A 72,089-nucleotide genomic window follows, 5' to 3' on the forward strand; every position below is an offset into this window, starting at 1 on the left:
ATCTCAACTGCTGTATTCCTAAATCTCAGTGCGTCTTTCTATCAATGAATGATAGAATGAATGAGTCTACCTGCTGATTCAATGAGATCAGTGTGTATGAGATCATAGAGATGACATCTAAAAGTGTCACCCCGAAGATGTCTTGCTGCTTTTTCTCAATGCATCTTGAAAAAGGCAGCTGCAGCTGGATTGTGGGGTTCTGCTGATAGACTGTGTACTCAACAGTTTGTAAAGTGTAGATGTTAGTGTACTCGTGTGGGTGTGATGGCAGTGTAATAATGCTGTAATAATGTTGAAGCGCAACAGATGAAGAATACTGAGAGTAGGTAGGCCTATTCTCTCTACCTTGGAACTAGTGCGAGCCGCGCCCATTACATTTTTATTATTGATGGGATTTAAATAAGGGCCCCTTTTTGTATCAGTGGCCGACTGACGGAATTTCACCGCATGGATCTGAGTAGTTTTCCCAGTAAATTACAGCGCCCCTCATGCAAAGGAAAGCCATATATGGTCGTGGAAGTAGGTGTGGCGAATACACTGGAAGGGATCACAAGACGAGCTGAAAGAGAACGTTTCATAGAGCATTCTACGTTGAGAGAAAAAAGGCCGCATAAAATAGATGATGTGTTGTGTGCATGTGGCCTATTTGTGAAATCCTAACGCAATAATGTCCACATTTCTGCAGACCAGTGCTCCATTTCGGAATGGATAGCACTTATTTTCTAACGACATCGATCTACCTCTTTCTTTGACTTGAAAAATGATAGTGAGGTCAGCATAGAATGACTCAACGCTAGAGATGTATGCAGTCATCTCCTTTCGATTGCACTGCTGGGCGCGTGGATCTAAGGGACAGTTGCTGCACTGGTGGTGGGTGATTGGTGGGGCATCGCAGAAACATGACAAGCACGGTGAGTGATCGGATAGCAACTTTGATTTATTTATATATCTGGGCTTGTTGATCGGTAAATGAGAACTAAGAAGCATGCAAGTGAATGGATGACAGTAGTTGTAAACAAAGTTTACAATTTCATTACATAGGCCTCTATGCATATTGAACATAATGATTGTTGATCAGCTGTTGATACCTGTGTGTGTTTATTGCTTAATATGGGGATTTTCTTTAAAAATAGGAAGCAATGTCAGTTCCTATGACGTTGGCTATTAACCATGTTGACAAGTTGAGCAGCCCTAGATGCGCTGCCCACGGTTTATATGATCCTTACTTTGATCTTGGTGCTTGTGTAGCCTATATAGGGTGCATTGTTGTCTCACTTTGTTGTAATGTGCCATGGAATTAGTGACTGGATAATCCGTTTTCTGCAACAAAGGGCTGCCTTCTCGTAAATAGCGCTGAGCTGGCTGGCGGTGGGGACGGGGAGGAGGTGGGGGGGTCCAGCAAGGGTTGTTCCGATGTAGGACGCAACATGTTTTGGATTTTTTGGTGCTTTCTGGGGAATTCTCACTCCCCCCATGTCAAATAGCCAGCCTATAGCCGACATCGACAGTGCGTTCGCTTTCACCGCGATGCCCCATTGGCTGAACGGTATTCGCTGTTTAAATTAAGAAGCGGTCGGAAAAGTCTCAGGGATTAGGTAATTATGGTTGACGGTACAAACCCAGGCTATATTAACGGCTTTACCTTGGTTTGTTGGGTTAAACCCGACAGGGGAGTTGTGTAATTAGCTGCAATGTTCGGTCCACTTTGTGATGCGTCATGGCCCTACTAGCCTACACCCGATAGCCTACAGAAAGGTTAGGGTGAAATCGTGTTATTGTGCAAGTGTTTCATATTGCAGAAACCATTCCATGAAAAACAACAATGCAAAACCCACTCCATATGATTTCTGCTGTTAAGAAAAATAGGCCAAGGCAATGCGTCTTGCATGGTCTTCTCTCAAGCCACGCCTCTCCCATTCCCGGAAATTGATAGAGGTATTTTTTCATAAACACAGTGACGCATGCACATTGTTTTTTATAGCTTATAGCGGAACCGCATCTACAGAATTGTTCATAATTTGGATTTCTGAACAACCTACAGAAGAACATGCTATAATATAACATGGTGTATAATTCTCCCTGGCCAATGCAATAGTGTCTTCACCCTGAAGTGTGCGTGGTCGGTCAGACAGTCAAGTAAGTTACTGTATATATCCTGCCCCGGTGCAGGATATGAGCAGCTGCAGCTGTCTATTTTAAGGTGTGTGAGTGTGTTTGCTAAATGGTTGCTGCCTAGGCTAAACGGTAGCCTACCTTTGGAGAATGTAGTGCATGCTATCAGTGAATGCTACAGTATAAAATGTGTTTCAAAGAAAAATACTATAAAACAACTATTGAGTCATGTGTTGTTGTAAATTCTCCAAATATATTTTGCACAGTTTTCGGTCACCTGTAGGTTGTACAATCAGTGTAGCCTACCATACAACAAGGCCTATAACATGCATAAGTCCTATATAGACAACTTTACGCTGGCCTACTGCCCTCATCTATCGATTGTTCTCTAAGCAGCTCTTAGGTAACAATACATACAGTGCCTTTGTAAAGTATTAAGACCCCTTGACTTATTCCACATTTTGTTAGGTTACAGCCTTATTCTAACATCGATTAAATTGTTTTTCCCCCGCATCAATCTACACACAATACCCCATATAATGACAAAGCAAAAAACGTTTTTTGAAGTTTTTGCTAATTTATTAAAAACGGAAATATTACATTTACATAAGTATTCAGACCCTTTAATCAGTACATTGTTGAAGCACCTTTGGCAGCGATTACAGCTTTGAGTCTTCTTGGGTATGACACTACAAGCTTGGCACACCTGTATTTGGGGAGTTTCTCCCATTCTTCTCTGCAGATCCTCTCAAGCTCTGTCAGGTTGGATGGGGAGCGTTGCTGCACAGCTATTTTCATGTCTCTCCAGAGATGTTTGATAGGGTTTAAGTCCGGGCTCTGGCTGGGCCACTCTAGGACATTCAGAGACTTGTCCCGAAGCCACTCCTGCATTGTTTTGGCTGTGTGCTTAGGGTTGTTGTCCTGTTGGAAGGTGAACCTTCGCCCCAGTCTGAGGTCCTGAGAGCTCTGGAGCAGGTTTTCATCAAGGATCTCTTTGCTCCGTTCATCTTTGCCTCTGTCCTGACTAGTCTCCCAGTCCCTGCCGCTGAAAAACATTCCCACAGCATGATGCTGCCACTACCATGCTTCACCGCAGAGATGGTTGACCTTCTGGAACGTTCTCCCATCTCCACAGAGGAACTCTAGAGCTCTGTCAGAGTGACCATCAGGTTCTTGGTCACCTCCCTGACCAAGGCCCTTCTCGACCGATTGCTCAGTTTGGCCGGGCTGCCAGCTCTAGGAAGAGTCTTGGTGGTTTGAATCTTCTTCCATTTAAGAATGATGGAGGCCACTGTGTTCTTGGGGACCTTCAATGCTGCAGACAGTTTTTGGTAGCCTTCCCCAGATCTGTGCCTCGACACAATCCTGTCTCGGCGCTCTACAGACAATTCCTTCGACCTCATGGCTTGGCTTTTGCTCTGACATGCACTGTCAACTGTGGAACCTAATATAGACAGGTGTGTGCCTTTCCAAATCATGTCCAATCAATTGAATTTACCACAGGTGGACTCCAAACAAGCTGTAGAAACATCTCAAGGATGATCAATGGAAACAGGATGCACCTGAGGTCAATTTTGAGTCTCATAGCAAAGGGTCTGAATACTTATGTAAATAAGCTATTTCTGTTTTTATTTTTAATACATTTGCAAAAATGTATAAAAACTGTTTTCGCTTTGTCATTATGGGGTATTATCTGTAGATTGCTGAGGATTTGTATTTATTTAATCCATTTTAGAATAAGGCTGTAACGTAACAAAATGTGGAAAAAGTCAAGGGGTCTGAATACTTTCCGAAGGCACTGTAGCTCATATTATAAAAGCCACATAGAGTTGTATGCTATATTTAGCCCTAATGGCCTGCAGTGTTAAAAGGTTGTTGTGCTGAAGATGCAGCCACAGTCAAATAATGAATAGGGGATAGCATGTGATATGCCTCAGTAATATACTGAACAAAAATTTAATGCAACAATTTCAAAGATTTTACTGAGTTACAGTTCATATAAGGAAATCCGTTTATTAGGCCCTAATCTATGGATTTCACATGACTGGGAATACAGATATGTATCTGTTGGTCACAGATACCTTAAAAAAAATAAAAAAAGGTAGGGGCGTGGATCAGAAAACCAGTCAGTATCTGTTGTGACCACCATTTGCCTAATGTAGCACGACACAGCTCCTTCGCATAGAGTTGATCAGGCTGTTGATTGCGACCTGTGGAATGTTGTCTCACTCCTCTTCAATGGCTGTGCGAAGTTGCTGGATATTTTGGCGGGAACTGGAATATACGGTCGATCCAGAGCATCCCAAACATGCTCAATGGGTTACGTCTGGTGAATATGCAGGCCATGGAAGAACTGAGACATTTTCAGTTTCCAGGAATTGTGTACAGATCCTTGCGACATGGGGCTGTGCATTATCATGCTGAAACAGGAGGTGATGGCGGCGGATGAATGGCACGACAATGAGCATCAGGATCTCGTCATGGTATCTCTGTGCATTCAAATTGCCATTGATGAAATGCAATTGTGTTCATTGTCCGTAGCTTATGCCTGCCCATACCATAACCCCACCGCCACCATGGGGCACTCTGTTCACGACGTTGACGTCAGCAAACCGCTCGCCCACACAACGCCATACACGTGGTCTGCGGTTGTGAGGCCAGTTGGACGTACTGCCAAATTCTCTAAAACAACATTGGAGGCGGGTTATGGTAGAAAAATGAACATTCAATTCTCTGGCAACAGTTCTGGTGGACATTCCTGCAGTCAGCATGCCAGTTGCACGCTCCCTCAAAACTTAAGACATCTGTGGCATAGTGTGGGTGACAAAACTGCACATTTTAGAGTGGCCTTTTATTGTCCCCAGCACAAGGTGCACCTGTTTCTTGATATGCCACACCTGTTATTTTGACAAAGGAGAAAGGCTCACTAACAGGGATGTAGCACATTTGTGCGTATGGTAAATTTCGGATATCTTTTATTTCAGCTCATGAAACATGGAACCAACACTTTACATGTTGCGTTTATATTTTTGTTCAGTGTACATGTGCAATAGGTATGTTTATGTCATGTTTGCATTTAGCTTAAGTCAGACCTGGTGCAACAGTTTGCACAAACACATCAAATATATTCTTATACAGATAGAGACAGACCAGAGGACAGTTGCATTGCATTACATCATCACCACCCTCACCATTGAAAGGTCCATCTCTCCAAACTGTAAATTCAATTGCAGAGGGGTCTGTATCTTTGTGCATTGGGAATATGATTGTAGCGTACTCTGCACATACACTATGCCCCTCAGATACCCATCCAGATTGCGATTATCATAATGTGTTGCCATGGCAATGAAAGTGATGCCCAGAAAGATTTGGACTACAATAAATGTGCCTTTTTTTCTCTTATTATATATATATTTTTACTGTTAGGTCGACTGACTAGCTGTGACGGAAATTGAAAATGTAATATTTTTCACTTTTGGCCTTTATTCTGAAGAAGGTTATTGTGACTCATGGTTGTTCTCTCTCATTGTCCTGTCTCTTGCCTTTCCCTTTTGACGATGCAGGAACATGATCAAGGGGTGACAGGTTCCCCTTTTGTCCTGGATGATTCAGAGACCATTGCAAAAAGAGCAAGTCTGATGCTTTAAGCACACTGTTTGATGAAATAATGAAGACACACAAATGACTAGAGGGAGTCCGACCAGCAATTGATTTGATTGTGCCAGGCCGGGCTCAGATTTGCTGCGCTCTGTTAAAAAAAAAGACAGTGAGTGACTGTGACTAGCTCTCGTTGTCTCTCTCTCCTCCCTCGGTTTATCAAGCTGTCCGTGTTGCTGAAGCTGCAACATAATTACAGCCATTTCTGACTGAAAAGTTATGTTACCGAAATCCCTCATTTGTTTAGGAAAAACATTCCCTCAACCCTTGCTCTCTTTACGTGACACATGTATGTATCACATTCACGTGACCAATAGGGCCTGACCTATAGCATATCATAATCACATCAATAAATTGGTTATAACAAACTCTGAACACCGTATCAGCAAAATGGATGCAGAGGACGTGACAAATAAACTTGAAACGGGGGAATGTTTACTGGTTGAGCAGGAGGTAAAGGGGAAGTCAGATGTGTGGAATAAATGTGACTAGTTGTGGAAAATACTGGGGATCAAGAAAAATAAGGTAAGGAGCAAGCGCTGCGTGCATATTATGTGTGCCAAACAGGTGTTGTTAGATTACAATATAATATTTCGGACCGTTTGGAACAATGTAAACAAATTGTAAGCGTACCAGAGAGTCTGTAGTAACGTTTTTTGTAAAGCCTTTATTACAGCGAAGAATAAAAACAGTCGCATTCATTTGTGAATGCAATTTCCAAAGTGGAACGGTTTATTTATTGTTTAAGGAAATTATTCAAGGCTCACTTTATTTTAAAACTAAAATGCTTAATTGCATTTCAAATCATGAATGACTTATAGTACCAGTCAAAAGTCTGGACACACCTACTCATTCAAGGGTTTTTCTTTATTTTTTACTATTTTCTACATTGTAGAATAATAGTAAGACATCAAAACTATGAAATAACACATATGGAATCATGTAGTAACCAAAAAAAGTGTTAAACAAATCAAAATATATTTTATATTTGAGATTCTTCAATGTAGAAAATAGTAAAAATGTAGAAAAACCCTTGAATTAGTAGGTGTGTCCCAACTTTTGACTGACACTATATATACACTGCTCAAAAAAATAAAGGGAACACTAAAATAACACATCCTAGATCTGAATGAATGAAATAATCTTATTAAATACTTTTTTCTTTACATAGTTGAATGTGCTGACAACAAAATCACACAAAAATGATCAATGGAAATCACATTTATCAACCCATGGAGGTCTGGATTTGGAGTCACCCTCAAAATTAAAGTGGAAAACCACACTACAGGCTGATCCAACTTTGATGTAATGTCCTTAAAACAAGTCAAAATGAGGCTCAGTAGTGTGGGTGGCCTCCACGTGCCTGTATGACCTCCCTACAACGCCTGGGCATGCTCCTGATGAGGTGGCAGATGGTCTCCTGAGGGATCTCCTCCCAGACCTGGACTAAAGCATCCGCCAACTCCTGGACAGTCTGTGGTGCAACGTGGCGTTGGTGGATGGAGCAAGACATGATGTCCCAGATGTGCTCAATTGGGTTCAGGTCTGGGGAATGGGCGGGCCAGTCCATAGCATCAATGCCTTCCTCTTGCAGGAACTGCTGACACACTCCAGCCACATGAGGTCTAGCATTGTCTTGCATTAGGAGGAACCCAGGGCTAACCGCACCAGCATATGGTCTCACAAGGGATCTGAGGATCTCATCTCGGTACCTAATGGCAGTCAGGCTACCTCTGGCGAGCACATGGAGGGCTGTGCGGCCCCCCAAAGAAATGCCACCCCACACCATGACTGACCCACCGCCAAACCGGTCATGCTGGAGGATGTTGCAGGCAGCAGAACGTTCTCCAGACTCTGTCACGTCTGTCACATGTGCTCAGTGTGAACCTGCTTTCATCTGTGAAGAGCACAGGGCGCCAGTGGCGAATTTTCCAATCTTGGTGTTCTCTGGCAAATGCCAAACGTCCTGCACGGTGTTGGGCTGTAAGCACAACCCCCACCTGTGGACGTCGGGCCCTCATACCACCCTCATGGAGTCTGTTTCTGACCGTTTGAGCAGACACATGCACATTTGTGGCCTGCTGGAGGTCATTTTGCAGGGCTCTGGCAGTGCTCCTCCTGCTCCTCCTTGCACAAAGGCGGAGGTAGCAGTCCTGCTGCTGGGTTGTTGCCTCCTACGGCCTCCTCCACGTCTCCTGATGTACTGGCCTGTCTCCTGGTAGCGCCTCCATGCTCTGGACACTACGCTGACAGACACAGCAAACCTTCTTGCCACAGCTCGCATTGATGTGCCATCCTGGATGAGCTGCACTACCTGAGCCACTTGTGTGGGTTGTAGACTCGTCTCATGCTACCACTAGAGTGAAAGCACCGCCAGCATTCAAAAGTGACCAAAACATCAGCCAGGAAGCATAGGAACTGAGAAGTGGTCTGTGGTCACCACCTGCAAAACCAGTCCTTTATTGGGGGTGTCTTGCTAATTGCCTATAATTTCCACCTGTTGTCTATTCCATTTGCACAACAGCATGTGAAATGTATTGTCAATCAGTGTTGCTTCCTAAGTGGACAGTTTGATTTCACAGAAGTGTGATTGTTCCCTTACTTTTTTTGAGCAGTGTATATATGTATATATATATATATAATATTATTTATAATTTTATTTTTTTGCTACTGCTCGACTAAAGAGATCTCAGTCAACCATTGACCAGTCGACTAAATGGGGTCAGCCCTAAAATGTACGTCAAACAAAACCAATGATTGCAAAGTTAAACAAACCATGCAACTCTATGGACTACTTTTAAAAAATGTTTTAATAAAACACATTTACTTGGAGTGTACATGCAATGTTTGGTAACAGAAAGACGGCACAAAATGTCGTGGAAATTGTTACACTTTTTAAAAGTTGTCCTTGTGCATAGAGTTGTATGGTTTGTTTAACTTTGCAATCATTGGTCTTTGTTTGGCATACATTTTAAAGTGAAAGATCTGAGTCTCAGCATCCCACCTGCTAACAGTTCCAACTGAATTATCACTGCCCATGTGAATATCATCATGTTCAATGTTGCTGTCTGAATCCTCTCTTGAATTTATCTCAACTCGCACTCACCGTGCTTCTAGGCTAACAGCGGGGGTTAATATAAACCTTGCGGTCTCCCTCTGAACTCAAACAATGTTTCACTTTTGAAATGCGATCTCTCCTGTACCATAGAGAGTGAATGTTGTCCAGACGAGACATTAACATTTTCTGAGCCAGATGAAATCACCCATCAATATTATGGATATATTCAATTAAATGTCAATTGAAAAAAGCTAAAACAAATGAAAATGCGGCTAGTTTACTGTCATTCCAGGTCCAATGTTTGATGTGACTGTGTTAGCTGAAGTTGGCTAGCTAGCTAGCAAGTGACAATAACATTAGTCAGCCTGCATAGCAACCGTTTATTTTAGAACCATATAATTAGGAATTAGAATACATAGTAATTTAATAAGATCTCTATGGTTAGAACAGACGACCAGTTATTTTGCATAGCAACATGACCAGAATGATGTCCGGACTATATCTTCTTGTGGAATTGTATGAATTTATTTATAAGAATTATGGTAATGTATGGTAATTCTTTGTCATTGTTATTTTAATATGTTGTTAACTGTTTTATAAAAGCAATAAGGCACGCAAGTCAGTGCTATATAATGAATACAGTCATAGGTAAGTGGGTTGACTGGCCGAACAACGGCATTTACCATGCGACTGTATTCATTATATAGCACGGCCTTGCTTAAATATGAAACCCTTTCTACAGCAAGTCAATTAAGTTCCAGACTGCAACATTAGAGGAAGCTGAAATGATCAATGAGCCACAACCGTGACTATTGGTCAACTCAGACTCATTCTCACAAGATGTGGTGTGTATGCACGCTGTCTATGCACGTGCATGTGTGAGTGTGTGTGTCTGTGTGTTTGATGGCTGTAGTGCATCCTCATATCCCCTGCTGTGTCAATCTCAGAACCTAATGTAAAGTGATGGTGGCCTGAAGTGGTCCTTTCACTGCTGGAGCCAGTTAGTTACCATATGATCAGGAAGTATTTAACCTTTATAACAACATTCCTTCTGCAATTAGTCTTGCTTCAGTGTGTGTGTCTGTGTGTGTGTGTGTGTGCTGAGCTGTCTCATTACTAGCATAGCTCACATGACACATGGATAAGGACACAGCATGCAGGGTGTCAGGCAGGCACACTTTAAACACATACTCACACACTTTCATTCCCACCTTTCCCACCCAACCCGATACCTTTCACTGGTACTCCATTGTGTTGGAAAGGCCCCCAGGCCATAGCAGGTTTTTACATGGCTGCAGGCAGCTTTTACAATAGGACCATTAGGACCCATGTTTTCGACCTTTCTGGACTGCCCTGTAAAACATGCCTGACCCTTCTGGTCTCTTCACAGGGTGTCTCCCATGAATGAACGAGGCCAGTGGACATCCAGACATCTCTATCAGCACCGGCAACCTCTCAATACAGCAGGAAGAGGAGTTAAAGGGAAGAAGATTGGGTTTTGTCTACGTCCAGTCCAACTCCCTGGCTGTTGGTTGCACATGTGATTTCCGTTAAAATATGCAACCCCCTCTCCTAGGGTGTGTGCTGTGAACATTCTATTCCTTTTGTGTTCAGATAGGGCCAGTTAAAGGGGACGTTGGTTGGTGGTTTGTGTGATTGGGGGACTGTTATGCACCTAGTACCCCATAGCCCCCCCACCTCAACCTTGCACCGTTATTCATGCTAGCCATGAGTTTACCACCCCAGCAGAAACTAAACAGTAAGAGAACAGGCAAGCGGATCTCATTTTTCAACGACCAAGGAGTGGCAATGAAGGAGACATCCTCTCAGCAGCATCCAGAAGGTTCTTACTACAGCCTTGGTGCCCCAGCCTCAGGGCCTGGTCCTGGGCAGAGTGAGGCTGCAGGCACCGTCACCTCCACAACCTCCAATCCAGAGGCCCCCCATACTGGTATGTACCTCAACTCAGTGATCTTCAGCCCAGAGAAAGGAGACCAGAGTCGGGGACATTACCAACAGACTGTACCCATGAAGTGGGCTCACCAGGACCCAGCAGCCCAACCGCAGCCTCCACAAAGAACTGGGACTGGGAACTGGACACAGGGTGTCACTATGGCTAACTGGGGACAGAACTTTGCTCCTTACCTAGGAGGCGTCGGTGACTCACGGTCCCAGAACCAGACTGCGTTTGTCAAGCAGCAGATCCGTGAGGGGCCTTCACCCCTGGAGCCACAGCAGCCCCAGCCCCCTAGTAGGGCTGCAGAGAAGCAGCCGCCCCAGCAGCAGCAGGTGGTTAACCTTAACCCTCTCCCTGCTGGAGGAGAGGCCTACAGAGACACTAGGAATGTGGCCAAGGCTCACAGTCTAGAGTGGGAGCAGCAACAGCAGCATCATGCTTCCCAACAGCAGTCCCAGGCGTTCCCACAGACCCTTAAACCTGGTGCTCTAAACGCCCAGCATAGCACATCCAACCCTGGGGGAAGCTCTGTGCTTCAGCCCTTCCAGCTAGCCTTCGGCCAGCCCAAGCAGCACCTAACGGCTGGCTACTACCAGGTGTTTCAGGGGGGCAACCGGACTTTACCCAATCTGAACTACAACGTCCAACAACCCCAGCCCCAACAATCCAAACCCCAACCGCAACCGCAACAGCATCCACAACCCCAACAGCATCCCCAACAGCATCCACAACCCCAACAACATCCACAGCTCCAGCTGCAACAGCAGGAGCAGCAGAAAATACAACAACGTCAACAGCAACAAATATTACAGCAACAACAACAAATGCAACAAAAACACCATCAGATGCAGCAGCAGCAAATGCTTCAGCATCAACAGCAGCAACAGCAGAAAATACAACTACAGATACAACAAAAACAACAAATACAACAGCAACAAATACAGCAACGAATACAACAACGACACCAAATACAACAACAGCAATTGCAGCAACAACCACAACATGTACTAGAATATTACCCCAACAACCAGAACCCACCTACCCACCCACACCCTCACTCCCAGCCGCCCGTGTTGGTGCACTCCCAGGAGACCATTCCTCCACCAACCCCCCCAGACCTCCAGGAGACGTCCCCAGACTCTCCACACATTCCCCCCCACACAGACCCTCAGTTCCCCCCCACACAGACCCAGCTCCAGCCTCCCCAGCTCCAGCTGCAGCCTCGACGGTCCAGGAGACTCTCCAAGGAAGGTGGACCACCGCCAGTTGACAACCCTTTCGTCATCCCATCTGATGGGGCCCAGAACGGGGCCTCTGAAGGGCAAGGTGGAGCCCCCAAGGTGGAAGAGGTCCACGCTGCCCAGTTGGCCCCTACAGGGGTCATTCAGAGCACACACAGGAAACTGAGGGTTTCCCAGGAGGTTAACCTGGAGACACTGGCCCAGAAAGCTTCAGAGATGGAGTCACTACCGCCACACATTGTCAAGGTAAATATTGCTGCATGTCCTGGTGCTCGTGGTGCTTGTGATAATGCTTTGAAGGGTATAGTGTAGTTACATGATTTAACAGGCATATCCCACCCTCAATTCCAACTAGGAATGGACACTGTTATCCAGATATCCGGATATCTGAACGGAAGTTAGTATTAGATTACTTGAGTGAGTGTTACGATTTGACAATGAAAAAGCTTAGTTATACATTAAATTAGATTTATCCTTGTGAAATTGTTACCTACAAGGATATTATACCATTTAGCCCTCCAGCCTACTCTGACATATGCTACTCTCCCCACTTCAATAGCAATTACAGGCACACACCTAACGGAGTTTCCACAAGACCTGACACAGATCAATGCGTTTTTTAAATCTATCTGGCTATCCCCAAAAAAGTCATGATAATATTTGAATATTGAAATATTGTCAAATGCCAACCCCTAATTCTAACCCAACTTTTCATGCATACACATGCACTCGCTTACAAATCTATTCAAACACACAGTGCTGAAGAGTTGTTGGGCTGGAGGAGCTGCATTAATAAAACATCCATTTTGTTGTTGTTTACCTGGGTATAATTGCAGAGCGATTATGTCTCCCTTATCTAGAATTACAACAAAAACAAAAATGCATCTGCCAAGGCCAACTGAGTCAGAAATTATGTTCTTTATGAATGATTAGCACTTTGCTGAGCGGAATAAGCAATCATCAGCCCAATAGAAAAACAGCAGAACTGAATGATTTAGCAGTACAGAACATTACAGTGCATTTTTTTGTTTACATTTGAGTCATTTAGCAGACGCTCTTATCCAGAGTGACGGTCTTCAGGTACAGCTAAATTGATAGATAATAAGCACTACTCCTGATCTTTTTGTGTAAAGAAACTGCTAGAAAACAGTGCACGTTTTGACCTATTACTCTATAATACATAACAACATGGTGAGTGATGATGGTATTGCTGTGATGCAGCCCTGGTCTTCCCCTACCTGACTGTGTAGTTAGCTTGTAACTGTGCATTCCATCGTGGGTGCCTCATGCCTTACCATATACAATATAAAATAGGACTGCTACGTTGCTGAATGCTGACTAGACCCGTTTCACTCTGCACTCCTCCCCCATTCATTCCACCATAGGGCTGAAACTCCACCTCCTGGGGGGCTCTGTTGGGGAGGGGTACAGGCAGTGGAGGGCAGGGGCGCTGGGGTAGGGGGCCGGGGTGCAGTGCTCAGCAGAATATATGCCTCTCTTTCTCCTGTCTCTCCTGTCCTGGTGTTGGGGCTGGAGGCTGGACTTTTCCACTGGGAATAGACAGTGAATGGGGCTCCAGCACCAGGCCATGCTGACTCCTATAGGCTTCTGCCACACTCACTCACTCCTATAGGCTTCTGCCACACTCACTCACTCCTATAGGCTTCTGCCACACTCACTCACTCCTATAGGCTTCTGTCACACTCACTCACTCCTATAGGCTTCTGCCACACTCACTCACTCCTATAGGCTTCTGCCACACTCACTCACTCCTCGGGGCTTCAGCTGATGAAAGACTCTACTAGGGATGTGCAACAACCTCACTTCATTTTAGGATGTTTATTTAGGGAATGGAAATTCACTTTCCGGCAATATACTTCTGTTAGCTTCCGGGCAGTATAGTTCTGCTGAAACAGGTTTTCCATAACTCTACTTCAATACAGCAACACAAAGATGGTAATACATTACGCAGTAAGGAATAGCTATGGTTGCTCATTTGATCTGTAAAGGAAGCCTGTTCAGGTAGCTTCAAGTCAGGTATGTGTATCTGTCTGTCTCGTCCGCAGGAGCAGCCACACAGGCCCTGGAGCCCCCAAAGACCAGCGCCAGGGCGAGGGACCATGGAAAGGGATTCAGGAGGTCACAGCGCCAAGCAGCCTCGTGATGAGAGCATGATGCCCCTGGTCATCCCTGTGTCAGTCCCCGTACGGAGGCCAGACCCCCTCTCGTCCTCATCCTCCCCAGACAGGGAGCACTCTATCCTGGGCACAGGCTGGCCACAGCGACCCTCCACGCTCCAGGATATGACCAGCATGGACCGCAAACCCTCCGTCATCGTCACCCGCCGACGATCGCTCAGGAACTCTCTGACGGACAGCTCAGGACAGGTGGGTCCAGCAAGTCTTCCCCTCCCCTCACACCTAACTAACGAGCTTGGTTCATGCCCCCCTTCTCCTATAATCCCTCATATCCTGCCACCATCCTCTCTCCCACTCCCCCTTATCCAGCACCCCACTCTCCCCTGGTTCCCCCATGTTTCTCTCTCCCCCCTTGCCCTCATTCCAAACCTCCCTCCCCCCTGCTGCCCCAGATCAGGTCAAGCAGATTAGCAGGGGTTATCCACACTATAGATGGAGATATAGCCTGCTACTGTACTGTACATACAGTACAATGTATGAGGGGATATGTACTGTACAACTACCAGGGTGGGGGTGAACTGGACATGTAATGTATGGGGGGATAATGTACATAGGGTGGGGGTGAACTGGTCATGTAATGTATGGGGGGATAATGTACATAGGGTGGGGGTGAACTGGTCATGTAATGTATGGGGGGATAATGTACATAGGGTGGGGGTGAACTGGTCATGTAATGTATGGGGGGATAATGTACATAGGGTGGGGGTGAACTGGTCATGTAATGTATGGGGGGATAATGTAGATAGGGTGGGGGTGAGCTGGACATATTGTAGAATGTATCCTCGCTCTTTAGTATCAGACCAGATAAACAACTCACTTACAATACATCTCTTCTTACTAACTGGTGTATGCTAGTTTGGACATTGGAACAGTGCCGTGTTGTCAGTTATATGTTTGTACTGATGTTCTACCTCCTTCTTTAGAACGGCGGAACCCAGGGAGGGAAAGACGACGACGACGGAAGAAAGTCCAAACGGCGTCCCCGGCCCGAGCCTCTCTTCATCCCGCCTCCCAAACCTGGCACCTTCATCGCCCCTCCTGTCTACTCCAGCATCACTCCCTACCAGAGCCACCTCCGCTCCCCTGTCCGGCTGATTGACAACCCCCTAACCATGCCCCCCTACACCCCCCCGCCCATCCTCAGCCCGGTGAGAGAGGGATCAGGTCTCTACTTCTCTACCTTCCTCTCCTCTGCTGCAGCTGCTGTCTCCAGCCAGGGTCTGCCTCCACCCATAACACCCAAATCAGCCACACGCAGCCTGCTGAGATCCAGTGAGTACCACTACCTGGGGTCCTACTGGGGGTTGTAGTTCAAAGATGTTCTACCTAAATCCTACTGGGATTTGTAGTCCAGACATAACTCAACCTGGGTCCGACTAGGATTTGTAGTCCAAACATATTCTACCTGGGTCCTGCTGGGGGTTGTAGATCATTTGGCACCAGTTTCCCAGACAGTTTAAGACAAGTCCTGGACTAAAAACCACTCTCAATGGAGATTCTCTCATGCTTTTTAGTCCAGGGAAAGGCTTAATCTGGGACCTGGAAACCGGACATTATGGTTTGAACAAGCTGTCCTCAGAATGAACTGTAGCTGTGGGAGTTGAACCATAACATTATTCTTTCATATAAACTTTTCTTGAGCAATTCGCATGAGATTAGCTCAGTTCCGCAAAATCTGGGGTACTAAATATCTTCTGCTGTAAGAAGATAAGGAGGAGATATAAGGATAGTGAATTTAAAAGTTTAGCCAGCAGCATACCACCCTGCATCCCACTGCTGTCTTGCCTCTGAAGCTAAGCAGGGTTGGTCTTGGTTGGTCAGGGGATGGGAGACCAGATGCTGCTGGAAGTGGTGTTGGAGGGCCAGTAGGAGGCACTCTTTCCTCTGGTCTAAATAAATATCCCAATACCCCAGGGCAGTGATTGGGGACATTGCCCTGTGTAGGGTGCCGTCTTTCGGATGGAACGTTAAACGGATGTCTTGACTCTCTGTGGTCACTAAAGATCCCATGGCACTTATCGTAAGAGTAGGGGTGTTAACCCTGAAGTCCTGGCTAAATACCCAATCTGGTCCTCATGCCACCTAATCATCCCCAGCTTCCAATTGGCTCATTCATCTCCCCTGTAACTATTCCCAAGGTTGTTGCTGTAAATGAGAATGTGTTCTCAGTCAACTTACCTGGTAAAATAAGGGTTAATAAAGAAAATACAAAGTTAGTTTTTTGTGTTTTTCAGACAGCGTTGACATAACCCCACCAGTCCTCTCTGTGATCGGCGAGGCCACTCCAGTCAGCATAGAACCGTGAGTACAGAACACACACACACTAGGGTTGAATATTTTCCTGAAAATCTATACATTTTTCTTCCCGAGAAAATTGCAACCATCCTTGTAATATCCCGGTATTCTACTGGTTTCTTGTTGAATTTGTCACAATTTAATCAACTCAAAGTTCTGTCAAAGTCACCACACAATTTGTTGATGTAGCATAGTTTAAATGTAGACCTAAAGTATTGTGAAGTTATTAGCCTACAGCCTAGTTAAAATTACATTTGTTTTAGCTTACCTTTTGACTTAAAGATGTCAGCCAGCTTGTTGTCCCTTTTTCTCTCCCCTTGCACCTGGCTCAGGGGGATTTTGGAAGGTTGTGGCTGTTTTTACTTTAGGATAACTTGCTTATTGTGGTGACTTTGTCACAGGGAACACTTCCGATTCTCCACCAAACAAACAGACAAGCAAATAGGCCTACACTCTGGGTTGCTGGGTTGTTTGGATGACCAATCTGCTGGGTTGCAGGCATTGGGTCACTTAGTTGAGTTGTTTTCTTTAAAAAGAGCACAGTTGGGTTGTTGATGCTGGGTTATTGAGATAAGACTGGAAGCGTGGCTTAGTTGGGGCGTGGCTTTCAGATAGTTATTTTTGGCCCCCCGTGAGAGTAACATTTAATCCGGTTCATCTGTTCTATTGTATTGTTATCACATGTTAAGGTTGAACACTGATACTTTTGTAGCTTTAATGAGGCTTACACAAGAGTATGAGTTCTTCAAGAGCCTATGCATAGCCCAATGTTGGGATAGTTACCACTTTGTTACAATATGTAAATAATAATGTTATTAATTTTATATTAGTATATGTAAGTGCAAAAATATTAAAGGAAAATAATAATGTGCAGTGTACAAAGTTAACATTAATGACATTTACTCCCACGAGTGGCCAGAAATAACTACCTGAAAGACACGCCCCTAATAGGCCATGTCTCCTGAAAATAACCTATGGATTAGAGTAAAAAAAGACCCAGCTTCTGGGTCAACGCAGCATGAACGTGAATATAAACCCAACTAATTGTTAAATTAACCTGTTTGGGTAATCCAAACCACCCAACATGTTGGGTAATTCACGCAACCCAACTGGCTGGGTCAAAATAACCCAGTTTGGGTTCTGTCCAATATTTACCCAGCGCTGGGTTACCAGCTAACCCAAATTGGGTTGTTTTTAACCCATAATTTTTTTGTGTAGTAGCAGAGATTCAGCACCGTGGATAGCGCCGTGGTTGAGCAAATCCCTGCAAATCTGACGAGTCAAGCCTGTGCACTCGCTTTTGTTATTGTAACATAATGGAACGATGTTGCAAATATATTAGGCCTATGTAGAACAAACATGCCTGTGACATGTAGAATAAAGAATCACGTCAGTTCTATTCATTACATTTCTATCTGCAACTTGTTTGTGAAAGTAGCAGATAGAAATGTAATGAATAGAACTGACGTGATGTCACAGGCATGTTTGTTGTACATAGGCCTAATATATTTATCTCTGGACGTTCTACAACGTTGTGACCTGCTGAATGCGCCCCAGCTAGCCCACTCTGCGAGGAACGAGGAGGGACCTGAACTGAGCTAGCAGTCTGCAGGCCTTTGCAGTTTGTGCACAGGCAGGTAGCAGGCTAAACAGTGGAAGCGTTCCAGACAAAGCAACCATTAGCTATATTTGGAGTCAGAGGTGTGGACTCGAGTCATGTGACTTGGACTCGAGTCAGACTCGAGTCATGAATTTGATGACTTCAGACTCGACTCGACAAAATGTACAAAGACTTGCAACTCGACTTGGACTTTAACATCAATGACTCGTGACTTGACTTGGACTTGCGCCTTATGACTCGAGAAGACTTGATACGAGGACTTGTAATGACTTGCAAAGGCTTGCTAAGAGGACTTGAAATGACTCGAAACTAAAATGTAGGACTTTGGACTCGACTTGAGACTTGATGGCTTTGACTTTTGACTCGACTTGGGACTTGCCTCATCTTTGACTCGACTTGACTCGGGACTCGAGGGCAAAGACTTGAGACTTACTTGTGACTTGCATAACAATGACTTTGTCCCACCTCTGTTTGGAGTATCCTGAGGGTAATCTGATAGATTTACAGCATAAATGTTATCCTGTAGCTTTGGGTGCAGAGATTTATTTTTTAAAGATTAGCTTTGGCTTATTTCTGCAACACAGCCAGCCCCTGGGTAGCTAAATGTCTGGATAAGAACGTTTATTCACATGGTATTTCTTTAAATAGAACATTTACAATAGTTCCAAAAGCTTCCCTGTCAATGACAAAAATATGATCTAGAGCCCTCAATTTCAAATCTGGACCCCGAAGCCAGTTCCACTGCATTTTTCCATTGTTCCCCTCTAATCAGGGACAGATTTAGACCTTGGACACCAGGTGGGTGCAATTAATTATCTGGTAGAACAGAAAACCAGCAGGCTCCGGACCTCGTAGGGTAAGATTTGAATACCCCTGATCTAGAGTTAGCCATAACATGGCTGTACCCTTCACAGACACCAGAATAGTAAAGGCTTTGCCATAGCAGGGCGAAGATGGTAACCTCATGCTCATTTTTTTAACCACTCTCTCTGTCTTCCCAACCAGCCACTGACTGTACATTCTGTCATCTCAGGCGTATAAACATTGGCGTCCGGTACCAGGCAGAGGTTCCAGAGCTGAGGCAGCGTTCAGCGGCCAAACACGACCATCACAAGGCTGAACTGGTCTGGGCTCCTCTCCACGACCTGGAGGGTAAACCTAGACACCAGGAGAGAGGTAACAGACTAACATATCAGCTGGCACGTCTTTAATACTCTGTCATAATACTGTCAATAACCAGGTTGGTATTTATCAAATAGAAATGAGTCTCAGTAAATCAAACATTCAGTAGTGATTTGAAGACCCCAATGCCAACAATGTGCTGATTATGCTATCTCGATCTTGATCCCGATCTCTCTTTCTTTCTCTCTCCTTCCCTCCCTCCCTCCCTCTTCCCATCCCCCTCTCCCCCCTCCCTCTCTCTTTCTCCCTCCAGTGGATGACCTCATGCACCTGTCATGCTCCAGCGCTCTGCACGGAGGAGGGACCAATCAGGAGCTAGCGCTGCACTGCCTGTACGAGTGCAAGGGTGACATCATGGTGAGCAATGCATGATGGGTCATGTTGACTGAGGAGGGATGACGGGGAGGGGATGAGAGCTGGGTCATGTTCATTAGGGCACACTGTAGCGAAATGAAAATGAAAAAGAAAAAGAGTGTTTGTGATTCGACAAGTGCAGATTGTATCTGTCCGTTTGTGATAGTTATCTTCCATTTTGTGTCTACTGAGAACAACCGTGGCTTTGGTGGGTGTGATTTAACTAGATGCAGGCTATGTTCCAATATCCATACTAGTATATCAGCTAGCGATACCACCTCCGAATGCATACACAATATAATAATATATGCCATTTAGCAGGCGCTTTTATCGAAAGCGACGTACAGTCATCTATACATACTTTTTACATATAGGTGGCCCCAGCGGGAATCAAACCCACATGGCCACTCTACCACAGCACTCTCTTCCTACTGCAAACACATGGTGTATGGTATGGTAAGGGGTGGGTTGTGATGTCAACAGCTGTGTAAACTGTGTAGTGAACATGTAACAGGTATGATACAGCATGGGGGTTATTGAGTTCACTATTCCTCCTAGTAGCCACGTTCTCCTTGAATCTATGTACATTTTACATTTTAGTCATTTAGCAGACGCTCTTATCCAGAGCGACTTACAGTTAGTGCATACATTATTTTTTTTCATACCCCCTGTGGGAATCAAACCCACAACCCTGGCGTAGCAAACGCCATGCTCTATCAACTGAGCTACATCCCTGCCGGCCATTCCCTCCCCCAGCTTCTGGGTCAACGCAGCATGAAAGTGAATATAAACCCAACTAATGGTTAAATTAACCTGTTTGGGTAATTCAAACCACCCAAAATGTTGGGTTATTCACGCAACCCAACTGGCTGGGTCAAAATAACCCAGTTTGTGTTCTGTCCAATATTTACCCAGCGCTGGGTTGTTTTTAACCCAGCTTTTTTTTGTGTAGTAGCAGAGATTAAGCACCATGGAGCAAATCCCCACAAATCTGACCAGTCAAGCCCGTGCACTCGCTTTTGTTATTGTAACATCATGGAACGATGTTGCAAACGTTTGCGGACACAATGTACCAGCCATTTTGTTAACAGTGAGTAGCAGTTTATATTGTGAGCCTCTGCCAGTGCCACAGATAGTTTGGAGATTTGTGAATGTGAGATGGAGATTGCCTTCAGTAACTGCGTTGACAGTTTGTGTGTAGCCTACACATGATATGATTCAGCTGGGCACAGACTAGGCAACACTTCCTCCTTAAACATCCCTCGCCCCCTCAGCATCAGCCATATCAGCTTACACCAGGGGCCTGTTCATTAGTGCACAATGTAGCAAAAAGTTGCTATGTTGAAAACGTTAGTTTGTGTAATGTAGTAACACGTTCTTTCCACCATAGGGAAATTAGCGTAATATAAAATAATTCCCAATGTCAAAATAATTCAATTTTTCAATTTATGATGATAGTTAATGAAGCACACTCACTGTTTTTTACAACAATTAAATACAAGTATTACTGCTTTAACCATGGAGAGAGTTTAAAAATGCTTGTAAGCACTATTTAACGGGCGCTCGAGAAAGAGCTCCCATAGTGACTGTGCCCATTCATTAATCCTCCCTAATCTGTGTGTTGTTTTGTTATAAGATATGCCCAGTGCTCCATCTGCCCAATGTAGAAAACAGACCTACACACATACACTGATACAGTACACACACACACACACATACACTCTCTCTTACACACACTGACACACTGAAGTAAAGGTTCAGCAGAGTGTTCAGAGAGTAAGAGCGAGAAAGAGCGAGTGAGACAATGAGATAGAGGAAGGGAGATGGATAAAAAAGAGCGTAAGGAAGAGGGCCTTATTGTAGTGGCTCCAGCTTGCAGCATTTGGCCATGTTGTCAAGGAGACAGAGGGTGGTTATCAGTGTGTGCGGTGCACCCACTCTCTATCTCTCTCTCTCTCTCTCTCTCTCTCTCTCTCTCTCTCTCTCTCTCTCTCTCTCTCTCTCTCTCTCTCTCTCTCTCTCTCTCTCTCTCTCTCTCTCTCTCTCTCTCTCTCTCTCTCTCTGCAGCAGTAGGCAAGCTGTTGCTCTCTTACAGTAACTCTCCCTGTTAATCCATCCCATCATAATTACCAACAGATCAGCCTCAATATCAAATAATCGGTCAATATCAATGTCAGCGTCCGGTGTGTGCTCTGAAAACTAACCACGTAGCCCTTGATTTCAAATATTGCTCAGTGACTCATAAGCTGTTGATCTTTTTTGTTATTGTTGTACAAAACAGCAAATGTTTCATGTGTTACTCTTGAGAGTGAATTTGTGAATGATTTGGGCTGATAGTGTTGTTCTTGGTTTTCAGGGAGCGTTGGCCCTCCTGCTGTTGAAAAACCCCATCTTCCCTAAGAACCACCGTCTAGGAGACTACCACTACTCAGGTTTGTCATGCTATAGATTAGGACACTATCTCTGCAGTATTAGCACTATGGGTGCTGGCCATTTCCTACTGTGTCTCACTCTGTGGTACCCTATTCCTATTGGGTTATGTAGTGTGTGTATTCATACAGGCAAGCCTGTGTGCATAACTCTGTGGGTCCTTTTACTGAATCTGAATCATCAAACTTCACTGGAGTATGTCAAAGTGCTGTATGCTTACTTGCATGGGTTATTTTCTTCTATTTTCTATACTGAACAAAAATATAAACCCAACATGCAACAATTTCAACAATTTTACTGAGTTACAGTTCATATAAGGAAATCAGTCAATTGAAATAAATTCATTAGGCCCTAATCTATGGATTTACTGGGGAGCCAGGCCCAGACAATCAGAATTAGTTTTCCCCCACAAAAGTGTTTTATTACAGACAGGAATACTCCTCAGTTTCATCAGCTGTCTGGGTGGCTGGTCTCAGATGATCCTGCAGGTGAAGAAGCCAGATATGGAGGTCCTGGGCTGGTGTGGTTACACGTGGTCTGCGGTTGTGAGGCCGGTTGGACGTACTGCCAAATTCTCTAAAACGACGATGGTAGAGAAATGAACATTAAATTCTCTGGCAACAGCTCTGGTGGACATTCCTGCAGTCAGCATGCCAATTGCATGCTCCCTCATAACTTGAGACATCTGTGACATTGTGTTGTGTGACAAAACTGCACATTTTAGATTGGCCTTTTATGGTCCCCAGCACAAGGTGCACATGTGTAATTATTGTGCTGTTTAATCAGCTTCTTGATATGCCACACCTGTCAGGTGGATGGATTATCTTGGCAAAGGAGAAATGCTCACTAACAGGGATGTAAACACATTTGTGCACAGACTTTGAGAGAAATAAGGTTTTTGTGCATATGGAACATTTATGGGATCTTTTATTTCAGCTCATGAAACCAACACTTTACATGTTGCGTTTATATTTTTGTTCAGTATAGTAGCAGGGATGTCTCCAGAGCCCCTCTCAGCCTTAAGGCGTCAGCATCAGAACACGGCTAGACGAACCAAACGAGTGTGCTCGCATACTCCCTTAAAAAGACCATTGCTTGAAAAACGAGATGGAAGTGGCAATAGTACTGTTTGTCCATATTGAGACGCCATAGTCAAAATAGTCAGAATTAATCTAAGATAACTCAAGCAATCTGTCATTAATTTTGACGTTTTTGCCGAATAGATCTTAGTCGCAAAATTTTACATCTAACACCTAACAGTTTTTTTCAATAAAAAAATGTGCATGAACATTTTTCGTCTCTTGTTGAATGACAACGGGGGGGGTGGGGTAGCTGGCGAGGGAGTGTTCCTGGAATGGGAGTGTAGTGAGAGCGGGGAGGAAGGGGGATTTGGGGGGGGAGTTTGTGGCGTGTGCTTAATCCCAAACAGAGGACAGAGTACCATTGTTTATCCAACCAGTCGTGTGTGTCCACCCTGTGCATACAGAAGCAGACAGTCACCAGTCTGTGTCTGTCCGTCTAACTCTCTCTCTCTCTCTCTCTCAGGGTCAGACAGCTGGACCTCAGTAGAGAGACGTTACTTTAACAAAGGGATCACTGCCTATAAGAAAGACTTCTTCATGGTCCAGAAACTGGTATGTGACAGTCTATGTATATATCTATATATGGCATGGACTGCTCAGTACTCACATGAAAAAGTCAACTGAGGGTCTTGCTTAATCTGTTCCCATTCACCATTCCTACTTGGTTACTGAGAGGTTGCCTCTGCCCCAAAAAAAACTCCCAAGTGCAATTGAATCAAGTGAGTCATTTTTTTCAGGAGGATAGAGTTGAGTTGATGTTTTTTCCCTCCAACTGACGTTTCGTCTTCTGCTCTAAACCTTGTAATAGGCCTAGATTTGAAGTGTGTGTTCTGTGTATGTCGCTGGTCCACAGGTGAGCACTAAGACGGTGGCTCAGTGTGTGGAGTACTACTACAGCTATAAGAAACAGGTAAAGATCGGTCGGAACGGAGCTCTGATCTACGGAGACACAGAGCCACCTGAGAGCAGGAACACTGAGGAGGAGCTGGACCTCAAAGTGAGTTGATTGACTACCTACATAAGGACTTCATAACACATTCATAACCCATATCTAACACATTCATAGCCCATACATAGTCCATTCATAAGCATGTCCTGAAGCCAATGAATAGTACCGATATGAAGGACTTCATAGCACAGTTAGAACATATATATACAGTTGAAGTCGGAAGTTTACACACACCTTAGCCAAATACATTTCAACTCAGTTCCTTACATTTAATCCTAGTAAATAATCCCTGTTTTAGGTCAGTTAGGATCACCACTTTATTTTAAGAATGTGAAAGGTCAGAATAATAGTAGAGAGAATTATTTATTTCAGCTTTTATTTATTTCATCACGTTCCCAGTGGGTCAGAAGTTTACATACACTCAATTAGTATTAGGTAGCATTGCCTTTAAATTGTTAACTTGGGTCAAACGTTTCGGGTAGCCTTCCACAAGCTTCCCACAATAAGTTGGGTGAATTCTGGCCCATACCTCCTGACAGAGCTGGTGTAACTGAGTCAGGTTTGTAGGCCTCCTTGCTCGCACACACTTTTTCAGTTCTGCCCACACATTTTCTATAGGATTGAGGTCAGGGCTTTGTGATGGCCACTCCAATACCTTGACTTTGTTGTCCTTAAGCCATTTTGCCACAACTTTGGAAGTATGCTTGGGGTCATTGTCCATTTGGAAGACCCATTTGCAACCAAGCTTAAACTTCCTGACTGATGTCTTGAGATGTTGCTTCAATATATCCACATAATTTTCCTTCCTCATGATTCTATCTATTTTGAGAAGTGCACCAGTCCCTCCTGCAGCAAAGCACCCCCACAGCATGATGCTGCCACCCCCGTGCTTCACGGTTGGGATGGTGTTCTTCGGCTTGCAAGCAACCCCCTTTTTCCTCCAAACATAACGATGGTCATTATGGCCAAACAGTCCTATTTTTGTTTCATCAGACCAGAGGACATTTCTCCAAAAAGTACGATCTTTGTCCCCATGTGCAGTTGCAAACTGTAGTCTGGCTTTTTTATGGCGGTTTTGGAGCAGTGGCTTCTTCCTTGCTGAGCGGCCTTTCAGGTTATGTCGATATAGGACTCGTTTTACTGTGGATATAGATACTTTTGTACCCGTTTCCTCCAGCATCTTCACAAGGTCCTTTGCTGTTGTTCTGGGATTGATTTGCACTTTTCGCACCAAAGTACGTTCATCTCTAGGAGACAGAACGCGTCTCCTTCCTGAGCGGTATGACGGCTGCGTGGTCCCATGGTGTTTATACTTGCGTACTAATGTTTGTACAGATGAACGTGGTACCTTCAGGCGTTTGGAAATTGCTCCCAAGGATGAACCAGAGTTGTGGAGGTCTACAATTTTTTTTCTGAGGTCTTGGCTGATTTCTTTAGATTTTCCCATGATGTCAAGCAAAGAGGCACTGAGTTTGAAGGTAGGCCTTGAAATACATCCACAGGTACACCTCCAATTGACTCAAATGATGTCAATTAGCCTATCAGAATCTTCTAAAGCCATGACATCATTTTTTGGAATTTTCCAAGCTGTTTAAAGGCACAGTCAACTTAGTGTATGTAAACTTCTGACCCACTGGAATTGTGATACAGTGAATTATAGGTGAAATAATTGTCTGTAAACAATTGTTGGAAAAATGACTTGTGTCATGCACAAAGTAGATGTCTTAACCAACTTGCCAAAACTATAGTTTGTTAACAAGACATTTGTGGAGTGGTTGAAAAACTAATTTTAATGACTCCAACCTAAGTGTATGTAAACTTCCGACTTCAACTGTATATATATATATATATATTGCATTCATAATATATATATTGCATTCATAAGCATGACAAAAACAGAGAAACAAGTCAATCCCAAAGTGAGTAGAATCATGTCACTCCCTCACAGCCACCCATTTAACCTAGGAAATGAGTTGCAATTTCTTGGTTACACTTTATTTGAGGGCTACCTATATACAGACTTCATAACACATTCATAAGCATTACATAAGTATTTCATAAAATGTACTGTGTGGGATACCATGTTACTGTACAGACTACTGTATACTGTATAAACAATCCTAAAAGTACAATGAAACATATTGCTGCATCTCCCTACCAACAGATACAACACGAGATAAACAATATTTCTATAATGACACTATTTCTCTCTCTCTCGCTTTCTCGTTTGGGCAAAAGTCCGTCCTCTCTCCTCCGTGACCCAGAACCCATAAGTGATCGAGTAGTGTGTCAATTCATTAGTAGGTAAACGGAAGATGGTCCTCCCCTCCTCCACGGCCTCCTTTTGGCCAGGAAGCAAATCCATTTTACTTATCCTTTTGTCTATGAAATGTATTGCACAACTAACTTAATTTGTTTTGAGCACTTTACACATTTATTTTGGGCTCCACCCATGTAAACGATTTGCCTAATGACGCACGAGTGGAAAAGGGCCTTCTCATTTCAAGCAAGCGCATTTCCATCCACATTCACTCTCCTCACTGACTCTCCTTGCCGACTGTCCTCGATTTGACATTTTCTAAAGGAGGTGAGAGAGGATGCAGGAAGTGAGCAAATATAATTGATAAAAGGCCTCTCTCTCTCTCTACCAACAGAGCTCTCAGAGATTAGAATCTCGGAAGGAAGAGGAAGACAACCGGAAGTGGGCGGTGTCAGCTGACAGGAAGCAGCGGGGCTCCAGTCCAAGCAGGATGACACAGACGGTACAGGCCACTGAGAACGTGAGTGGGAGATGCAGGGGAACTGTGTCTGTGTCTGTGTGAGTAGAGGAGACACTGACTAGAAGATGAATGAGCATTTTCATGGATGTATGAGATCAACACCCCATGCAGTAAACAATATTTGCACTTTTGAACTTGCCTTGACTGAGTTCACAGTAGGATAGTGGCTATGGATACAAAGCTGCGGTGTTCTTAGGTCTGCTGCCCTCTAGTGGCTAAACACTGAACAGCTGATTTGGCTGGCTTCCCAACTCCCCATGTTGCGTTATTTGACTCAGTCAGCAAACAATGACTCAGAAAACCTTTGACCTAATTTCTGCTGTTAGTTGGTGACATGGAAGAAGTCTATGGTTTTAAAATATGGCCTGAGGTGAAACTTAGAGCTTTGTTATGTTTTGTAAGATCTGATGTAGGATCTGATCTTATTTTTGTGTAAAGAACCTGCCTTATTATGTTGTACTTATTTTGTACTATCCAGGTACACAATGTTCAGGTTAGGTTGACTCTAGCTGGGATGTGTGCGTGTGTGTGTGCTGAACAGAGGTGTGGGTGCAGTTTGCAAGATACTACCCTGACTCCACAGGAGGCTGCTGAGCGGAGGACGGCTCATAATGGCTGGTCCGGAGCGAATGGAATGGCATCAAACACATGGAAACCATGTGTTTGATGTATTTGATACCATTCCACCCAATTAAGGTGCCTCCATCATCCTGTGTCTGATTCTGATCAGCTGTCATGGTCATTGGGCAGCTTGGCAATGTGGAGGAGAAGGTGCTTTTTGTATCCATGCCTGTGTCCTTGCATCTATGATCTTTTGCATGCTTAAATCATTTAGCAAATGATGTATTTAAAATGTGTGTGCAGGCTGGAGCAGTCCTGGTGTTGAAGAGTCAGGAGGATTTGAGGAGAGACCAGACGTCATCCAGGGTCAGTCTTCCTCCTCAGCGCCCTCCCAGTGCCCCCTCGAAACCACGACCGGCCCCCAAGACCGGGGCCATATCAGGGACCAAGGGCCCCGCCGGACCAGAGGGAGAGTTCCCCTGCAAGAAGTGTGACAGGTCAGTGTCTGAGACATGTCTTAGAAGGTCTTAGATGCAAATAGGCAGAGCAACATGGTGTTGTCATTATTGTCAAAGTTGGCCGAACTCTTTATGTAGTGCTAGTTAAAAAAGTTAGTCTTGAGATTCCAGATTTGGATAAAGCAGTTCCAATTGATTGATTGCAAAGTGTCAAACAGTTGTCTATGTTTGCAATTAGAAGTTGTCCACTCTGCATTTACAGTAATAGCACACTAACCAATGCCATCACCGCTCGTGATTTTGATGCATGTTACTCTGACAGTGAATTGTATGGACTGGTAGTTGTGATTTGTATATTGGAGGAGAAACATTGATCAAAGAGTACTGAGATTCCACAAGATCTGCAGGATAACTGTCTTGTACTGGTTGGTTGGAATAGGTTGGAATCTTGGAGCTGCTGTTGGTTGCTCTGAGCACTGTGTGCATGCGTGTGTGTGTGTGTGTGTGTGTGTGTGTGTGTGTGTGTGTGTGTGTGCGTGCGTGCGTGTGTAATATAGTGAGAAGTGCTCCTTGGTGGTTGTTTGAGCTTCCTGCTATAAAAAAATTAAGCATTGCTGACTGACTGATTGAAGAGCTCACCCAGTTAGCAACTGCAGTCCTGTTATTATCAACTGCCTCCTAGCAACTGAAACACAGCAGTGATATGTAGTCGCTCTGGATAAGAGCGTCTGCTAAATGATGTAAATGTAAATGTATATGGCATGCTATGCCCCCAGTCTATACAGCTCTTATCCCTTATCCGATTCCTCACTGGCCCATATACTGTAGACTACTCTGCAGTATTCTGCCATGGCATGGTGTTACACTTCATCCAATTATAGAATGAAGGTTCACAGTAGAAAACTGTGTGAAGAAGAGTTCAGACCTTCTCTTTGCACAAGCACTGTATGGTTGGTGAACCTCGAATATGAAGTAAGGAAAAGTAATTACACATGGACAAATGTTTCTGGCATTTGGACTTCATCAGTTCTCCTTCCTTCAGGTTCACACCCAGTACAGTGCTTGTGCAAAGAGAAGGTCTACACTCTTCAAATTGAAGTGCGGACCTTCTATTTGTCTACTGTGAACCAAAACCATACAGATGTAGGATCTTAATTTGAGCCAGTTTTCTACAGTAGGAAAGTAATCCTGCAGCAACAGGAAATGTGGATTATAATTAATGGACATTTTTGTAGCGGTTGGTAAATTTTTCGTAAGGGAAAATCAAGTAGAAATTACAATCTTCAGAATACTTTTTAAACCTCAGATATATTACAAGTTAAAAATGTCCTGCAACAGGGTGATCAAATTAGGATCCTACATTTACATTTTACATTTTTAGATTATAGTCATTTAGCAGACGCTCTTATCCAGAGCTACTTACAGTTAGTGCATACATTTTCATACTGGCCCCCCGTGGGAAACGAACCCACAACCCTGGCGTTGCAAGCGCCATGCTCTACCAACTGAGCTACAGGGGACCACATCTGTACAGTGCTTGTCCACAGATACGAAAGCTAACAATGAAGCCAACCCAGTCTTCTCTCTGACCTCTGACCTCTAACCTCTGCCCCTCTCATCCTCCTCCTCCCCTTAGGATCTTCTACAAGGTGAAAAGCCGCAGTGCCCACATGAAGAGCCACGCGGAGCAGGAGAAGAAGGCTGCAGCGCTGAGGCAGAAGGAGGCGGAGGAGAGGGCAGCGGCCCAGGCAGCAGCGGAAGCTGCAGCGTTACTGGCCGCACGGCAGAACGGGGCATGGGAGGGGAACGCAGCTGGAGGAGACAGCGCTAACGATGACTCATCTGAGGAAGATGATGATGTAGAGGAAGATGAGGACTGGCACTAAGACCGTAAAGATAGAAATAGAGCCCACAACATATTATGCCATTATGGCAAGTGCACCCTCTAGTTATCTCTATGGCTAAGACGGACGGACAGACAGACAAACGAACAAACAGACAGACAGACAAGGCAGACTGACTGCTCCTCTACTGGCAGGGTGAGGGGAACATAACAGAAGTCTGAGGCCTCCAAACCCTAGCACCCTCTAGTGTTCAGCCACTGCTCCTAGCACTCTGGGGACATTTTACGCCCTCTTGTTACGCCTGCTTTAGCAGCATTTCTCTTGAAACAAACTGCTTTTTTCTTGTTTCATGGAACAGGATCTCCTGTCTTGACACTTTCAGGTACAGGTTCTCTCCCGTGTTTTCTCCCTCTTCCCTTTAACCTGCTTGTGATGCATTCAGGGTTACTGCTCTTTGACACACCCACGGCTATACAGTAGGGTATGAAAGCCATGCCATCTCTCTCTAACGCCAATACTTTTCTTTCTCCTGTCTGCCATCCACCCCTAGCTTCTTCCTGTTCCTGTCAGCACTTTCAGCCAATCACAGCACAGCACACAGACTCATCAGGTGGGAACTCATAGCCACGCCACCAGCCGTTTACGCTTTAAAAACGAGAATACTGTGATGCTTGGCAACGCAAGACTACATTAACCACAATGCAACCCGGCTTGGCAACCAACCGCTCTGCGCTCTCTCTGCTCTCTGCAGTTTGATATGTTGTTATGAACAGGAGATAAAATGAGTGATTGGGACAATGCAATATTGAAGTGGAAAGGACTTCCAGATCAGGAAAAACCCAGAAAGACTGATGTGGTGGTAACACTACCTGTGTGGAGACATACCTAAATGTGGAAGAAGGATCCGTTTAGAGAACACGCATTGCATTGTATGTGTTTCATAGTCTTTCCTGTTTGGGACTTTTTCCACTCAACACTGCCAAAAGATTGTACAGATGCGTCAGTCCTCAGTTCACCAAACAGGTTTCGTCTTAGTTTCAAGTGCTGTTCTTTTGGGTTTTAGTTTTGTGAATCCCTACCTTATCACTTTTTTATAGTCATTTGGTATTCCTCCTTACTGTCGATGCCTTGGATGTTTTTAACGCGTTTTATCTTTGAACGAATGACAATCAATTTTACAAAGGTTCTTTTTTATATTCAACAGATTACTGTTCCTTTTTTTGCTTATTATATCAAATGGTGGTTGTTGTTTTTGTTAATATGATCATTGTTATTAATAATGTCACTGTTCTGTTGTCTCGTGTATTATTATTATTATTATTATATTGTTTTTGCGGCAGGTTGCTTTGGAGCTCTCTTTCTCATTTGACCATAGTAGAGGGTTATTTATGACATTGCTTTTGCTGTCTGTTTTGAACTGTGAGGTCTGAGAATGAGATCTCAAGAAAAAGAAGTCTGAGAAGAGAAGAAAAGGTGAAACAAAAATGTAAATGTGCAATAGAACAACAATGCCCCCGTACCCAGAATGCCCCTCTTTGTGCCCTCTCCAAATTGGTCCTCCCTAGTAGCTTTATAGGTAGTTAACCCTCTGTTAACCATATTATTACAGCAGGAGGAAAGAGGGGGAAACATGATGTTGACTGTTGAATGATGTTGAATTGAATGGGAAGGTCTGCTCTGGTCATTCTATTTCTATGGGGACAACTCCTATTGTCTGGCCTATTAAAAAAAGGGCCTCCCATAAGAGTCTGTTTCTATCTATCAATGTCGACATATCTCTATTCCCTCTGCCAAGCGACCAGACCAGGCTCTATCTGTCGCCATGGCAACAAATGAGCAGGCTGAAGATTTTTCTTGTTAAGTAGAGGGTAGCTGCTCCAATTACCTTTAACCCAGTTAAACCTACCTGCGTACTATGAACTGTGCGTGTCTGTCTGTGTCTGTCTGTCTGTCTGTCTGTCTGTATTCTGGGGTGTTTGTGAGTGTGCTTTTTTTAGTCAAATATCATTCTGAAATTCAGCCATTTGTGAAAAATAGGTTTAATCCTGACATTTCACTTTTGTTATCTTAATTTATATCTCCTTTTAACTTTTTTTTTTTCTTCTTCCCATGAGATTGTCATGAGGCATTGTTTGTTTTGAAATGTTTTTTAATACTGTAAAACAGAATTAAGGATGAAATTGAGGGCATGCCAAGAAGTTGTTAACCTTATTCGCTTTCATCGAATTAGGGAAGGGAATAGAAAAATGTAAAGGTTTATTTAGCTAATATATATCTATAAATTAAATTCTATGAATGCATACTTTCTGTGCTATTTTCATATGGGGTTCATTTCACACTAATGATGTAAAATGAAATGGAATCTCAAGTGCTTTTTACCACCCGTGTTTAAAAATAATAATTATATTGGAAAAGCACTGTTAATAAAATGTTTACAATACTGATGAAATAAGTGTTTTGGTCCTTTACAAAATGTTCTGTATCTACCATAACATGACATCAGGGTTGTGTTCAATAGGTCAAGCAACCGTTTTAAAATGTTTTGCAAACGAAAATGAAAATTAACTTTTGTAATTGGACCAAGTCCAGGTAGTCGCCGTTTCAGTCCGTTCTTTTTCATTTTGTGCCTAATGAACATGACCCAGTGTGTGTCTGGCTCCAGGGTGAAGTTTCCCCTAGGTGCAGATATAGGATCATCTTCCTCTCCCCAAATCCTAACCTTAACCATTAGTGTGGAAAATGCTAAACTGACCCTAGATCAGTTTCTAGGGGCAACTTCACCCTACACCGTGTCTGAGTGTAGTTGTTTTACTAAGATCCACGACGGGGCAGTATTGTAGCAGGAATCTAACATGCCTTTACATGGTCCAAGCACAAGATGGAACCATTGTTTGACATATGTTCATTTGGCTTTTCTTTTCTTCTATCCCTTTATAAATACAGTACCTTTATTCCACATAAGATTGAGCTAGAATAGTGTAATACTCTGTACAATACTGGATTTACTCTCTGTAATGTAAGAGTAAGTAAGCTATAAGTAAGACATCTATCCAGAGTAAGACATTGGCTGCTTCTCATCTCAGACTGTGTCATGTGGCTGTGTGAGTCACGCTTGCTGGATGTGACTGTTTTAGTGGAACCTCCAAACTAGTGTTTGGATGTAGAGTTGGTTTGGATGGAACTGGGTGTGGATGTTTGGTAGTACGTTTTAGATATCTTTTATTACATAAAAAAAAAATGTAGTACTTTTTTCTGCAAGTGTCTTTGTTCCGCTCTTCTAATGTTTCCTCTCACTTTTCATATTTCTCTTCTTTCTCTTGCTCTCTCGCTGCAGTGAAAGTGTTGGACAAACTTGAACAGTAGTGCTGGACAGAGCTTCAGTACTAGAATAGAACAGAGTTGGATCTGGAAGAGAATATGCCCCTGGTCTGGCCATCTTCAGGTCGAGAGGCCAGACTATGTAGTTAGGAGGATGAGGAGAACTGCCAACTACAGTTGAAGTCGGAGGTTTACATACACCTTAGCCAAATACATTTAAACTCAGTTTTTCACAATTCCTGACATTTAATCCTAGTAATAATTACCTGTCTTAGGTCAGTTAGGATCACCACTTTATTTTAAGAATGTGAAATGTCAGAATAATAGTAGAGAGAATGATTTATTTCAGCAAAGCATCCCCAGAGCATGATGCTGCCACCCCCGTGCTTCACGGTTGGGATGGTGTTCTTCGGCTTGCAAGCCTACCCCTTTTTCCTCCAAACATAACGATGGTCATTATGGCCAAACAGTTCTATTTTTGTTTCATCAGAAATCATTTCTCCAAAAAGTATGATCTTTGTCCCCATGTGCAGTTGCAAACCGTAGTCTGGCTTTTTTATGGCGGTTTTGGAGCAGTGGCTTCTTCCTTGCTGAGCGGCCTTTCAGGTTATGTCGATATAGGACTCATTTTACTGTGGATATAGATACTTTTGTACCTGTTTCCTCCAGCATCTTCACAAGGTCCTTTGCTGTTGTTCTGGGATTGATTTTCACTTTTTCTCTAAGAGACAGAACGCGTCTCCTTCCTGAGCGGTATGACGGCTGGTCTATACTTGCATACTATTGTTTGTAAAGATGAACGTGGTACCTTCAGGCGTTTGGAAATTGCTCCCAAGGATGAACCAGATTTGTGGAGGTCTACAATTATTTTTCTGAGATCTTGGCTGATTTCTTTTGATTTTCCCATGATGTCAAGCAAAGAGGCACTGAGTTTGAAGGTAGGCCTTGAAATACATCCACATGTACACCTCCAATTGACTCAAATGATGTCAATTAGCCTATCAGAAGCTTCTAAAGCCATGACATCATTTTCTGGAATTTTCCAAGCTGTTTAAAGGCACAGTCAACTTAGTGTAAGTAAACTTCTGAACCACTGGAATTGTGATTCAGTGAATTATAAGTGAAATAATCTGTCTGTAAACAATTGTTGGAAAAATGACTTATGTCATGCACAAAGTAGATGTCCTAACTGACTTGCCAAAACTATAGTTTGTTAACAAGAAATTTGTGGAGTGGTTGAAAAACGAATTTTAATGACTCCAACCTAAGTGTATGTAAACCTCCGACTTCAACTGTATGTTAAGCACCGGAGCTTCCCCTTCTGGGAACTGAAACAAGAACAATATGAGACTCAGATGTCTCCTCACACACACTGTGTATGTATGGGGTCCTGGGAGAAGAGAGGCAGGGAAGAAGGGAGGAAAGATGGGTTAAGGAGAAGTGGTATTTCAACTGATGATGATTCTTCAACATGAGACATTGCTTTATCTTGTTTGTATGCGGTACAAAACCTGGGATGAGAGAGGGAAGGAGGTGGGTATTGGAGGGAGGAGTGCGGGCTAAGGAGAAGTGGGGTTTGAAGAGCATTGTCAAGACTTCGGCCGAGGCTGCCTCCCCTCCTTGTTCGGGCAGGCTTCGGCGTTCGTCGTCACCAGCATACTAACCACTGCCGCCCCAATCATCATCACCTTTGTCTTGTCTTGTCAATCACACACACCTGGTTCTAATCCCCTCATTAGTCCGTGTATAAGTGTTCCCTCTGCACCCTTGTCCTTGTGGGTGATTGTTATTTGTGCGAGTAGTGTAGCTCGGTGGAGCTACTCGTACATATTGTTGCCAGGGTAGATTTCCCCTGTGCCTATGTATTATTGGATTCTACCGTTACAGTGTATTTGCCAGGGATGAGTGTTTCCCCTGTTCCTGTTTCGTTGATCGCTATTTGAGCGCATTTGTGTGTCCACAAAGGAATAAACTCTGTATTCAGTGATTACCCTCCTGCGCCGGACTCCTTCCATCACACTCATCACAGAATCACCCACCCGCTATGGAGTCAGCGGGAGAAGAGCGCATGCCTGGAGTCGTGGCACGGGTCCAGGAGCATTCCACGATGCTGGCCAGCTTGGGGGAAGCGATGGATTGGGTTCTTCAGGTCGTCCAATGCCTAGAGGGGAGAGGACCCGATCTGTCGAGACCAGCTGGCCAACCAGATCCAGCCACCTACACCCCAGCACCCGGAGGGATCCAGATATCCCTCAAACTGGAGCTGTACTTCGCCAGCATCAGGCCGGCGCCATCGGAGCGGGAGAAGGTGTCCGTCCTCGTTTCCTGCCTCTGTGGGAAAGCCCTGGAGTGGGCCAACGCGGTGTGGAACGAAGGAGGAGCTGTGTTGGAGGACTACGGGGATTTCACTCACCTCTTTCAGGCGGTCTTCGATCATCCCCCCGAGGGTCGAGAGGCGGGCGAGTGGCTGGTCCACCTGAGGCAGGGGACGAGGACCGCGCAGGACTTCGCGTTGGAGTTTCGGAAGCTGGCAGCGGGGTCCGGGTGGAACGAGCGGGCCCTGATCGACCATTTCTGGTGCCATCTGCAGGAGGACGTTCGATGGGAGCTAGCCTTCCGGGACACCATGTTGTCCTTCAAGAAACTGGTGAACATGGCCATTCGTTTGGACAACCTGCTGGCAGCCAGAGGACGTCCTGGTAGGGGTCTTCCTGTTTCCACCCCGGACGGCTCGGAGCCTGAGCGGATGGAGCTGGGTGGAGCCGCCGGCCGAGAGAGCGGAAGAGGACAGCGACAGTGCCACTCTGGTGGCACGAAGGGACAGTGCACCACACGTCGTAGTCATCGTTCTTTTGGGCCTGGAGGCGGCAGGCAGGGCACTCACGCATCACCCCAGGGATTGAACACCCACACTTGTTCAGAGACCTCTGCTGCGCACTGTACCCTACCTATCCACTTTCCCGATCACATGGTAGTTCCCCAGTGTAAGGCGCTAGTCGATTCAGGCGCAGCTGGAAACTTTATGGACAGGGCATTCGCACGCCGTCAAGGCATTTCATTGGTTCCCCTATCCATTCCACTCCCCATCAGAGCACTCGATAGTCGACCATTAGAGTCCGGGTTTGTTACGGAAGTCACTATACCAGTCACCATTATCACCCAGGAGACTCATTGTGAGCAGATTATTTTTTTGATGATTGAGTCTCCTGCTTTCCCTGTGGTATTAGGTATCCCTTGGCTAGCACTCCACAACCCCACCTTCTTATGGCCGCAGAGGTCTCTCACGGGGTGGTCGCGAGAGTGTCAGGGTAGGTGTCTAGATGTTTCCGTTGGTGCAACCACGGTGGAAAGTCCAGACGGTACATCCACTGTGCGCATTCCCCCCCGAATACCTAGATAAATTACCACCTCATCGGGCGGGGGATTGCGCGATAGACCTTCGGGTAGACGTTGTACCTCCCAGGAGTCATGTGTACCCCCTGTCGCAGGCTGAAACGGAGGCTATGGAAACATACGTCTCCGAGTCCCTGGGCCAGGGGTATATACGTCCCTCCACTTCACCTGCCTCCTCGAGTTTCTTCTTTGTGAAGAAGAAAGAAGGCGGTCTGCGCCCGTGCATTGATTATCGATCACTGAACAAGGAGACGATTAGATTTAGTTATCCTCTCCCCCTCATTCCTTTAGTGATTGAGTCAATGCATGGGGCACGCTTCTTCACTAAGCTAGATCTCAGGAGTGCATACAACCTGGTGCGTGTTCAGGAGGGGAATGAGTGGAAGACAGCATTCAGCACAACCACAGGGCATTATGAATACCTGGTGATGCCCTATGGTTTGATGAATGCTCCATCCGTCTTCCAGTCCTTTGTGAACGAGGTGTTTCGGGACATGCTTGGTCGCGGTATGGTGGTCTACATCGATGACATCCTGGTGTATTCCACTACTCGCGCCGAGCATGTGTCCCTGGTTCGCAAAGTGCTGGCCCGACTGTTGGAAAATGACCTTTATGCCAAGGCAGAGAAGTGTATGTTTTTCTAGCAGTCCGTCTCCTTCCTCGGATACCGCATTACCACCTCAGGTGTGGAGATGGAGGGAGATCGCATTTCAGCCGTGCGTAATTGGCCGACTCCCACCACGGTTAAGGAGGTGCAGCGATTCCTTGGCTTTGCCAACTACTATCGAAGGTTTATCCGGGGCTTTGGCAAGGTCGCAGCTCCCATTACATCCCTGTTGAAGGGTGGGCCGTCCCGGCTCTGCTGGTCTGCTGAGGCTGACCTGGCCTTCAGGAGACTGCGGGGTCTGTTCACCTCAGCTCCGGTACTGGCCCACCCCGATCCATCACTACCGTTCGTAGTGGAGGTGGATGCGTCCGAGGTAGGGATAGGCGCTGTCCTGTCCCAACGCTCAGGCACGCCACCCAAGCTCCGCCCCTGTGCCTTCTTCTCTAAGAAGCTCAGCCCGGCGGAGCAGAACTACGACGTTGGTGATCGGGAGCTGTTGGCTGTTGTCTGAGCTTTGACCGTGTGGAGGCATTGGCTCGAAGGGGCGAAACACCCTTTCCTCGTCTGGACGGACCACCGTAACCTGGAGTACATTCGGGCAGCGAGGAGGATGAATCCTGGCCAGGCCAGGTGGGCCCTATTCTTCACCCGGTTTGATTTTACACTGTCACACATTCCGGGTACGAAGAACGTGAAGGCAGACTCACTGTCCCAGCTGTATGACACAGAGGAGAGGCCCAGAGACAACACCCCCATACTCCCGGCCTCCTGCATTGTTGCGCAGGTAGTATGGGCGATGGACGCGGATATAGAGCAGGCATTACGCACAGATCCATCTCCACCGCAGTGTCCAGCTGGGCTGCGGTACGTGCCTGCTCTTATCCGTGATCGTCTGATCTTCTGGGCACACACGTCACCCTCCTCTGGTCACCCAGGTATCGGTCGTACATTGCGCTGCTTGATCGGAAAGTACTGGTGGCCTACCTTGGCTAAGGACGTGAGGGTGTACGTCTCCTCCTGCTCGGTGTGCGCCCAGAGTAAGGCACCTAGGCCCAGCGGGTAAGCTACAACCTTTACCAGTTCCACAACGACCATGGTCTCACCTTAGTATAGATTTTTTGACTGATCTTCCCCTCTCCCAAGGTAACACCACCATCCTGGTCATTGTGGACTGCTTCTCCAAGTCCTGCCGCCTCCTTCCTCTGCCCGGTCTCCGCACGGCCCTACAGACTGCGGAGGCTCTGTTTATGCACGTCTTCCGGCACTACGGGGTACCAGAGGATATAGTGTCCGACCGAGGTCCCCAGTTCACGTCCAAGGTTTGGAAGGCGTTCATGGAACGTCTGGGGGTCTCGGTCAGCCTGACCTCTGGGTTCCACCCCGAGTCAAATGGGCAGGTGGAACGGGAAATCAGGATGTGGGTAGGTTCCTGCGGTCCTACTGCCAGGACCGGCCGGGGGAGTGGTCGGTGTTCTTGCCATGGGCAGAATATTCCCAGAACTCTCTCTGCCACTCCTCTACTAACCTAACACCATTCCAATGTGTTTTAGGTTACCAACCGGTTCTGACTCCGTGGCACCAGAGCCAGACCGAGGCTCCTGCGGTGGATGACTGGTTTCGGCGCGCGGAGGAGACGTGGGACGCTGCCCACATTCACCTCCAGCGCGTCGTCAGAAGGCCAACGCTGACCGTCACCGCAGTGAGGCCCCGGTCTTTGTACCGGGGGATCGGGTCTGGCTCTCGACCCAGAATCTGCCCCTCCGCCTGCCCTGCCAGAAGCTGAGCCGCGGTTTGTGGGGCCGTTCAAAGTCCTGAGGAGAATCAACGAGGTCACGTATAGGTTGTTACTCCACCCTGATTACCGTATTAACCCCTCGTTTCATGTGTCTCTCCTCAGGCCGGTGGTGGTTGGTCCACTCCAAGAGTCTGAGGTGCGGGAGGTTCCTCCACCTCCTCTGGACATCGAGGGGGCCCCGGCGTACTCTGTACGGATAATCGGATTTGGTTTGATTGTGAAATATTCCTACCACCCCTGGTTTGGGAGTTATGACACATTTGTAAATCTGTGTGTCCCAAATGACAGGAACGCATAAGTTCCAGTTGGAACGCATACACGCGACCCAGGCGAATGTGTGTGAGAAGAACTGAATCTGTTTTTTCCCGGGATCAACTCAACATGGAACCACAGATGTAGCTATTGCAGAGGGCTGTACTGCAGACCTGACTGACCTCCCAAGCCTCCAGACTGTCTCAATAAGAGGAAGAGAATAACACACACAGACAGTGTTTGACAGCTCAAGGAATGCCTACCGCCTACTGTACAGTTTCAGCCTTACCTCACTGTGTACAAATGTGTACCAGTTTCACTCCATCGAACAGGAACAGGTATATCTCCCACCACCTATATAGCAATAGTACAAAGACCAAGTTACCTAATAAGTCAAGTGCACTGTGCACAATTCTCAAATCATTACGTCAACATCATCATCAAGAATATGCTGACCAAAATCATCCCCAACGTCATCATCACCATCATAATTAACATAATCGTCACCAACATCACATTACCATCATCATCATCATCATCCCCATGTTATTACAACCAATGACAATTGAAACCAGTTAGAACAGACTAGCCTACCTCCTCATTAAGCATCAGTAGGGGTGTATGAGCCTGAGTTCAGTCCTATCATTGGATATTTAGACCTCTATAATCCATATTAGGTCGGATCCCAACCCTGTGGAAACATTGCCCTTCCATCACTCAGTCTGACCTGACTGGACCATGATGGCCCCGCCCCTAGGCACGCCTTAGGGAACTATGTGGTTGCCTGGTTCCCAAACAGAAGTCCCTTCCTTCTGCTAACAAGCTATGCAGACTGACTAAAGCTATGCAGACTGACTAGGCTGCAAACAGTCACTACCCAGCTAGCACGTAACGTTCTGAGAACCTAATGTTTCTTAGAGCTTGGTGAGAGCATGGTTGTCCTATGGTTATTTTGCATACAACCTTCCCACAACTTTCTGGGAATGGTGCAGCATTGCTTGGCTTTGGAACATTCTCAGCACATTTAAGGAACTTGACAAAAATACTTTTCTTGGTATTTCATTACTTTAACAGAAAGTTTCCTAAAAGTTCAAACATGGTTACATTTAAATTTTGCTAATGTTCAAGGAACATTCTCCAACTGGTTTGACAATTGTTCCGAGAACGTTAAGAAACAACATTCTTCTGTGGGAATTTCAGTACTTCAGTACAACATTTTCTACAGGTTTCTTCGTGGTTCTATTTAAAGTCATGTTCTCAGAATGTTCAGAGAACGTTAAGAAACAGTTCTTCTGTGAGAATTTCAATACTTCAGCGTAAAGTCTTCTGCAGGTTTCCTCATGGTTCTATTTAAAGTAATGTTATTTAAAAACATATACATTCCGTTCACAACATCAACAAAACTCTATCCTCTATCTTGTTAAGTGTGTTCAGGTGTGTTGACCACACCCACACCTGATCTTGATGAGTGCTTGTTTCCTTTGACATGGGGTCTGTTTGAATTAGGGCTAAGCGATTAACCAAAATGTTGGTTTTTAAACAACTAATTGACCGACATCTGGTCAATCATTTGAATTATATTTTGTTCGTTTTTTTTTATTCTGTGAACTCAATGCACACATTGCAGTTTCTCTAGAGATAAATCAGATCCAGCCTGAACTGATATCTCCAGGAGTGATAAGTATAATTTTTGTCTTTATCTGTTGTCTAGTACTGTCTTTTTGCTTGCTAGGGTTATCTACTTTAAGTGCTGCCTGTCTTCCCAGTAGCCTACTTGGTGTGTGAACTGCTAACTGCTCATAACCTGCATATGATTGTTGACACATCAACCAGTATCAAGGGGCACATCAACCAGGATCAAGGGGCATGGCAATTTGTGACTTGTTTTGGGAATCAGTGGCTGTATTGGAGGGAGAGTGGTTTCTCCTCTCCTAGACAATCAGAAATTAGTACAGGGAGGTGTGCTCTTCACCTCTGCTAGGTAATTAGCAATTAGTGTTAGTACTTCAGTCTCCCCTGGTTTCTCAGAGGCAGCTGTAAGTGGCGGTCATGTCAGTGGCGGTCTTGTCGGCAAAACTAAGACCGTCGCTGAAACAAAGACGGTTCTGCCGAGTTCTTTGAGAAAGGAAAGAGGAAGGCTCCACACAACTCTCTCACTTGAGTATCTTACCTAGTTATAGCTGATTATCTAATTTTGCAGCTTTGGCAACTGTGTGTTTTCTATACCTGTTCACTCCTCTCCCATTAAAAACATATACATTACATTTTAGTCATTTAGCAGACGCTCTTATCCAGAGCGACTTACAGTTAGTGCATACATTATTTTTTTATCAAACCCACAACCCTGGCGTTGCAAACGCCATGCTCTACCAACTGAGCTACATCCCCTGCCGGCCATTCCCTCCCCTACCCTGGACGACGCTGGGCCAATTGTGCGCGCCGCCCCATGGGTCTCCCGGTCGCGGCCGGCTACGACAGAGCCTGGATTCGAACCAGGATCTCTAGTGGCACAGCTAGCACTGCGATGCAGTGCCTTAGACCACTGCGCCACTCGGGAGTTAATATACATTCCGTTCTCAACATCAACAAAACTCTCTCTATCCTCTATCTTGTTAAGTGTGTTCAGGTGTGTTGACCACACCCACACCTGATCTTAATGAGTGCTTGTTTCCTTTGACATGGGGTCTGTTTGAATTAGTGCTAAGCGTGATGGCACCGGAGGAGATGGCTGCTGTTTTACGGCCCTCTAACCAATTGTGCTATTATGTATGTTTTTTCGCATTATTTTTAATTTATTCTGTACATAATTTTTCTGCCACCGTCTCTTATGACCAAAAATTACTTCTGGGTATCAGGACAGCGATTACACACCTCGTATTGGACGACAATTTTTTCTTCAACGAGTCTGACGTGAAGGATATTCTACAGACACCCGACAAGGCCCAAATCCCCGTCATTCGCATGAAAAAGAGACTGAGATATCGTGGATGTAGGTCGGGGTGCCTTGTAAGGATCCGACGGCGAGCAAATAAACTGCCTCTTCAATCAATCCTATTAGCCAACGTACAATCATTTGAAAATAAATTGGACGACCTAAGAACAAGGTTATCCTACCAACGGGACATTAAAAACTGTAATATCTTATGTTTCACAGAGTCGTGGCTGAATGACGACATGGATAACATACAGCTGGTGGGATATACGCTACATCGGCAGGATAGAACGTCTGACTCCGATAAGACAAGGGGTGGCGGTCTGTGTATTTGTAAACAACAGCAGGTGCATAAAATCTAATACTAAGAAAGTCTCGAGGTTTTGCTCACCTGAGGTAGAGTATCTCATGATTAGCTGTAGACCACACTATTTACCAAGAGTTTTCATCTATATTTTTCGTAGCTGTCTATTTACCACCACAAACCGATGCTGGCACTAAGATTGCACTCAATGAGCTGTATAAGGCCATAAGCAAACAGGAAAACGCTCCTAGTGACCGGGGACTTTAATGCAGGGAAACTTAAATCCGTTCTACCTAATTTCTACCAGCATGTTAAATGTGCAACCAGAGGAAAAATAACTCTAGACCACCTTTACTCCACACACAGAGACGTATACAAAGCTCTCCCTCGCCCTCCATTTGGCAAATCTGACCATAACTCTATCCTCCTGATTCCTGCTTATAAGCAAAAACTAAAGCAGGAAGCACCAGAGACTCAGTTAATAAGGAAATGGTCAAATGACGCTCATGCTAAGCTACAGGACTGTTTTGCTAGCACAGACTGGAATATGTTCCTGGATTCTTCCGATAGCATTGAGGAGTACACCACATCAGTCACTGGCTTCATCAATAAGTGCATCGATGACGTCCCCACAGTGACCGTACATACATACCCCAACCAGAAGCCATGGATTACAGGCAACATCCGCACTGAGCTAAAGCGTAGAGCTCCCGCTTTCAAGGAGACTACAAAGGGAAGCACAGCTGCGAGCTGCCCAGTGACACAAGCCTATCAGACGAGCTAAATCACTTCTATGCTCGCTTCGAGGCAAGTAACACTGAAGCATGCATGAGAGCATCAGCTGTTCCGGATGACTATGTGATCACACTCTCCGTAGCCAATGTGAGTAAGACTTTTAAGCAGGTCAACATTTACAAAGCCGCAGGGCCAGACGGATTACCAGGACGTGTACTCCGAGCATGCGCTGACCAACTGGCAAGTGTCTTCATTGACATTTTCAACATGTCCCTGACTGAGTCTGAAATACCAACGTTTCAAGCAGACCACCATAGTTCCTGTGCACAAGAACACTAAAGATAACCTGCCTAAATGACTACCGACCCGTAGCACTCACATCTGTAGCCATGAAGTGCTTTGAAAGGCAGGTCATGGCTCACACGCTGATCCTCAACACGGGGCCCATCAGGGGTGTGTGCTCAGTCCCCTCCTGTACTCCCTGTTCACCCATGACTGCATGGCCAGACACGACTCCAACACCATCATTAAGTTTGCAGACGACACAACAGTGGTAGGCCTGATCACCGACAACGATGAGGCAGCCTATAGGGAGGAGGTCAGAGACTTGGCCAAGTGGTGGCAGGACAACAACCTCTCCCTATCTTAATTTGTTACTTAAAACTGTTTATATTTTCTTAAAACTGCATTGTTGGTTAAGGGCTTGTAAGTAAACATTTCACTGTAAGGTCTACACCTATTGTATTCGGCGTATCTGTCGCAATCTTCGCTCTCTCCCTCTACTCTCTTCTATCCTATCATCTCTCCCTTCTGCTAAATTCTTCTCCCTCCTGTCTCCTGATTCTGCCTCTTTAACCCTACTCTCCTCCCTTTCCGCATCCTATGACTCGCACTGTCCCCTTTCCTCCAGACCAGCTCGGCCCTCCCCTCCTGCTCCGTGACTCATTGCGAGCTTACAGAACAGGGCTGTGGACAGCTGAGTGAAAATGGAGGAAAACTGAACTTCCGGAGGACCTATCATCCTTTCCCTCCTCCTCTCTACATTCTCTTCCTCTGTATCCGCTGCTAAAGCCACTTTCTATCACTCTAAATGTCAAGGTTCTGCCGCTAACCCTAGGAAACTCTCTTCCACCTTCTTCTCCTTCCTTAATCCTCCACCCCCTACCCCTCCCTCCACCCTCTCCGTGGATAACTTTGTCAACCACTTGACAACATCCGCTCCTCATTCATTCAGCCTATTGAGTCCACTGGTTCCACTCACACAGAACTAACCTACGCCTTGATCTCTTCCTCCCCTCTCTCCAGATGAAATCCTGCGACTAGTGAGGTCTGGCCGCCAGACAACCTGCCCACTCAACCCCATCCCCTCCTCCCTTCTCCAGACCATCTCTGGAGACATCCTCCATTCCTCACTTCCCTCATCAACTCATCCATCCCCTCTGACTTCAAAAAGGCCAGAGTCGCTCCCCTCCTCAAGAAACCAACACGACTCATCTGACGTCAAAAACAGTAGACCTGTATCCCTCCTTTTTCTTTCCAAAACACTTGAGTGTGCTGTCTCTGATCAACTCTCTCGTTATCTCTCTCAGAACTATCTTTTTGACCCTAACCAGTCAGGCTTCAAGACGGGTCACTCAACCGAGACTACTCTTCTCTGTGTCACAGAGGCTCTCCACACTGCCAAAGCTGACTTTCTCCTCTGTTCTCGTCCTCCTAGATCTATCCACTGCCTTCGACACCAAGAACCATCAGATCCTCCTCTCCACCCTCTCAGGGCTGGGCGTCTCAGGCTCTGCACACTCTTGTATTGCATCCTACCTGGCAGGCCACTCCTACCAGGTAACTTGGAGAGGATCTGTGTCTGCAACACGTACTCTCACTACTGGTGTCCCCCAGGGCTCGGTTCTAGGACCTCTTCTGTCTATACACCAAGTCACATGGTCTCTCCTAGGGCTGTGGCTGTCATGACATTTTCTTCAGCCGGTGATTGTCAAGCAAATAACTGCCGGAATTCTGTGGTATTATTTTATAGTATGAAGAATACAGTTGAACATAGCTGAATAAAATAGAAAGCATATTTTCTCCCAACGATTTGAGGGAGTGCGCTCTGTGTTGAGCAGTTAACAAAGAAACAGGTCATCCTATATGCTTAATTTAGTTATTTATGTAACTTTAGTTGTGATACAAACGTTTGGCTATATGTTTTGATATTTAAAATATTCTAAGGCTGCATGATGCAACTAATGATGATTTGAAAAAAGTTGCATGAATGGCATGAGCTCTGCTTTTTTTTTGCGCAGGCTGTACACATTAAATCCTTCACAACTTGACAAGCACTTGATAATGCCTCGGATTTCTAGGCCGTAATGCCCCCTAATTATAATTCCCTTCTCCCAGCTGCATTCTCCAAAGCACCTCTCACTCAAATGGCTTTCCGTTATGTTCCCAGGTCTTTCTCACAGGCTACAAGTGAAGACCAACACATCTGGGACGCAACTGCGCGCATCCTTATCCAATTCCGAGGCGCATATTGAAGGTATTGGAAGAACTGCCCACATTTACTTTTCGTCAGCCAACAAGATCAGTAGGCCTAACAAACAGCGAAAGCACTAGCCTATGTCAATTTACTATTCCCCCATAGTACAAAAGTTGACCTATTCTGTGCGAGAAATAAATATTCCAAACATAGTCTGGGACAGTTGTGGGATGATATAGATCCCAAATTAATACAACCACTAGCATCAAACCTTTTTAAAGAAATGAGGCTGACACAACAGATCAGAACCTTTAGCTTAAAATGTTGATAAACTATTTGGCTATTTCTTCACATTATAAGCACAGCAATGTGCACATGGCAGTAGGCTATAAGCGCAAATGTTCCATTAGCGGGAGAACACCATTCTCAAAAGTGACCGAAAATGCGATTATGTATGTAATGCTTTTATTATGAAGGTGCATTTTTTTAATGGTGAAAATAATCTTCTCCAAACGTAATACTCACGTGCTGCGTATGTATGCCAGTTAGGCTCTACACCCGTTGTAATGCGGCTTAATGTGCTTAATTTTAAGAAGTTATTTGGACACTTTAGTTGTGATACAAACCTTATCAAAACATATAGGCCTATGGGCTAGGCTACATGAGGTGTGCGACTATGATTTGAAAAAGTAGCAAAAAAAAGCCCTAGTCTCTCCTATTATTGCTATGAGGATGACACTCAACTACTTTTATTCTCCCCCCCTTCTGACACCCAGGTGGCAACACGCATCTCTGCATGCCTGGCAGATATCTCAGCTTGGACCTCAGCCCACCACCTCAAGCTCAACCTCGACAAGATGGAGCTGCTCTTCCTCCCAGGGAAGGCCTGCCACCTCAAAGACCTCTCCATCACGGTTGACAACTCCACAGTGTCGCCCTTCCAGAGTGCAAAGAATCTTGGCGTGACCCTGGACAACACCCTGTGGTTCTCTGCAAACATCAAAGCAGTGACTCGCTCCTGCAGGTTCATGCTCTACAACATCCGTAGAGTACGACCCTACCTCAAACAGGAAGTGGTGCAGGTCCTAATCCAGGCACTTGTCATCTCCCGTCTAGACTACTGCAACTCGCTGTTGGCTGGGCTCCCTGCTTGTGCCATCAAACCCCTGCAACTTATCCAGAACACTGCAGCCCGCCTGGTGTTCAACCTTCCAAGTTCTCCCATGTCACCCCGCTCCTCCGCGCACTCCACTGGCTTCCAGTCTAAGCTCACATCCAGTACAAGACTATGGTGCTTGCCTATGGAGCAGCAAGAGGAACTGCTCCAAGCTCTTCTCTGTCCTGGCACCCCAATGGTGGAACCATCTTCCCCCTGAATCTAGGACAGCAGAGTCCCAGCCCATCTTCTGAATGCACCTGAAACCAGGTGCGGTGTGTTCATTAGGGCGATATGGGCGACGCACTGCCAAACGGGAAAAGGAAGGGATTTTTTTCTAATCAATTATATCACGGCAACAGTAGTTATCAGTGTTCTAATCTAGACGTCTGATCTGCCACTAAATGTCCAATCAGGCTAAAGTCGTGCTTAAAATGGCCCCGCCCGTTTTGGGGTGATTTCAGTCAGGTTGAAAATCGCCCCAGAAGTCTCTCATAGACTCTCATGTAAAATCTTTTTTTTTTCAAATATCAGAGCTTTCAATACAATCTCTATGGGTTCCGGGAGGGCTTGCACTTACGCGCTTTCGTCATACGTAACATAACCATGAACATAACTAAGAAAAGAGCGGGTAGCAGCGTCAATCAATTCACGTACTACTGTCAAGATGGCTAGCGTTCAGTGCAACTCGATTGTCTCTTTGAAAGAAGTTCCTTTTGTCGGCTGAACAAATCAAGATAAATTGGCAACGAAACAATTAGGACCTCCCAGACCAAATTTAATAATTCAACAGGTTTCTACTAAAGGGGGAAAGTCCTACACCCGAGGATTTTCCAAAAATTGGTACGAACGAAAAACCTGGCTAGCAGGCTGCGATGTAGCTAATGCAGTCTTCTGCTACCCCTGCTTACTCTTTCACCCTGAAGGCGGCACGGCAGACAGCACCGCTTGGACAGCGACTGGTGTAATGGACATGCACCATCTTTCAGAAAAGATTAAGAAACATGAGCTGTCAAAGACCCACATGGATAGCTGTTTGAGATTGTCTGCTTTGGGGAGAGTGAACATTGCCACTCAACTGGATGAGGGATACAGGCTAGCTGTCCGCCGCCACAACGATGAGGTTAGCAAGAACCGCCACATCCTCAGCCGGCTAATCCAGTGTGTGAAGTTTTGCGGAGTGTTTGAGTTAGCTTTGAGAGACAAAGATGAAACTGAGGGCTCCACCAACCCTGGTATTTTTCTTGGACTTGTCAACTTTGTGGCACAATTAGATGAGGTGTTTGATGACCATCTTAAAAATGCTAAAGTTTTCAAGGGCACATCAAAGACCATTCAAAACGAGCTACTGGAGTGTATGCTAGCGGTCATGAGGGAACATATTGTGGAGGAGGTGAAGTCGGCGAACTTCGTAGCTATCCAAGCTGACGAGACCACGGACGTTTCTACACAGACACAGCTGGTGCTTGTGCTGAGGTACATAGATAGCAACCACAAAGTGCAGGAGCGCTTTTGAGTTCCTTCCCATCTCGGAATCAACCTCAGTCTCAATCCCCAGTGTGCTTTTGGAGAGACTGAACGGTCTTTTTGCCGACGACGAGAAAGTCAAACTCATTGCGCAAGCTTACGATGGAGCCAGTGTGATGAGGGGAGAGAAGGCTGGTGTGCAGCAAAAGGTGCGTGAGCATTTCAAGAATGCCCATTACGTGCATTGCTATGCGCATCAGCTGAATTTGATCATGCAGCAAGCTACTTCTCGCATCAAAAAAGTGAACATTTTCTTTTCCGATCTGAGCGGGATTGCAACTTTTTTTTCCCGGTCACCCAAATGCACCAGCATTCTTGACCAGACTGTTGCACGAAGACTGCCCAGACCTTCATCCACACGGTGGAACTTCAACAGCAGAGTCGTGAACACTGTCTCTTCGAGAATCGAGACGACCTCATAGAATGTTTTGAAGCCATCCGGACGGGTTCATTGGGTTCATTTGACCAGCCCACCGTGAGAGAGGCATCTGGCTACGTGAGGATGCTACATGATGAAGATTTTGTTTTTTCCTGGGGCTTTTTCACAAAATCATGCCCCCACGTCGACATTCTGTACCAGAAGCTACAGAAGAAGGACATCGATGCTGTCTTCATCAAACGTGCCCTCGACAGCTTCACAAGCAGTGTGCAGGCCATAAGGTAAGATTAAACAATATCATTCGATCTTTCTCAAAGCAGAGCTTTATTTGAAAATGTATGCATGAAAGGAGACTGCATTTGTGTTTGAAATTACATTATTCTCATTATATATGGCCAGTGGTGTAATCTAGCTTATTTTATATACTATGTGTACTGTACAGTGGTGCTCATAAGTGTATGAACACATTCTAAAGTTGACTAAAAGAGGAATACAAAAATAAAAAAAATCATCTTTTTGGAAATTGATCTTAATGACTTAATTAAAAAAGTTGGAAAATCCAACCTTTAAGGACACCAATTTTCTTTTCTTTTTTATTCCTCTTTTTAGTCAACTTTAGCATGGGCTCATAAGCTTATGAGCACCACTGTATACTGTGCTGAACATCCAGGCTATGTGAGACACAAAGGCTAACTTAAACACTAAAGACTTTATGCATCCCTGCCCATTTTAAGTGGAACTGAAGTATTTGTACTATACATGGATACATTGCATATACCTGTGCATCACATAGACATTAATACTGTACAAAGCCAACAAACACATTGGTCTGTTTGCCTTCAGGGACTCCGCTCAACAGCAGCTGCAAGAAGCAACAGGAGCCAAAAGACCCAGAACAGCTTTGAGAGAAGAGGAGAAGCAGAGGCTGTCTGAAGAGGTCTGCAACACCATCCTGGATCACACCAAAGAAAGGTTCTCTTTCTCTGGCCACCTTGTGAGTGCTACCTTACTGCAAGCAGACATGTTTGAAAGGTACTGCCATTCATTTCCTGATGAGGCTCTGAATGCCACTGTGAATGCATACCCCATGCTGAGCAAGGCAAAGCTCAAGACAGAACTATCTCTGATCTATGAGAATCCTGAATTCAAGGGCTGCTGTGGTGCACTGGCACTGTACCAGGTTCTCATGAGCTACAACCTCCAGGAGACGTTCTCTGAGACTGTGACTCTGTTGAACATCCTCATAACTACTCCCATGACAACAGCTGAAGCTGAGAGATGTTTCTCAACTTTGACACGAGTTAAGACATTCCTGCGCAATTCAATGGGCCAGGAACGTCTGAATGCACTGGCCATGCTTTCCATGGAGAGGGAACTAGTCCTCAGCATGCCTGCTTTCAATGAGAAAGTCATTGACCGCTTTGCTGCATTGAAAGAGAGAAGAGAACAGTTTCAGTACAAGTAATGTAGCCTCTCTCTCTCTTTGTCCCTCCCTGTCTGTCTCTTTAACACACACACGCCCAAATCAGTTCACAGTTGATGTTGTTTAAAATAGTTATTTTTCATTTTTTTAAAAGTTTAAAAAATAAAGAAATCTGTTCATGTTCATTTTTACAAATCTATACAATTGGCCAGAATATGGTTGTTCATATTTACAAATCTATACAATTGGCCAGAATATGGTTGTTCAGTTTTACAAAGCCATACAGATAGCTGTGTTTACCTTTTCTATAAATTATTTTCAAATTCTGTTTTCAGGCAAAATGTCTATCACTGTTCATTTTCACAAATCTATACAAGAGGGCAGAATATGGAAGTCTATAAACATTTCTTATTACCAATAACTTGCATCAATGTTTTCAGTAGCCTCTATCAAAAGCTCCTGCTTGCTTGTTGTGAATTATGCTCAGGTGCACATATTTCCAATTCAACCATGAGACCTTTTTGAAGCAAGTAATGTGTATATCAGTATTGACTTATATGCTGCCCCTGTCTTCATGTTGTTGCTGGACATATCTTTTTTTAAATGTGTGTAGGTCACCTAAATCATCAGAAAAATTGAATTTTTTCAGGAGCTGCCACTGCCTGAAACTCTACCTCTTCAAAGAGTATCTTAAATAAAATAAAATACATTCCTGAACCAACACTTGCACTTGACCAGCTCCCCGCTGGCCGGAGCTGGACTGCACACTGGTGGAGCGGATTGCTCTAGCTCCGGCGTGAAGCATCTGACCGGTGCCGGACCAGCCACCGGTGGAACAGGCACGGGCCGTGCCGGACTGACGACGCACACCACTTGCTTGGTGTGGGGAGCAGGAGCGGGCCGAGCCGGGCTGACTGAAACGCACCACTGACTTGGTGCGGGGAGCAGGAGCGGGCCGGACCCGGGCTGACGGCGCACCACTGACTTGGTGCGGGGAGCAGGAACGGGCCGAGCTGGGCTGACGAAACGCACCACTGACTTGGTGCGGGGAGCAGGAATGGGCCGGACCGGGCTGACGACGCGCACCACTGACTTGGTGCGGGGAGCAGGAATGGGCCGGACTGGGCTGACGACGCGCACCACTGACTTGGTGCGGGGAGCAGGAATGGGCCGGACTGGGCTGGCGACGCGCACCACAGACTTGGTGCGGGGAGCAGGAACAGGCCGGGCCGAGCTGGCGACGCGCACCGTAGACTTGGTGCGAGTGGCAGGAACAGGCCGGACCGTACTGGGAACACACACCACTGGCCCTACGTGGGGATCAGGAACAGGCCGGACCGGACTGGCAACACACGCCAGTACCTCTCGCCGTGCCTCTACATCCTCCTTCCCCCTGGTGACCAGTGACTCCCGTAACCTGGCGGCCTCCTGCTGCCCCGTCGTTAGCCCCCCCCTAAAAAATTTATGGGCTTCACTCCTACCCGTGGACCAGGTCTCCATGCTTCTCGCCAGCCTTTCGCCCTTCTGCCTCCACGTCAAGCCCCTCTCTTCCTCACATGGCTTGACCCAGTCGAGGAGGCGAAGGAGATCCGCTAGAGATCTCTCAGGCGATGGCTCCTGGACTTGCTGCTTGGTCCAGTCTTGGTGGGATCTTCTGTCACGCTCGTCGAACAGAGATGAGGACCAAGGCGCAGCGTTGCAGGCAAACATACTCTTTAATAGAGACACGATCAAAAAACGACAAAACGAAAACGTGACAGTTCACGGTCTAACACAACAGACTAGAAACAAGATCCCACAAACTCTGTGGGGAAACAGGCTGCTAAAGTATGGTTCTCAATCAGAGACAACAAGCAACAGCTGAATCCCATTGCCTCTGATTGAGAACCACACTGGCCAACATAGAACAACAATACTAGAAAGTGAAACCTAGAACAAAACACATAGACTTTACACACCCTGGCTCAACATATTAGAGTCCCCAGAGCCAGGGCGTGACACCAAATTGTAATTTCCGTTCGCAGAGCGTTAATAAAACCTCACAGGTAAACTTTCAAGGAACCAGAGTAAACCTCCATGCAATCTAAAAATAAAGGTTCCCAGAACAGGTGACATTTTTACTTCTGTTTTCAGAATGTTTAAAAAACGTTAAGTTTTACCGGTAAGGAAATGTATGGCTTCGTTCACACAACCAATGTGAAATCAAAAACATACGTTCCCACAACCAATGTGAAATCAAAAACATACGTTCCCACAACTTCAGAACCAAATGTGCTAGCTGGGAGAGCTGCTGGCCCTGTGATGGGGGTAGCCAAAGGAAACAGGTCTGTTTAGATTAAGGCAGCATTAGGATTAACGACAGGGGTCCGTGGAGGCTCTGCTCCAGACCTCTCTCTCTGCTCCACAGGATCTGGACAGTGTGTGCCCTCACAAAGATACATTGGGTCAACACAACCTTCACACAACCCTCAAACAACTTTCATATAACCTACAGACAACCTTCCCCTGCTCCAGAGGGTCTGGGCAGCGTATACCCTCTCAAAGAGACAGAGAGACAACACAACCATCCAATAACATGCACACAAACACCAAACAACTTTCACACAACCACCTAACAACCTGCCTGATTCCAAATAGTAATGGAAAGTCATCTGTATGATCTTTAATGACTATTATTTAAACAGAGAGACAGACTTATTTGCTTTATCTGTCTTTATTTTTTCCTTGACCATTGCTTCCATTTTCATCGAGAGAAGAGATTTTGACTGACATCATAAAATAATATTTCCACCAACATCTACAGTAAACCCCTAAATAGAAATGACTACTGGGGATTTTAAAGTAGCATAGATTCAACTCATCTACCAGATGGGCTGGTCCAAAACCCTGGGTTTATGGGATCTGAGGGACTGGATGGGTCACTAAAATGGAACCAGGACTCCAGGGCTACAGTGCTTCTACATCTGCATTGCTTGCTGTTTGGGGTTTTAGGCTGGGTTTCTGTATAGCACTTTGTGACATCTGCTGATTTAAAAAGTTGATTGATCCCAAATGGCACCCTTTTCTCTTTGTAGTGGACTACTTTTAACCAGGGCCCTTAGGGATCTGGTCAAAAGTGGTGCACTATGTATGGAATGGGTGCTATTTAGGACACATCCCAGTAGTCTCAAAGGACCATTGAGTCACTTTAACCCCACATTCCCTCCGTGCCCTGCCTTTAACTTCGCAAGCAGTTTCGTCAACTTCATACATACAGTTTAGCACAGGACTCACAACATCATCTAGTGCACGGTATTCATCTTTAAAAAACAAAATTTGTCTTGAGTTTGCACTCAAATAACATTTGTTTTAATGTTTTAAAGATGTGAACTCAGATAGTCAGACAGCTTTAGAGGGGGAGGCAGAGAGTCAGGGATTCTGGAGTTGTTTCTCACTATGACAACGGTCAGTGAGTGGCTGACCCAGACCCTCTGTAGCAGCCAGTCCAGACACAGATCCTGTCCAGAGCCACAGCCTCCAGTGAACTTCCCCATGTTAGATTAAATTACCTCCAGATTCTATTTGCAATTAGTTTGATTTCTGGTGACTGTCTGCCAAAGTCACAGTGTTTTTCTCAGCCAGTTAAACCATTGTGTGTGCACACATGCACGCAGACACGCACACACACACACACACACACACACATGCACGCAGACACGCACACACACACACACACACACACACACACACGCAGACACGCACACACACACACACACACACACACACACGCAGACACGCAGTTAAAACGTCAGAATGACTTGGTGAGGCGCCTAGCTGGCAGTAATGGTAATGATATTGCTGCTCCCTTTGGTCTCACTGATCTGTGGTGATTATAGAGGCTTGCTAATGCTGACCATACTTAAGTGGCGGCATTACGATTATCATCAGTGTTATTGTTGTTACCATCATCATCATTATTCTCCTCATCATCTCCCTCATCATCATCTGCATCATCTCATTATTCTTAATGATAATCCTACGTCAGTGTCTTTCCCTCCCAGCTCCTCCTCGATGTCTCTCTCCAGTTGTAACATCCTAACAACCAGATGTGGACCTGACCCAAAGATGCTCCGACTCCAATTGCAAACACATTGCATTCCTATTGATTTGGCTTGTTTATGTGCTCCTATCAGATTGTCTCTACGACCCAGGGCTTTATTTAAAAGTTCAGGCATAGAAACAGATGTTACTTGGATCCCAGATCAATCAGCTTCACATAGATGACTCCTCTTCCTCTCTTTCTCCCTCTCTCTCTCTCGCTCTCTTTTTTTCTCTCTTTCTCTCTCTCTCTTTTCTCTCTCTCTCTCTCGCTCTCTTTTTTCTCTATTTCTCTCTCTCTCTCTCTCTCTCTCTCTCTCTCTCTCTCTCTCTCTCTCTCTCTCTCTCTCTCTCTCTCTCTCTCTCTCTCTCTCTCTCTCTCTCTCTCTCTCTCTCTCTCTCTCTCTCTCTCTCTCTCTCTCTCTTTCTCAGGACATCCTCCCATCCTCCCTACTCAGCCCTAGCTCAAGAGAGCCATTGGACAAGCCAGTAAAACCTGTGTGATCAAGGTTAATGTTGTAATGATGCAATGATGAAAGAGGAGGTTCAAATGGAACCCAGAGCTCCCTTGCTACCCTGAGGGCCCAGACATATTCCCTGGCCCAGCAAAAAACCTTCAACCCTTCTTGAACCCACTGACAACCCCCCCCCTACATAATCACTTAATGGTTCAGATCGGCACAGGTGGGCCGGCTTGGCAGGCGCACTAACGTTTCAAATTCATGAGAGAGACTCGAAACCATGGCACCCTGCCACTGTCAAGGATCCAAAATCTTCCCTCCATCCTCTCTTCCACCACCTCCTCCTCTGCTTTCCTTTATCACAGTTGGCTATGTCCCTCTCTCCTTGTTGGCTCAATGAGGCGGCCAGACCAACACGATAAAAGAAGATTATATACGCTTTTAGTACAGGAGTTATGGATGGTAGTATATAGGGATTTATATTATGTATGGGCATGTCTCATAGGAACCAGCTGTTTTATCATGTTATCTCTCACCCATTGTGTGTCTGCGCTGTGATGAAAGTTGACAGCCGGTCCGGCGGGGGCCAGTGGGGAACACACAGGGATAAGTGCTGCTTCGGCCCTGGGCCCCTGGTGTACACAATTGGCCCCTGGTCTACACAGTCCAGTCCAGGCAGGGAATTACATCATAGATTAGTTAGTGAAGCGCTCCAACAGCAGCTTAGCAGCTCCCTTTGGTTTCTGCTCCAACACCAACACCAGGCCTTTCCTCTGCTCTGCTATTTACCTCCTCGTTGGGAGTGGCCATGTTTCTGAGCGGGAGCTATCACTGAGTTTCCTTTCTGCCTATACTACAGGGACGAGCTAAAGAGATTAGAAGCAACTATAAACACAGGCACACACACACACACGCAAGCACAAACACACACACATTTACATTTGTTTAAACATTTACATCATTTAGCAGACGCTCTTATCCAGAGCGACTTACAAATTTGTGCATTCAACTTATGATAGCCAGTGGGACAACCACTTTATTTTTAAAAAAAATTGTTTGAGTGGGTGGGGGAGGGGAGGGGGGTAGAAGGATGATTTTATACTATTCCAGGTATTCCTTAAAGAGGTAGGGTTTCAAGTGTCTCCGGAAGGTGGTCAGTGATTCCGCTGTCCTGGCGTCGTGGGGGAGCTTGTTCCACCATTGGGGTGCCAGAGCAGCAAATAGCTTTGACTGACACACACACTCTCTAAACCAGGGCTGCCCAACCCTCTTCCTGGAGATCTACAGTGGCTTGCGAAAGTATTCACCCCCTTGGCATTTTTCCTATTTTGTTGCCTTACAACCTGGAATTAAAATTGATTTTGGGGGGATTTGTATCATTTGATTTACACAAAATGCCTACCACTTTGAAGATGCAAAATATTTCTTATTGTGAAACAAACAAGAAATAAGACCAAAAAAAACAGAACCTGAGCGTGCATAACTATTCACCTCTACAATACTTTGTAGAGCCATCTTTTGCAGCAATTACAGCTGCAAGTCTCTTGGGGTATGTCTCTATAAGCTTGGCACATCTAGCCACTGGGATTTTTCAAGGCAAAACTGCTCCAGCTCCTTCAAGTTGGATGGGTTCCGCTGGTGTACAGCAATCTTTAAGTCATACTACAGATTCTCAATTGGATTGAGTTATGGGCTTTGACTAGGCCATTCCAAGACATCTAAATGTTTCCCCTTAAACCACTTGAGTGTTGCTTTAGCAGTATGCTTAGGGTCATTGTCTTGCTGGAAGGTGAACCTCCGTCCCAGTCTCAAATCTCTGGAAGACTGAAACAGGTTTCCCTCAAAAATGTCCCTGAATTTAGCGCCATCCATCATTCCTTCAATTCTGACCAGTTTACCAGTCCCTGCCGATGAAAAACATCCCCACAGCATGATGCTGGCACCACAATGCTTCACTGTGGGGATGGTGTTCTCGGGGTGATGAGAGGTGTTGGGTTTGCACCAGACATAGCGTTTTCCTTTTAATTTTAGTCTCATCTAACCAGAGTACTTTCTTCCATATGTTTGGGGAGTCTCCAAACGTGTTTGCTTATTTTTTTCTTTAAGCAATGGCTTTTTTTCTGGCCACTCTTCCATAAAGCCCAGCTCTGTGGAGTGTACGGCTTAAAGTGGTCCTATGGACATATACTCCAATCTCCGCTGTGGAGCTTTGCAGCTCCTTCAGGGTTATCTTTGGTCTCTTTGTTGCTTCTCTGATTAATGCCCTCCTTGCCTGGTCCGTGAGTTTTGGTGGGTGGCCCTCTCTTGGCAGGTTTGTTGTGGTGCCATATTCTTTCCATTTTTTAATAATGGATTTAATGGTGCTCTGTGGGATGTTCAAAGTTTCTGATATTTTTTTACAACCCAACCCTGATCTGTACTTCTCCACAACTTTGTCCCTGACCTGTTTGGAGATCTCTTTGGTCTTCATGGTGCCGCTTGCTTGGTGGTGCCCTTTGCTTAGTGGTGTTGCAGAATCTGAGGCCTTTCAGAACAGGTGTATATATACTGAGATCATGTGACAGATCATGTGACACTTAGACTGCACACAGGTGGACTTTATTTAACTAATTATGTGACTTTGTTAGGCCTACTGCTGCTAGGTAGCTCTCTCTCTGCTCTCTCCCTCCCCTCTGTCTGTTTTTGATTGCAGGAGTGAAGTCTGGTGTGCGGGAGTCAGGGTTCCAGCTGCAGCTCATTCACCATAATCACCTCAGCCTTAAAGACCCGGTCAAACTTGCCACTCATCGTCAGATCATAGTCAAGACGACCATGTTAGTCTCGCTGTTGACTCAACCTGCTTGTTTTCGCTCTTTGTGTTTTTGGCCTGTTCTATTTACTTTTCTCCTGTGCCACAGATTATTGGAACCTGACTCCTGCCTCCGCTTCACTCCTGCCACCACCACCCTGCTTTCCACTACCGGACCTCCCTTTTGGACTCACCACGGACACTAGGACGTTACGGTACCACTCCTGCTCAGAACCTGGATCTGTTACCCTCCCTGTAAACCTGGACTTGCTCTTCCCCTATTTTTGGAAACCTGGACAATTGCACGTTGTAAATAAACCTCTTAAACCTTCTCTGGCTCGGTGTAGTTGTCTGCATTTGGGTTCATATCTAGTTAAATCGTGACAGACTTCTGAAGGTAATTGGTTGCACCAGATCTTATTTAGGGGCTTCATAGCAAAGGGGATGAATACATATGCACACACCACTTTTCCGTTATTGTTTTTGTATACTTTTTTGAAATAAGTTATTTTTTTCATTCCACTTCACCAATTTGGACTGTTTTGTGTATGTCCATTACATGAAATCAAAATCAAAATCAATTTAAATTACAGGTTGTAATGCAACAAAATAGGAAAAACGCCAAAGGGGATGAATACTTTTGCAAGGCACTGTACCGTCCTGTGGGTTTTCAGTCCAACCCTAATTTAACACACCTGATTCTACTTATTAGCTGCTCAACAAGACCTTAACTAGCTGAATCAGATATGCTAAATTAGAGTTGGACTGAAAACCTACAGGACAGTAGATCTCCAGGAAGAGGGTTGGGCAGCCCTGCTCTAAACTCTAAGCTGTAAATGTGCTATTCAAATGTATGGAGTCATTGGGTTTTATGATATCCATATAATCTCAGTCCACTACAACACCTCTCAGACATCAGGAAACAGCTGGCTAGCTGATCATGTGTAATGACCTCACCCCCTGTCTGTCCCGGGTCCTTTCCCTCTTTTGTCACTGCCTTTCCTGTTGTTGCTGTTTTTTATGGCAACCCTCTCACCCCTCATGTTCTTACTGTATTGTAATTCCCTGTGATGAAATGTACACCTAACCATCAAACAACGATACAATGAAGATTAACATTATATACATAAACTTGTCCGAAGCCCAGCCAGAAATGCCCATACTGCACTGTACACAAAAAAACTATATTTACAGATTCAAATAAAGAGAAACTCAAACATGGTTTCTCATGTGTGCACGGTGCATGCCAGAAAGAATGGCATTGAAAACTAGTTTTGGAGTGTCACTGAATAGGGCCCTTAGGCCTGTGATTTATTATCCGACTACACTGTTCTAAGTCACACACTCTGTTTGTATGCATACTACTAAGTTATAGATTAGGCATAAGTAGGGTGTAACATGCAAGGTGATTTGATATCCTCCACTCGCTTATCTCAATGTATTGTAGCGACCTTAACCCAACATCAAGCGACCTCGTCACAGGTTTGGGACCGAATTTGCTACAATATGCACAAATGTATTGTAGCATTGCAAGAGCCAAAAGGAATTATTAAATAATTTCACCTTTGCCAGAAAGCTAGTCCAGGTAAGATAGAATAGCTAGAGTTCCTACTGTACTGAGCTGTCAGATGCCAAGTGGTATGGGGTGAAATATCCCCCTTGCTGCTGTTACCAGATCAGTTACCCTGAGTCCCTGGCTGCATCCCAAATGGCTTCATATTCTCTATTTAATGAACTAAGGCTCTGGTCAAAAGTAACGCACTAAATAGGAAATAGGATGCCACATAGTTGTCTATGAGCATTCCTAATATGTTACTTGACTTAACTGAATTCAAATTTTAAACCGCCCGAAACTAGAGCCAACTGAGCCGGTGTTATGATACTGATGGTTTTTCAGGACTGATGGTTTTTAGTGTTGTGGCTAGATGGAGTACAACTACATGTAGTTGTTGTGTTGGGGACAACAGTTGTTGATAACTGTAGCATTTTAGCTAAGCCTTTTCCTAACCTTAACCTCATTCTCCTAACCTGCTACATTAATTTGCCAAACCTACTGCGTTAGTTCTTCTAACCTGCTACGTAAAGTCACTTCTGTCCATAACTGTACTCCATCTAGCCACAACCGTAGAAATCAAATCAAAGTTTATTGATCGCGTACACAGATTTGCAGATGTTATCGCAGGTGCAGTGAAATGCTTGTGGTTCTAGCACCAACAGTGCAAACCATCAGTCCCGAGCATCAGTCCCAAGCGTCAGTCCCGACAAACCATCAGTATCACCACACCGCTAAGCAAGAAAAATTATTGAAATCCCCAAATATTGGTAGAATGGAAAACGTATCTGATGAAATGCTGCATGTTAACATTTCCCCCAAATGTTTGGCCTTTTATTTAACAACAAAGCTTCCAAATGGTTACCCAGTAAGCAAGCTAGCTTACAGCTAGCTAGCCTACCAGTTAGCTAGCTAGCTTGATAGTCCATGCCAGTTAGATAGTTCTGAATTAAACTGACCACTTAGCTTTGTCCCTCAACTAGGTATTTATATTAACATTTATATTATAATGTTAAAATAAACAGTTATAATATAAATGTTAATATAAATGCCTAGTTGCAGGACGAAGCTATTGACCATTGGTTTCAGATTCAGCTTTCAGCTCCATATCCAGGGCCACAACATTTACATTTACATTTTAGTCATTTAGCAGACGCTCTTATCCAGAGCGACTTACAGGAGCAATTAGGGTTAAGTGCCTTGCTCAAGGGCACATTTACGTCATTTAGCAGACGCTCTTATCCAGAGCGACTCACAAATTGGTGCATTCACCCTATAGCCAGTGGGATAACCACTTTACAATTTTGGGGGGTAGAAGGATTACTTTATCCTATCCCAGGTATTCCTTAAAGAGGTGGGGTTTCAAATGTCTCCGGAACGTGGTGAGTGACTCCGCTGTCCTGGCGTCGTGAGGGAGCTTGTTCCACCATTGGGGTGCCAGAGCAGCGAACAGTTTTGACTGGGCTGAGGCGGGAACTATGCTTCCGCAGAGGAAGGGAGCCAGCAGGCCAGAGGTGGATGAACGCAATGCCCTCGTTTGGGTGTAGGGACTGATCAGAGCCCGAAGGTACAGAGGTGCCGTTCCCCTCACTGCTCCATAGGCAAGCACCATGGTCTTGTAACGGATGCGAGCTTCAACTGGAAGCCAGTGGAGTGTGCGGAGGAGGGGGGTGACGTGAGAGAACTTGGGAAGGTTGAACACCAGACGGGCTGCGGCGTGATGTCACTCACAACCCATTCCATTCTGTTGTAGTTGAGCATCCGGCCTGGGGAACCAGGGAAGGGAAGGCCCATCATCCTCACACAATGGCCCCAGTGTCTCAGCTGCCAAACTGGGAAGGAAAACTGGTGACGAAGGTAGCGGAGGAGCAAAGTGCTGGAGGCAGTTAGTAGGACGATAATGGAGGAGGAGAGGAAAATGAATGGAATGAAAAAGGTGTGGAGGGTAAGTAGATGATGAGCAAAATCGGAGGAATAGGTGTCAATTAGACAATCATTCAAGTTCATCACAAAGTGTCAAGTCTCTCCTGACGCTTGTGGTAAAAAGGATAGCTAATATAATTCCTGAGATTGAGAGTAAGTTAACTTTTCTTGAGTAGTTTTCTACTCAATCAGTGACCTGTTGCTTTTCGACATCTATGGCTTTTTAACCGCTCAGTCACCATCACTTCACCATACAGTACAACTACAGTACCATACAGTTACATACACCAGAACTAATGTCAACAGGCGGAAAAAGCAGGGCACAACCGAAATCCCATTCTAGCATGCCAGCCCAGTTCAGTTCACAGCTGCAGGTCAAGATATTATTTTACTGAATTCTTCAGTGGTTTGAAAGTGTTCCAACTGCAGAACCAAAACAGGAGCCCCTCCACAGCTATCACTTGGGAAAACATTTTCTCTGCTCTCTCCCTCCCTCTCTCTCTCCCTCCCTATTTTTTCATCTGGAGAGAAAATCAGGGAGTTTGTTAGTGTTTTGGAGGGGGAGATGGTTGCCATGGAGACGCACCAAGGATCTCAGACTCGGTGCATTCCAGTTTTATTTTCGAACCCCTCTTACTTTTTATATCATACAGACAAAGAGAGTGTCTTAAATATAAAGCCCCATGTCCCCCTTTGAGATGTTGGAGAGGAAGTTGACTTGATTACTATTCTCTAATGGCCTTTATGATTATATTTTGCATCTCAGTAAGGCTCTTGGCTTGTTTTAAATCAGGTTGGGAGCAGTGGCGGCTCCTGAAAAAATTCTCAGGAGGGGCAATTTTTCTGATGATTTAGGTGACCTACACACATTTTTAAAAAGATATGTCCAGCAACAACATGAAGACAGGGGCAGCATATAAGTCAATACCAGAAGCATTTATTGACTGATCTCAAAAGTGTTGGCTTACAAAAGCAAAATAAGTTATCACAGTAAAAATAATCAAGGGTGTTCTTTCACATTCCTCAACACTGCATAAACAATATGTATGGCTTTGTAAAAATGAACAACCATATTCTGGCCAATTGTATAGATTTGTAAATATGAACAACCATATTCTGGCCAATTGTATAGATTTGTAAAAATGAACATGAACAGATTTTTTATTTTTTTGAATGGCAGTACCTTTCAAACATGTCTGCTTGCAGTAAGGTAGCACTCACAAGGTGGCCAGAGAAAGAGTTCCTTTCTTTGGTGTGATCCAGGATGGTGTTGCAGACCTCTTCAGACAGCCTCTGCTTCTCCTCTTCTCTCAAAGCTGTTCTGGGTCTTTTGGCTCCTGTTGCTTCTTGCAGCTGCTGTTGAGAGGAGTCCCTGAAGGCAAACAGACCAATGTGTTTGTTGGCTTTGTACAGTATTGTTGTCTATGTGATGCACAGGTATATGCAATGTATCCATGTATAGTACAAATACTTCAGTTCCACTTAAAATGGGCAGGGATGCATAAAGTCTTTAGTGTTTAAGTTAGCCTTTGTGTCTCACATAGCCTGGATGTTCAGCACAGTATACAGTGGTGCTCATAAGCTATGATCCCATGCTAAAGTTGACTAAAAAGAGGAATAAAAAAGAAAATAAAATTGGTGTCCTTAAAGGTTGGATTTTCCAACTTTTTAATTAAGTCATTAAGATCAATTTCCAAAAGATGATTTTTTTATTTTTTATTCCTCTTTTTAGTCAGCTTTAGAAGTGTTCATACACTTATGAGCACCACTGTACAGTACACATAGTATATAAAATAAGATAGATTACACCACTGGCCATATATAATGACAATAATGTAATTTCAAACACAAATGCAGTCTCCTTTCATGCATACATTTTCAAATAAAGCTCTGCTTTGAGAAAGATCGAATGATATTGTTTAATCTTTATCTTACCTTATGGCCTGCACACTGCTTGCGAAGCTGTCGAGGCACATTTGATAAAGACAGCATCGATGTCCTTATTCTGTAGCTTCTGGTACGGTGGGCTGGTCAAATGAACCCAATGAACCCGTCCGGATGGCTTCAAAACATTCTATGAGGTCGTCTCGATTCTCGTAGACAGTGTTCACGACTCTGCTGTTGCTAACCTCATCGTTGTGGCGGCGGACAGCTAGCCTGTATCCCTCATCCAGTTGAGTGGCAATATTCACTCTCACCAAAGCAGACAATCTCAAACAGCTATCAATGTGGGTCTTTGACAGCTCATTTTTCTTAATCTTTTCTGAAAGATGGTGCATGTCGGTTACACCAGTCGCTGTCCAAGCGTTGCTGTCTGCCGTTCATGGTTACGTTACGTTACGTATGACGAAAGCGCGTAAGTGCAAGCCCTCAGACACCCATAGAGAATGTATTGAAAGCTCAGAAATTTGTAAAAAAAATATTTTACATTAGAGGCTATGAGAGACTTCTGGGCGATTTTCAACCTGACTGAAATCGCCCCAAAACGGGCGGGGACATTTGAAGCACGACTTTAGCCTGATTGGACATTTAGTGGCTGGCAGATCAGACGTGAACACTGAACTACTGTTGCCATGATATAATTGATTAGAAAAAAAATCCCTTCCTTTTCCCGTTTGGCAGTGCGTCGCCCATATCGCCCTATTGAACACACCGCCCATGGTTGGGAGGATATTACAGAGATCAGATTAGATTGTTTGAAGCTCTGCTTTACAGGAACACTAATGGAACTGGATCCCCAAAGGACTGGAAATCCCGACCTTTCATTGAGATAACGTGTGATTAGCACTTGATTATGGGTTGCCATGTTAGCTGCTGGACTGGAGCACAGCAGGACAGGCAGTGATAGGGGTTGCGGTTGCCAGATATGTGGTTTTAAAATCCCCCTCCAACAGAAACCCTAGTTGATTAGCTGAGCCAGGATTGTATCAGAGGAAACCACAGTAACAGCCCTCTTGGTTCCTTCCAACAGAGAAGAATCCCACTGGGCACAGACGTCAATTCAACGTCTATTCCACGTTGGTTCAACGTAATTTCATTGAAATGACGTGGAAACAACGTTAATTCAACCAGTGTGTGCCCAGTGGGATGTTGTGTGGTTAAAAATAATCTTTCCTTATTTAGAATTGAAAAATGGTAGTTCAGATGAGTTTATTATTCAGTGATCTTAGGACTGCTGGAAAGAAATAAAGCATACGTGCAAACTAACTGTACCAAAAATACTCTTATGTCGGCTAAAGCAACATCTTGCAAGGCTCTGTGGTGGTTTACTCATGAACAATAATCATCTGAGCTCCACATGATTCTGGACATTTAATACACTGCAGATTTGTTTGCGTCAAACCGAACATCATGTATATTTTAGCAGGGAAGAAACAAACGACATGCCATATGCAATCGATCCATTTCTAGGCCTGCCGGGTTTGTCAAAGTCTACACTATTTGCTTTTTCTCTCCGTCATACTCATAAATGCACCTCAATTAACTCTGGAACCTTCTGGATGGACTCTGTTCAGTGTCCCACCCATTAGCACTGCAATGAGGAAACATTGCAGAACAGAGACAGGAGGCTTCTGGAACTGTCAGAACCACCACATCAGAGAGAGTGATTAAAATGTTTCTGCAAATGAGATGATGAAGATATATTAATGCAGTTGGAATGCAGAAAGGGGAAAGTACAGGGGAAACACTGTAACCACCACCCATCACTGGCCAGGGGTGAACTACACCATGTTGGTCTGCTCTGTGGATTATCAGCCTGAGAGCTAAGCCTAACTGCTAAACCTCTGAAGGCCTAATGACAGAGTAAATATCTGATTGGAGTAAATATGGTCATTCTGGTGAAGTAGTGAGTTACCGTATTTATCGAATGTGTGTTTTCATTACTGTATCTGTAACCCTGGCCTACCTCTCTACTGATTTACTGGTGCTTTCCGGAGTTCTGCCATACTTAATGGGCCGGTTTGATAAAGAACAACAGCCATCGTAAACAGCAGACCACAAATGCAACCACCAGAGTTATAGCAACGTTGGCCGGAGAAAGAAAGCAGCGAACAAAATACTCACAGTCTGATTTCTAATCATTGCAGACTCCAACAAGGAGGAGTCACATTTCACAAGACTCCAAAGCTCCTATTGACCTTCTAGACTGAGCCCATAATACTATCAACATCATCTAATTATTATTTAACCTTTTATCCAGATTGTCTCACAAGGGAGACCTGGCCAACAGGTCAGCTCAGTAAAAAACACTCCGTTGTTGATCTGTGCAGCTATAGTAGCATGGGCGGTGTGTTCAATAGGGCGATATGGGCGACGCACTGCCAAACGGGAAAAGGAAGGGATTTTTTTTCTAATCAATTATATCATGGCAACAGTAGTTCAGTGTTCACGTCTGATCTGCCAGCCACTAAATGTCCAATCAGGCTAAAGTCGTGCTTCAAATGTCCCGCGCCCGCTTTTGGGGCGATTTCAGTCAGGTTGAAAATCGCCCAGAAGTCTCTCATAGCCTCTAATGTAAAAAAAATTTTTTTCAAATTTCTGAGCTTTCAATACATTCTCTATGGGTGTCTGAGGGCTTGCACTTACGCGCTTTCGTCATGTAACGTAACGTAACCATGAACGGCAGACAGCAACGCTTGGACAGCGACTGGTGTAACCGACATGCACCATCTTTCAGAAAAGATTAAGAAAAATGAGCTGTCAAAGACCCACATTGATAGCTGTTTGAGATTGTCTGCTTTGGTGAGAGTGAATATTGCCACTCAACTGGATGAGGGATACAGGCTAGCTGTCCGCCGCCACAACGATGAGGTTAGCAACAGCAGAGTCGTGAACACTGTCTACGAGAATCGAGACGACCTCATAGAATGTTTTGAAGCCATCCGGACGGGTTCATTGGGTTCATTTGACCAGCCCACCGTACCAGAAGCTACAGAATAAGGACATCGATGCTGTCTTTATCAAACGTGCCCTGCGACAGCTTCGCAAGCAGTGTGCAGGCCATAAGGTAAGATAAAGATTAAACAATATCATTCGATCTTTCTCAAAGCAGAGCTTTATTTGAAAATGTATGCATGAAAGGAGACTGCATTTGTGTTTGAAATTACATTATTGTCATTATATATGGCCAGTGGTGTAATCTATCTTATTTTATATACTATGTGTACCTGTACAGTGGTGCTCATAAGTGTATGAACACATTCTAAAGCTGACTAAAAGAGGAATAAAAAAATAAAAAAATCATCTTTTGGAAATTGATCTTAATGACTTAATTAAAAAGTTGGAAAATCCAACCTTTAAGGACACCAATTTTCTTTTCTTTTTTATTCCTCTTTTTAGTCAACTTTAGCATGGGATCATAAGCTTATGAGCACCACTGTATACTGTGCTGAACATCCAGGCTATGTGAGACACAAAGGCTAACTTAAACACTAAAGACTTTATGCATCCCTGCCCATTTTAAGTGGAACTGAAGTATTTGTACTATACATGGATACATTGCATATACCTGTGCATCACATAGACAACAATACTGTACAAAGCCAACAAACACATTGGTCTGTTTGCCTTCAGGGACTCCTCTCAACAGCAGCTGCAAGAAGCAACAGGAGCCAAAAGACCCAGAACAGCTTTGAGAGAAGAGGAGAAGCAGAGGCTGTCTGAAGAGGTCTGCAACACCATCCTGGATCACACCAAAGAAAGGTTCTCTTTCTCTGGCCACCTTGTGAGTGCTACCTTACTGCAAGCAGACATGTTTGAAAGGTACTGCCATTCAAAAAAATAAAAAAATCTGTTCATGTTCATTTTTACAAATCTATACAATTGGCCAGAATATGGTTGTTCATATTTACAAATCTATACAATTGGCCAGAATATGGTTGTTCATTTTTACAAAGCCATACATATTGTTTATGCAGTGTTGAGGAATGTGAAAGAACACCCTTGATTATTTTTACTGTGATAACTTATTTTGCTTTTGTAAGCCAACACTTTTGAGATCAGTCAATAAATGCTTCTGGTATTGACTTATATGCTGCCCCTGTCTTCATGTTGTTGCTGGACATATCTTTTTAAAAATGTGTGTAGGTCACCTAAATCATCAGAAAAATTGCCCCTCCTGAGAATTTTTTCAGGAGCCGCCACTGTATAGTAGGTATATATATATATTTTTTTACTGTATATAACATATAACATAAGGATGGCCTTAAAACAGCAAACATTGTCTGACAGAACCCATCCAGAAGAGTGATCTACAGTATGAGTCTGTGACCAGACATCCATTTGATGTTGGGTCAGCTTGGATCTCTTCCATTCACAGATTATGTGTAGTGAAGAGAGACTCCTGACTGATGACTTCTCCAGAACACTGCTTCTTTGAGGGCATAAATACCATGAGACCTATTTTGGTTATTTTTTTCCACTGCCTCACATAACTCTCCTGTTGCATACTACAGTACAGTATTTTCCACATACCAGTCCACTTTATTAATTTGTTCCCATTCATTTCCCACAAATGGTCCAAGCACCAGATTGTGAGAGAGGGAAGTTGGGAACAATCAACTATTAGAGAGATCAAACGACTCCACTAAAGCTTTCAGATGGAGCTGAGGGAATTCAACAAGGCCTATCTTAACATTCATTCCTCACGCCATCTGACTTGGAGGAGATTGGCTAATGGAAGTAACAGTGGCCACAGCTGCTCTACCAGACTATAATGCATCCTTTGCCTCAAGCTTCCCTCTGGTCTGTTCTTCCATCAGAACCTATTAGGATCAATGCCATTGGACGTTGCCATAATATAAACAAATTCCACATGAACCAATACAAAGTCAATACTATCCAGTTGGTGTAAATAACAGAGCCCAATTATAATTCTCCTAAATTAATCCTACACTATGTTAATGATTACTCTAGTTCAGTGGTTGCTGTTGTGCAATAAATATTGGAACTACTGTACAGAACCAGGGTTGGTAGCTTGTCCTTTGCAGAACTTATGAGTGCAAAATAGCACAGACATGTAATTTCCTTCAGTTTGTGAAGTATGGGTACAGTGATTGCTCTGAAATTGTATTTATGTGGCGTATACAATGGGATGCAAATGTAGCCGTTCAAAGCTCTGGTATAGCTTTTATGATTACTTACATACTGTACAGTAGGCTACATTGTTCCAGGTTTAAATACAATTTAAGTTCAAACCAACCATGAAGCTTTGAAAAGCATCAAAAGAAAACCACTGTGTAATGTAAAATTGCCTGTTAAAGTGGAGGAGTGGAGGACCTTCTGAATAGTGAGGTTTGTCATGGAGAACTTTCTGACGTACTGTAGCTGTACCTGCAGGTCCTCAGCCATGTGTGTGTGATTACTGATTAGTCCTCCTCATGGTGCACTAAACCATAATGGAGACCCCTTAATCCTTAATCAAAATCATATAACCCCTCCTTTCTTTCTTCCCTCCTCCCCCCTTCCTTCCCTCCTTTCTTTCTTCCCTCCTTCCTGTCTCCCTCTGCTCTGGGAAACCTCACCTTGCCAGAAACAGAGATTAGATATACTGTATATACCATAACAACACCTCTTACAGACTCCAAACTAATGTCTACTCAAAGTTCACAATTTATCGGGACTATTTAGAGTTGTGCATTCAATGCTGAGTTTCCCTCTCTATCTTTGTAGACTACCCAGAGTAGGTTGCCGGGAACTGAGTGGTACCATACGCTTGGCAGAGAGTTTTCAAAGTTGACAGAAGCCAGGCGGTAGGCATGGCTTTTTACACACCCATAACAGAAACCTTCAGGACTGTCAAGAGTCCCGTGTAGCTCAGTTGGCAAAGCCTGTGTAGCTGGTAGAGCCTGTGTAGCTCAGTTGGTAGAACATGGCGCTTGCAACGCCAGGGTTGTGGGTTCGATCCCCGAAGGGGACCAGTATGAAAATGTATGGACTCAATACTGTAAGTTGCTTTGGATAAGAGCATCTGCTAAATGACTTAAATGTAAGACTGCTGTGGTCTTTTCAAACAGGAGAGCCATGGCAGAAACACACAGGAACCAGCGTCTTCTCCAGAGAGACTGTCTGCTCCTGAAATATAACCCTGTGAGGCAAAACTGGCCCTAGAACATGGCCGGGACAATGGCGCTAAAATGATTAATGGAGCCTGCTCTGTTGATCTAGCCAGAAATGGGGATGGAATCTAGGCCTATTATGTGACTGACTACCTGTTATGTTAAGGCAAAAACAGGTGGGTAAATGCCTGGTTGGGGATTTAGGACAGTGCTAAGACTGTAGGATAGAGAGTTTGTTTGGCTTGGGATGGCCATGAGCTGTCCAAACCTTCAGTGAAGTGAGACAAGACCCATTCAGTTTGTAAATAGGATAAATTAACACTTGAAAAGGAGACATACACATTTTTGGTACAGAAACTAGATAACACTCTAACCTACAGTAGGCCCCAAAAGCATGTGTTTGAATTACAGCTCAATGTTTTCTTGTAATGTATACAAATCTCAGCCTTTGTAGATTGTTGATAAGCCAAGGATAGGTTGTGAACAATTGGAAATGTGATGACAGTTGTTATTAACTAGATCTCACCAAGGTCAGTAGACAATCGACACCTCTCAGTATTCAGTATTTTGATCAATGACTAGGCTTTTGGTTTATGGGACAACACCGTACCCTGGGTTTCTATTTACACTGAATGTTTGGAGCTTTTGGGCCCAAGGAGTACATTTATATTGACCGGATGAAGTACATTCATTTCATACAGGCCAAAGCACAAAGAAGGAATTGTATATTTTGCATTTCTTGCTAGTCTGAGGAAATCCACTCCAGATAAAACAAAGCATAAATATCGAAGCAACACTTTCGACCTGTGCATATTTTTTCTCTCTCTTCCTCTTTAATTCTTTCTTTTTTTGACAAATCATTCACACAAATCACTGGAGACACCCAGGGAGCTAGGGTATCAATAAAGTTGCTACGGTAAATATTTGAATAGGCAATTTTTGTTCCGCTGTTCTGATAGAAGGTATACATTGTTCACACTATTGATGTCATAAAAGGTGCTGTCATTAGTCTGGGTTTTATTGTGTCTAATACCTACATGTTATCTGTTGTACCTTGTCAAGAAGTTAGGTCTCATAAGTAGGGCTCAGAGCTTTTCTTGGTGATGAGATATTATCAGGTAAAACTCCAGGCATTTACATTTACATTTACGTCATTTAGCAGACGCTCTTATCCAGAGCGACTTACAAATTGGTGCATTCACCCTATAGCCAGTGGGATAACCACTTTACAATGTTTTATTTTATTGTATTTTTTTGGGGGGGTAGAAGGATTACTTTATCCTATTCCTTAAAGAGGTGGGGTTTCAAATGTCTCCGGAAGGTGGTGAGTGACTCCGCTGTCCTGGCGTCGTGAGGGAGCTTGTTCCACCATTGGGGTGCCAGAGCAGCGAACAGTTTTGACTGGGCTGAGCGGGAACTATGCTTCCGCAGAGGAAGGGGAGCCAGCAGGCCAGAGGTGGATGAACGCAATGCCCTCGTTTGGGTGTAGGGACTGATCAGAGCCTGAAGGTACGGAGGTGCCGTTCCCCTCACAGCTCCATAGGCAAGCACCATGGTCTTGTAACAGATGCGAGCTTCAACTGGAAGCCAGTGGAGTGTGCAGAGGAGCGGGGGTGACGTGAGAGAACTTGGGAAGGTTGAACACCAGACGGGCTGCGGCATTCTGGATGAGTTGTAGGGGTTTAATGGCACAGGCAGGGAGCCCAGCCAACAGCGAGTTGCAGTAATCCAGACGGGAGATGACAAGTGCCTGGATTAGGACCTGTGCCGCTTCCTGTGTAAGGCAGGGTCGTACTCTCCGAATGTTGTAGAGCATGAACCTGCAGGATCAGGTCACCGCCTTGATGTTAGCGGAGAACGACAGGGTGTTGTCCAGGGTCACGCCAAGGCTCTTCGCACTCTGGGAGGAGGACACAACGGAGTTGTCAACCGTGATGGCGAGATCATGGAACGGGCAGTCCTTCCCCGGGAGGAAGAGCAGCTCCGTCTTGCCAAGGTTCAGCTTGAGGTGGTGATCCGTCATCCATACTGATATGTCTGCCAGACATGCAGAGATGCGATTCGCCACCTGGTTATCAGAAGGGGGAAAGGAGAAGATTAGTTGTGTATCGTCAGCGTAGCAATGATAGGAGAGGCCATGTGAGGATATGACAGAGCCAAGTGACTTGGTGTATAGCGAGAATAGGAGAGGGCCTAGAACTGAGCCCTGGGGGACACCAGTGGTGAGAGCACGTGGTGCGGAGACAGCTTCTCGCCACGCCACTTGGTAGGAGCGACCGGTCAGGTAGGACGCAATCCAAGACTGAGCCGCGCCGGAGATGCCCAGCTCGGAGAGGGTGGAGAGGAGGATCTGATGGTTCACAGTATCAAAGGCAGCAGACACTTACTCATATATATATTACTTTTATAGCAAAGGGCTATTGTATGAGTGTATACAATGGGAGCCTTACATTTAATAATAACACACCCTGCTGCATAGCTGCGGGAAATAGGGGTGCTGAGGGTGCTGCAGCACCCCCTGAAAAATAATAATACAAAAATAATAATAATAAAAATATATTATTTAATTTTTTATATATATATTTTTCCCGAAAAGTACTGCACTGAGCCTTTACTAGTATTAGCGGACAGATACAGATGTTTGTAGCACAGACAAAAAAACATATTTGGATAAGAGCATCTACTAAAAAGGAATGAATAGACCATTACAGTTTTCACATAGAAATAAGTTGAATTTGCAAAGTATTTCAAGAAACTGGAAAACATATATCAAGCAAGTATTTTTATATTCTACAAGTATTATAAGATTAACTGTTTTATACAGATAATTATCAGACTCAAATTACAAAATTATTCTTTCACAAAAATAGTGCACTGGGCCTTTACTAGTCCTGTATTAGTGGACCGATATACAGTGCATTCTGAAAGTATTCAGACCCCGTACCCTTTTCCACATTTTGTTACGTTACAGCCGTATTCTAAAATGGATTAAATTGGGTTTTTTCCTCATCAATCGACACACAATACCCCATAATGACTAAGCAAAAACAGGTTTATAGACATTTATGCAAATGTAAAAAAATAAAAAACGAAAATATCACATTTACCTAACTATTCAGACCCTTTACTCAGTACTTTGTTGAAGCACCTTTGGC

General features: G+C 44.7%; 1 protein-coding gene across 2 annotated transcripts; it reads left to right on the forward strand.

Annotated features, from left to right (window-relative positions):
* The first annotated feature begins 575 nt into the window (after positions 1-575).
* On the forward strand, positions 576-32,219 carry mideasb (mitotic deacetylase associated SANT domain protein b). Of its 2 annotated transcripts, none has more exons than XM_041848158.2 (13): positions 576-911; positions 10,218-12,271; positions 14,092-14,412; positions 15,147-15,495; positions 16,458-16,524; positions 19,173-19,315; positions 19,575-19,678; positions 22,032-22,107; positions 23,651-23,739; positions 24,041-24,184; positions 26,791-26,916; positions 27,781-27,974; positions 29,572-32,219. In XM_041848158.2, exons 2-13 carry the CDS (start codon positions 10,547-10,549, stop codon positions 29,819-29,821), a joined length of 3,588 nt encoding a protein of 1,195 aa, XP_041704092.2. In that variant the 5' UTR covers positions 576-911; positions 10,218-10,546; the 3' UTR covers positions 29,822-32,219. The 2 variants fall into 2 exon arrangements, with proteins under 2 accessions (XP_041704092.2, XP_041704093.2); XM_041848159.2 differs by lacking the exon at positions 576-911 and adding an exon at positions 1,972-2,136.
* The last annotated feature ends 39,870 nt before the right edge of the window (positions 32,220-72,089 follow it).

Source organism: Coregonus clupeaformis, chromosome 11 (genome assembly GCF_020615455.1).
Source record: "Coregonus clupeaformis isolate EN_2021a chromosome 11, ASM2061545v1, whole genome shotgun sequence".
NCBI classification, from domain to species: domain Eukaryota; kingdom Metazoa; phylum Chordata; class Actinopteri; order Salmoniformes; family Salmonidae; genus Coregonus; species Coregonus clupeaformis.

Bases quoted from the DNA above. Each gene is read 5' to 3' on its own strand.
- mideasb (XM_041848158.2), top strand. From the start codon at position 10,547: ATGCTAGCCATGAGTTTACCACCCCAGCAGAAACTAAACAGTAAGAGA. The intron at 19,679-22,031 runs GTGAGCAATGCA...CTTGGTTTTCAG, and splicing joins AGTGCAAGGGTGACATCATG to GGAGCGTTGGCCCTCCTGCT. The intron at 23,740-24,040 runs GTATGTGACAGT...GCTGGTCCACAG, and splicing joins TCTTCATGGTCCAGAAACTG to GTGAGCACTAAGACGGTGGC.